The sequence below is a fragment of the Pseudopodoces humilis genome, chromosome 2 (genome assembly GCF_049639895.1).
Source record: "Pseudopodoces humilis isolate 2021_Gansu_Grassland_sample_001 chromosome 2, ASM4963989v1, whole genome shotgun sequence".
Taxonomy (NCBI): Eukaryota; Metazoa; Chordata; class Aves; order Passeriformes; family Paridae; genus Pseudopodoces; species Pseudopodoces humilis.
Genome location: NC_142201.1, coordinates 59948644 through 60020540, shown reverse-complemented (window position 1 = coordinate 60020540; position 71897 = coordinate 59948644). Strand labels below are relative to the sequence as shown.

Here is a 71897-nt window from a genome sequence, read left to right as displayed (position 1 = left end):
TCAAAAAGGAAAAAAAAATAGTACACTTGGTTTCCCTTTACATTTATCATCACCAGTGAATGTATCACTTGGAATGAGTTTCCGGCTTCTCAAAGAAGCTCTCAGTAGATAAGCTTATCTCTCATGAATCACATACACAGGCTGCCCCATAACCAACAAAATAAACACTGCCACAGCCGTCTCTAAGGAACAGCCTGATGACAGTTGTCTTGCCATTGCAATGCACAGCAATATTCAGGTAGCTGAGGTAGCCCCAGGAGCTTGGGGTTTTTCTAAAACTTTGTGTATTCCCCAATTTGACCTATTTACTCATATTTGTAAAAGTGTTAAGGAAATTCTTCTAGAAAAAATGGGACTCTGGTCTTGTTTAGATTAAACTCTATTTCTTATCTGTTAGATGGTCAGCAGGTGAGGGTGGTTCACAAGCAGCTAACACCTCCCTCCTGAGCTGAGCATGTTATATATAAATACCTCCACCCCATGCTGGGTCTTCTGCATCTCTCATGGTCAAGAAAAAGAGCCAGAAAATCCAGCATCTCTGTCTCTTACCTGCAAAACCCCAATGTGTCAAAAAGCAAATAGGACATCTACCTTTCCCTTCCTGTGGACTTTTCAGGGAATGTATGTGGTGATCTACAGCTCTTGATCACTTGGGAGAATTTCAGTATTCCAACTGTAGGAAGGTGAAGCATCCTCAATAAACTGGTTGGAGTAAACTGGCCTTTGTATATCTGGGACTCAGATCAACTTAGCAACATGTTGTGGACAGAAGGGACAGCCACAGCACTCATGTCCACACAGATCTGTGAAGGTGGACTATGAAGCAGCTACAATGGTTCAGACCATCAGCAGATGTGAAAGGGCTGCACAGCCAGTCTCTAACACTGCAGGAGATGCCCTGACCTGTGGCCTCAGGGCAAAGGAGGTGACACAGAGACAGTAGCAGGCATGTGGGTAATGTTGACAGGGATGAGTAATTACTGACTCACCACTTTTCATTGTTTTTCAGTTTGGTTTTGGCAGGGTGTTTGTCTGCCAGGTGGAGAGCATGGGAGATTCAAATCCCACTTTTCTGCATGGGGACTGGGAATGAAGGTGCTGGCATATTTAGTTTCACTCCTGAAGTCATCCCCCCAAACTGAAAGGGACCACCAAGAGAGAAACTCACAGTTGCCAAGGTGTCAAAGCTGACACTACTGCATTTTGCCCCATTTCTGATTCAAGGGGGGGATTCAATTTCAAAAAAACTTAGTTCTCAGGCACAAGAAAGTGACATTTGAAGCTTTCTAAAAATAAATATGCAGTTAAAATGAATCTGGTACAATTTGTCTCTTAGCTCTGGAGGGCATGTAGAAGAGGGGGACGAAAGGAAAGGACAATGAATTTATAATCTGGCTTGTAGCAAGGTGTAAATTTACCACCCAGACTGCCACCCATTACACCACAGACAGGAAACCAGCTGGTGGAGGGTGCAGTGAGTTTGTTGTTCCTACTCACACAATGACTATGTGTGTTATTGATTTCACAGGCCTAACCATGACTGGTATATTTTTTAGATCTTGCCTGTTGCCTTTTTATGTTTTCAGATCAGCTATGCATTTCATCAGCCTTCTGCCCACCAGCAATCATAAAATATGAGCCTTTGTGGGAAAGCAGAGATGTAGAAAGAGTTTCTTATGAAACGGTGGCTGGGATTGTTCCAGACACCTCCAGCCAGCTGCTCTCCAGGCAGCAGCTTTGTGATACAAGAGACAGTAAACATCAGCTTCAGAAAGTCAGACAGTTGGGCCCTTTGGCTGCAGGCCCACTGAGCAAGTTCTCCTGACTACTGAGGCATGGCTTGGAAAATAAAAGGGCTCTTTAGTGCTGATATCTTTGGACGCCACTGTGCAATATAGCTGGAACCAGTCCAGAGTATTCCTACTTGCTTTGCATCTTAGGCTATAAAACAAATCCAAACACATCAGTCCTTTCCTGGTGCTTGGTTTTCATTGAAGTATCTCCTGCTGTTAATCCTGCCCAGTGCAACCTTGGGCAATGCAATGTCACTGGGCTGCTGCATGGCCAGTGGAAACTAGAAATAGATTATATAACTGGTGGAGTGGCATTATCTCTTTTCCAGTGCACAATGCAGAAACTGTACTCCTTTGCATAAATTCTGCAGCTTGTGCTCTCCTCCTGACTGTCTGTAATGTCAGCTGTGTCAGATGAAGGCAGCACTGAAAGGCACTTTTTACAGACGAGGCAGGATTCTCTCATGTTCTTGAGGGTCTTACAGTCGAACTGTAGAAAGGGCATAGATGAAAACCAAAGGTTGATCAGCTCCTGCATATGGGAAAAGTAAATAGGCTGGGACTCTCCAGCAGGGAAAAGAAAATTACATGGAATGTAAAATCCTGCAGCTTTCCAGATAGGTCAGAAAGTGTGTAATTGCTCACTGCAGGGGAGGAGCTGGGGACACTGAATTAAATGATCAGGCAGAACACTTCAAAGAAACTAAAAGGAACACTCTTTCACACAAAACATAATTCAGGAAGGCGAGTCACTGCCATAAATTTTTCACTGCCATAAATTCACCACCATAAACTTTTGGAATATAAAAGTACAAGCAGGTCAATAAAAGAGATTGTGAGCATCCGGCCTTAAAAGGTAAGGTGGAGAATAGCTCCAGAAGTCCCTAATGCATGGATTTTATTAGAGGTGAGGTAGGTCCCCTTTCCCTGACCTCTTTCTTTTATTCTTTTTCAGTAGCTGCTACCAATAACTGTTAAAGACATGATAGTGTCTTGATGGGCTTTTGATTTGACTCAGTGCAGACACTCTTAGGAGGTTTAATGGACCAGCTCCTCTTTGGAACAATTCCAAAGTCTTCAATGAATATGAAGCAGAAATGATTTCCTACATGTCTGACAATTCCTGCTTTGTTTCCATTTCAGCATTTCCTAAGGCTTAAAAGCAGCTCTTAGAATCTGAACTTTTCCTTTGAGTTCATGTCTTGGTTCTCTCAGTTATGCTCAGCATTACATTAAGACAAGCATAAAAAAAGAAAAAAATACAGTACTGTTTTATTAAATTGTCACAACAAATAGTGCCAAATGAGGGGCTGAACTCACATAGGTCCTGGTGATTGGATAAGATGTACTACATTAGTGCCACTCTGGACCTGAGCATTTTGAAGTACTCGTCAAGAGGGTGCAGGTAAGCGGTAAAGGGCAGATCCCTGATGCAGATATGGGAAACCCCTTGAAGCACTGGTACAAGGTCTGGGTATGGCTGAGTGACCACAGCCAGCTGGGTGAGGTCCCAGCCCCCTCAGGCAGCTCCCTCAGCCCCTGGCTGTTTCTGTAGAAGAGGGAAGATCAGGTGTGTACGTGTGTGGGGTGTGTGTGTACTTACATACACAATCTCCTAATTAATATCATGATTCTTTTTTGGTACATCACAGAACACAGGCAATGTTTCAAACCTTAAAAAGTTGCAGACAAATGGTATGGCTTGTTGTGGAACTAATTGATTCTAACAGTTTTGGTGTAGCCATAGGATGGCTCCATTTTAAGACAGCACTAAAAGAAATTAAAGATTTATACTATTTTTTTTGCTTTTTAATTTTATTTCTTTGCTCTTCTTTTAATTTCAGGGCTTCAGAATATATTCACCACCTCCTGGGACCCTTTTGTGGGTTGTCAGTTCTGCAATTTGTCTAGGTTACAAATCAGTTTGCTTTGCAGGTTTGTAGCTTGAACCAGAACTGCCAGTGGGAAACGCAAATTAATGAAATGAAAGAGACCCTCCAGGCACCACATGAATTTATAGCACAGATTGCCAGTGCCACCTAGAAAACAGAATGAGATCAAACACTAATTCATCTATGTCTGCAGGATGCTCTAGAATCCAGCATGGCCAAAAATGGACACATCAGCCTTTTTTTAAATATGAGTTACAGTTCTCATAAATCAGCAGAACAGAAGGATACAGACTGGCCCTCTCAAGGCATTGTGAGACTCATATATATATGCTTGCATATATTTACTGCATATATGTTTCTGCAGGCAGGGTTTTTCCTTAATGCAAATTGCTTTAAAATGGTCTCAGCCTACATTTATCAACAGATATTCCTGTGCAATGCAATTTTGTGTGTAAGACCCATCGGTGACCTCCCCTTGCAAACCAAGATGCAATGAATGTGGTGAAAGCTGTACACTTTTCTATGATCCCAGTCAGTAGATTTATGATTTAAAAATCAGAAAAAAAATCAGTTAAAGAAAACCCTCCAGCAGCTCTGTCAACCTGCTAAGAGCACCTGATTGCTCCAGAGCTCAGTAAGAAGTCGCAGTTTAATAAACTCCACCTGGCGTTGCCTCACTGATGCTGCTTTGTACATCTCTATTGCCCAGGAAGTCTGAGGTTGGTTTTATTGTTCTGAGCCTTTTGATTATGCTCAAGCTATAATGAGGGATTGCACATTCCAATTTGTGGTGACCCTGTCTTGTGAAAGGGCCTTGCTATGAGTAAAAATAGAAATGTGGCTCGTGACCCTATGTTTTAAATCATTTATTGTCACTACAGCGTTTACTCTTGATTTTGCAAAGCTTCTCTACTTGCACACTTAAACCAATGAGACCATTTGTTTTATCCAAACAGAACCATGTATTTTAATCTATATCTATACATAGGAGCTTGGCTCAATGAAGCTGTAAAGCAAAATGCGATAACTGAGGTTTCACAGCAAGCCAGAATGAAGCTGTGACACAGTCCTAAACAATATGCAAATGGTGACATACATCACAGCTAATGTCATAGGAGGAAAGGAACATTTCTGGCACAGGGAAAAGATTGACACTGACAGCTAGTGTGGGGAAAATACAAAAATCATAAATCACACCAACAACACACACAAAAGTTGAAGCTGTCGCCATGCTAAGATCTCTGGAAAATAAAATACAAAACTCTCTGTCTGTCTAGCCAACATCTGAAAACGAAGCAAAAGCGTGAAACCAAAGAGGAGTATAAAGTCACTCCAATTGCTCCCAGATGCCCCAATCAGGGAAGGGGGAGAAATTAAATCAGCAATTAAATTAAATTAAAATTAAATTGAGAGGGAATCCAGTGCATCCAAAGCAGAGCAGGACATAAGCGAATTGAAGCCCACATTAGTGCTACTGAAAAATGGACAGTATTTTTCTAAGGAGAATATGATCTGAGTACAAGTAAAATGAGTTCTCTGTTAGATTTGATTTAAGAGAAAGAAAAAAGTTCATGGACAGACCACAGGAACAAAAATCCTGATTTAATTTTAACAAACTACAGTGAATGATGCAGAGAGAACAGAGAGAGGGAGAGCTAAGTGGATGAGAGGTTACTGTAGATTCCACAAAAAAAGAGCCTTTTCAATCATTTTATTACACCTAACAGCACCGGCCACTGGTTGAACTATTTGTTTTCTCCTCTTTGTGAGCTTCATATTTTTTCTTGGATGATATTAAGTTTTGTGTATACAGATGCTACAGGACTTGAAGAAAATTAGGAGAAATATGTCAGAAGTCATCATTTGGTTCTTCAGCCAAAAGTATCCAAGAAGTGCTGGATATCCTATTTCTTCAAATGTTTACTACCCCAGACACAGAACAGACAGCTGTGTATGAGCTTGTCCTGGCAAAGGAGTGGAGAGGGTGGCCTCATCTACCCTTTCAGTCTCTGAGCTTTGATGATTCATATTTTGCAAGAGCTGCTTTGCTTATAAATCAGAGCAGGTTTAGCAAGTGAAACCAGTTAGCCTTAAACAATTAATGCATGCTTCCTAAGAAAAGGCAGAGCTTGAACCAAAAGAGCAAACCCCTCTTGCTGTGGAATGCTTTCCAGAGTTTAATTTCACATGTAGAACCAGTAGCACTCACAGCAGGAAGGCAGAATTAGTCATGTGGGGGTATTGGGAACTGGGATGAGAAAGCATTGCAAAAGTACTCCTAACATAAATTGCTTATCACTCTGTACTGTTCCTCAAACAGAGATGATTTTGACACTGTATGCTGTTTCAAGGAAAGAGGAAAACCAGGAGGGTGCTAGACTGAAGGCTAATTCCACCAGCACTCTTGCCATCCTGAACGGCAGCACAATTGTTTCTCATGCAATGCCGTAAGAAAAGAAAAAATCAAGAAAATAACAGATTTAGAAAGTGGGACTGCTGATTTGTTGCCTTGTTACTGTATGGACTGATTTATTTCAGAAAGGATGAAAGAAAAAAAACATTGTTCTGGCTTGACAGAATCCCTGCCTGTTTTCAGAGTCCTTTATACTATTTTACATGATAAAGTACAAGGCAAAGGATGTTCAAATATCCTGGCAGTTACAGAAACTAAGGAAGCCTCCATCCAGTTTATCTCCAGCTTGGTACTCCCTTCTCCCTTATCATTTATATCACTGCCAGTTCAACTGAGATGAAGGGAGCCTCCTTCTGAGGAAGAAGGGATTTTGCCCATCTCAGGGCAAGAGTACACATCCTGAAATCAGCTTGCACTGGCTGCCATTTCACAGGGGCTTTTATTCCTGAGAACCACCTTCCCAAGTGACTCCAGTTCACCAACCTTGTAGGGAAAAAACCTTGATATTCTTCCCACCACATTTCTCTGTATTGGATGGTTGAAATGATGTCTTTGGGAAAAAGTAGAAGAGTTATGCTTAGGAAATAGGTACAAGGATCAATTCCAGCTGGGTTTTTTTTGTTTGTTTGTTTTTGTTTTTTTTTTTTTTGGTGCATGTTCCTACCAATGGATTTTGTCATATCCTTTTTTTTTCATTTTTTTTTTTTCTATTTGAGAGTGGATGGAAATGTAGACATCAGTATGCTTTCTAAAAAGTGCCTGTTTTAAACAAGGTTCTAGGTACCAAATGCTGATTCACCAATCAAAGTCCAACCTTCCTCTCCCGTGCTATCCTGATACACCATATACCATATAACGTATACAATAGTATCAGATTGGCTTCTTCAAGGAAAGAGAAAGTGATTTTCTTACTGTTGTGAATCAGTGAAATCAGGGCAATACAGTCTCTACCAGCAAAGCTTATCCTGCTCCTTCGATAAGGTGTTCTCCATGTCTGCATCCTGTGAAGCAATTACGCTTGGCCAAAATCTTCCCTGATTCAAAGTAAAAAGCATATTGCCAAACTCTGGGAAACATGGAGGTGTTTCATTAAGGTGGAGGTCAGCCATTTCACTTTGTATATATGAACATAGTCCACTGTTTTATTCCTCTGGCAGAGAGCACAGACAGCTGCAAGAGCATTGCAAAAGCTCAAGGGGCCTTTTCTTCTCCTCTTAACCCCTGTGGCAGTCATCCTCCCCGGGACAAAATGGGGTAAAGACATTCCCCCCACGATCCATGTGCTGGGATGGGTGGATTGCCTCCATGGGGACCTGAGAACTGAGGCCAATAGAAAACCCTTGGCAAATGTGTTCAAATAGACACTCTCCTGGCCCTGAGATATACAAACAACCAAGATTTCTATGACATTTGGCTTTTTAATTTAGTTTGAGTATTTCAAAATGGGTGCCATGAACCTGTTTGCCTTGATGCCCTTTCCACTGTGGCATGGGGGCAGTAGTCTAGTGGCATTTCCCTTTGCTTTTGCCTGTCCACAACAAGTTCCTGAGGAACTGAGCAAAACAAGAGTTTTGCCTGGCTGGCTTGGGGCTGTGCAAGTCACTTGCTTGGGGAATGTGACTGTCACATGTGGGGACTTTCTGCTTTCACAGATCACAGACAAGGAAGAAGAGCAGATCACTGGTACAGTGCTCCATGGCAGCCTTGGGAATCCAGAGATGGAGAAATAAAGGGATATGGTTCTCTAATTCAGAGCAAATTGAAAAAAACAATGCTGGAAAATAGGTGTGTATTTATAGACATACTACAGGACACAAAGATCACTTCATTCAGCAGCTGGAGACATAGGAACATCCATATCCTAGATTTAGGTTTGCTAATTGTGCTTTTAGTATGGGATTTAGCTTATTAACTTCTGGCATACATATGTGACCCAAAGAGATTCTGCTTACTAAATTATAGTCAATGGAAGGAAAGAGTCAGTTCCAAGCCATTGTTCACCCTATCTACTGTAAAAGGCTTCTGCAGTACAAATTGCACTTGTACTGTCTTTCACCTGCAGTAATTGTTCTCTCAAGGTTCTCTCAATCTTCACAAAGTAAAGCATATAACAGACCCATAGTGAACCTCCAATAAATGCAATCTGCCAGAAGTGTCTCAGTAAAGGTAATTTTTTACTTCATTAGACAGCTTCTTTCACTGAGCAAAACTTTCTATATTATCCCTTGAACATCACCTGTCCCGCACCACAAATTAGCACTAAAGGAGCCTGCTGCCAGGGTCATGTGTCTATAAATGAGGCATTTATATACGGTTACCCTGCCCCAACCCCCATCTGCATTGCTATCACTGTCCAGAAGCACTGCAGGGGCAGTCGACTCTGCCTACCAAAGTGTCTAAATGTGCTTGTCCATCAACCTGGTACCCTGACCCACTTCAAAGTCTGACTTGTTATATATCTTAATTTTAGAAAGCTGAGAAGGCATCACAGCCCATGTCTTCCTGATAGCACAAGATGATGAGGAGCTCCAAATGCTCCTGAGGATCACATGCACCCTAGGAGGGTTCCTTTGAGGAGGGAACAATGGGGACACTGCACAGTGCCTGCACAACCTGCCTTTCCTACTCCAGCTGCCAGCAGATCAGAAGATCCCGTGAGTAGCAATACCGACGTGGCACATCCTGGGGTGGCAGAGACAACACCACTCTGCATTGTAAATGCATTAAGCAAAGATGGATAGTGAGGGAGCCAGGTGGGACCTTCATGCTAAAACACACAGGACCTGGCAGGTCTGAGGACTGCAGCTGATGGTTTCAGGGAGGAGTTGTGTTTAACAGTTCTGAGCTGGAAGGACAGGTTAGTCATGCACATGGCCTAAAGCAAGGAAGGCAAAGAAATGAAAGCTGGGGAATCCCAAAGAGATGAGAGGTGCAGCTACACACACCCCAGTAAAGAAAACCCCAAACTTCATTTTGGGAAAGGCAGCTTGCTCTGGTGTAAGAAGAAGCACACAACCTTGAGTGCTTGTCCAAGCGAACATCTGCAGATGGCGTATTTACATTCTTCCCCATATTAACAGTGGACACGTTTTTTCTTCTGCTTAACCAGGTGAGCAGCTGCTTACATCTGATACAAACTGATGCAGGGGTGAGCTTTGCCATGGCAAACAGCCTTTGCTCTGTTATCCTCAATGCTCTTGTATTTGTGCATGTGTGTACAAGGCACATCCCACAGATTTTTGTCCTGAAAGGTTAGAGGTGATGGCTCACAAACTGAGCACATTGAAATAGTACCTATTATTAATTTTCTTATTGTATGGAAAGCTTGAATGTTACTGGCAATCTGCTGATCCAAACCTTTGGAAACCACTCCTCTAGGAGTCCTCTCTAGGCAATCAGGGGAGAAGTTATCATTTGTGCAAGAGAACAAGCAGGGCTATTATCACCCAAGTGATTTAAAATGAGGTGAGTTCAACTAAGTCAAAGCAGAGCTCTGTCTCTAACCCATGCCTAGTCATGTAAATTAATCTTAACTTCATTACATATGTACAAACGAGGGGGTGGCACTGTCACCCGTGGTACTCTTCTGGGTGCTTTGTCTTACTCATAACTGCACACAAGACTGTCTGAGAGCAAGAAATTGCTGATTGTGCCTTGGAGTAACCAAGGCACACCCTGAGACAAGGTAGTAAGTACTGGGCAGCTGAAACACAATAATATGTTGCTTAGAAAAAACTTACTTGTCAACCTACATCCCTACATTGTAGCAAAGTTTTGGGTTCTACATGCTAGGTAGACAAACAAGGAGATTGCAAGTTTGAGCTGGATCTGCAGTAAAGATCTGTCCTACTCATGCAAAAATGTTATCCAAATCACAGAGGACTAGGAAAACCAACTACAGGCTCCCCAAATTTCTGTATGAAGCAATCACAGTTGCACAACTCATAATTGAGTTTACTGCACTTAACTCTCTGTTCTTTATTACGGTGTTGACTAATGAAGTCTTACTTTAGAATAAAACCCTGCTTCTGGTAACATTGTGGTGCTAATATAATTATTCATTGTCTGTATGTTGTGTTTGTGCCAGTGCTGAAGAGCAGATGTTACGAGTGAAATCTGAAGAGTTTATTATAAGCAAAAATAATTAGCTTCCTGTTCTGTAGGAACAAGTCTGTTGTCCACCAGACTAATTAGAGCTTCAGTCAGTCTTGTGTCATGTTGCAACCAAATCTCTGAAATGTTATTTTTTAAGGTTCAGAGATTTGACAGTGAGGCAACTCATCTGGATATCATATGAAAAGGCTGACTATTTTAATTTATCTCTGTATCACCTTATTCACTGAAGTCATTATACAGCTAAGAGGCTTCTATAATTATTTTTGTCCTTATTTCTGTTATGTAACAAAATTTCTTTTTATTTCTGTAGGGTCTACAAGTTCCTGTGTGCATAGGCAGAAAAACAATTTTTTTAAAATCCAGGTAAACTTGAAGTCAAAAGCGACAAAAGCAGATAGAGTCCACTTAAGGAAAGATGTTAATCAATTCTAGAGTCATCAAGTAGACCAGTGAGAATGATCAAACATCTGTGAAGGGACAGGGTAACCTTTTCCAAGCACATGAAAGATTGTTCCAAACAAAGGAATTAATCTCCCCTCCAAGCATTTGTTTTAGGACAGGAATTAACCTGCAGCAATGCAGATTTCTCTGAAACATAAGGAAAAAGCTCTCTAATTGCAAGGACAGTGAAGCAGTGCAACAGACTTTCTAAAAAGACTGCAGATAAAATTTTCTTTAAGGAAGTTAGACATCTGCCATCACTATGCATGCTGCTGTGGGATAAGATTAGACGACCCTTGAAGATTCCTTCTGCTTTGTGACTGTATGGGATAGCTGAGCAGGCTGTCAAAGCAGGAAAGTAGACATACTCTGAGATGGGTGAGGCTCAGAACAACAGTAGAGTGTCTAGGGTCACTAGGACAGGCGCTGCCAGGAGGCTTAGTCATGACATGTGAGGAGAGGAGCTGCTTCAGGACCAGATTTGGGGCCTGTGGGGGTCTAAAATGCAGTTTTAAAGAATCTATGTTGTAAAACAATTTGAGTCCATATGCAGTGTTAGAAAAGCATGTCTTACTATGATGCCATGCAAACATAAAAAAGGAAGATAGTCACTGCCAGAGAAGGGTCCACATACAAACTTGTCAGAGCCAATTTGCTGAGAGCCAATCAGCCTCATGAAAAGCTTTATATGCAAAGCACAAAGGTTAGTGGATAATGGTGACTTATTTTTCTAAGCAAAAAATACCTGATCACCACAGTTCACAAGTAAAAACTCAGCCTAAAATCCTGAGGGTAGGATCTGTCACTGCAAGACATGCTCTGTGTTATGGAGGGGAGTGGGGCCAGGCACCCAGATATTCTGAGATGCAGTCCTCTCTCCAGAGAGCTGCCAGGTGCTAGACTGAGACATCACCAAATCTTTTACTATATCTGCTCAGAAAGGCAGGCCAAAAGTGCCAGGATCAGTTCATATGAATCTCTCCTCAGGTCTCTGTTGTGCAATGCTAGTTTCTGTTCCTCTTCTTGCAATAATAAAGCTGCAACTGCTGCTTCAGGGATTCTACAAAGGATGCAGCTTATGTAATATCCATTTAGAAATGACAAAGCTTTCTTTTTTGGGCCTTTCATGTAGTAGTCCACCCACATGCAGGCGGTGCACACAAATGACGTATCACCCGGAGGCTGAGACTTGCTGCAGAAATTGATAGTAAGCTGTTGTTATTCTAATTATGTGGCTGTCTTCCTTAATTAAAGCTATGCCACAGGTCATTTACCCTGGTGCAGAGTCCATGAACATTAATCCTGGCTGTGTTTTGGAATCAGAGAGTTCTCATTAGCATAGGATTGGCTGTGAGGGAAGTATAATCATCTGAAACCCTTTACAAAGGAATGTAAATTAGCATCCATGCCTCCCATGTACTATTGACATAGTGAATTATTTTACTGGCTAGAAATGAAAATGAGCATGGAGCAATGGCTCCCATAACTGCAGCTCAGCCTGTACTGTATTTGCAGTGGGGATTTGTGTGTGTGTGTGTCTCCCCACAGCCAGAAACTCCAATTATCATCTCTGATGGCTCACCAGCTCTTGAAGCTCATGCTCCTGCAATCTGTTTACACTGAAGTAATAACTAAGAATAAAAAATAGACTTTAGAATGCCTTATTAATCTTGGTGTTCTTCCCTCAGAAGCATGGAGTCCCATATTAGGAGTGGATTTAGGTTTGGAAATCTGAACCACACTGTAACAACAGGAATAATTCTTCAACTTGTCTAATCAAACAATGTTCAAACTTTTTTTTGGTCACAAATCATGCTTCAAGACAGATCTTTAGTTTTGCAAAGCTTGAAACAGGCCCCAGGTAGAGGGGAAAAAAAAAATAAAAGGCTGCTTTTTATCAAGCAATGATTCCACTAAACAGCAAGAGCCTCACCCATAGCTAATGAAAAAACTATCCCTCCAAGGAGGCAAGCAGTGATGGCTCGTGCTAGAGCTGAAGAGAGGGACACCACACCCAGGGAGAGAAGACAGATGTTCTGACTGCTGATCCATTTCTCCATCTATCCAAAACCATCCTTTTTGCATTCTGTGATTATAGCAGGGTAGAAATAATAGGTGCAGTTCTACAATAGGAATTGTTCTACAGAGTCAAGTTCTTCTTTACTTAGGATAATTGCTTCCCTGGCACACTTCCCATCCTGCTCAAAAGCCAAGCGATGACCATGGCTAATAGCCAATTATGGCCAAGTGTACTGTAGCTATAATTTTGGAAATTCATTTTCAAAACAAAGAATTATGCTCCTGATAGTAAAGTATAGCCAGAACATCAAGCTGTGATATAAAGGCATATAATATTTCACTGGCATGTGTTAAAATGCCATATTATTCTACATGGGTATAATTTCAGAGTAGTTCTTACAGTGAAAAAAAGTTAGGAAGTGGCAGGATAAGTCCTGTTTTCCTCAAAGTTAAAGAAACCAGTTCTAAGGTGTGACACTTCTGGTGATGTTTGCTGGAAGAAGAAAAGAAGACACCCTAAAAATAGCAAATAGTACATTAAAAGTGAGCAAGAACACCTACTGATCTTAACGGTTGCATTTAGACAGTGGTAAAGCAGTCTGGAGTAAATCAATTCAATTTCTATTTAACTTATGCTATGATATTGATAGGATCACCAGTAGCACAGTATCCAAGTAGTTCACAACACAGAGGTGCTATTACCAACATCATAATTTTACAGATGAAGAAATGAAAGTCCAAATTCTCAAAGCTATTAAAGTTTATAGATAAGATATCTTGAAAAAGTGATTTGCGCTATGGCTGGTCAGGAAATCAAGTTCAGGTTTCTTACTCCCTCAGCAGCACTCACATAACTGGCTCAAGGTTTGCTTTCCATGGGATGGCTTTGTTTTTCTTACAATATAAAATAATTTTAGCCAAGACCATATGGTGTTACTGAGTTCTATTATGTGAATTTAAGAATTGTTCAATCTTACCTGCACTCTGAAGAAAGTAACTTGTATTCTTCTGAGTGTTCAAAGTGATCTTGTGTGTGTGTGTTGTTTGTTAAAAACTCACAACTGGTTTATTTTCCCAGGCATATCTCTGCTTTTAGCAGCCATTTGCTCCTGGTCTCCAGTCATCATCACATGGTAATTCGAAACCAGCTTACTGTCATCAGAATTTATTCAATCTTCAGGCTGAGAGAACAATGAAGGTTGTGGGCACTTCTACAGAGTATCTGAATGTCACAACAGAAGGCGGGGAGCTGACGAAGAGGCTTCTTACTCAAACAGAGGTTCAGTGTTCTGAGGCATTTAATGTTTTTTCTGTGTTTTGCTAGGGGTAAAAAAAAAAAGTTGGAACATAAGTTAACAAAAATGAAGACAAGGCCATAGAGTAGTTTTGGGTAGGAAAAATTCAAACCATCTCAACTACTGTCTACAGTCAAACTTTTGTTCCTGATTAGATATCAAAAATGTCCGGGGTGGATAAGCAGTAGTTTCTGGTTTTGTTCTATGGCATTTACGAATGTGGCAAAGTTGGGGCAGCAGAGCCTTTGACAAAGGTGATCACCTAAATCAATCAGACATGCCTAAGTCCACAGGACAAGATGTGATTAATAATATGGGGCTCAGAGAGGTGGTGAATGTCACTGCAAGTGCAATCCCTGTCATCCTTGAGAGGCTGTGGTAATCGGTCAAGATTCCCATGACTGGAAAAAAGGCAAAAGTCTCAAATGTGTTATTGAAGAAAGCCAAGAAAGAAGACCCTTCTTGAGAAGGTGAGACTTTGTTGAGAGGTGAGACCTTCTGCCCTACAAGCCAATACTTCTCACCTTCTGGTCCCTGTAAAGGTCATAGAGAACACTTCCAGGCATGCAAAGGACAGTAGGGTGATTTGGATCAGCCAGCATGGATTTTCTGAGGACAGATCATGTCTCACTCACCTGGTTTTCCTCTATGATCAGATGACCAGCTCAGGGGACAATGGGAGAAGAGATGATGTTAATTTTGAAAGATCTTGGATGCAGTCTCCCAAAGTATCCTCCCAACTAAATTGTTCAGGCATTGACTGTCTAAGTGGACAGTAATTTGGACTAAAATTTGGCTGGACCTTTGGGTTCAAAGGCCTGTTATGAGCAGCATGAAATTCAGGTGGCATCCAGGTCATGGAACAAGGGTGCCTATCTGTTCAATGTCTTTATCCATGACCTAAATGATAGGACAGAACTCACTCTCAGCAAATTCATGGTATCAAATTAGAGAGAACAGTTGATAAACTGGAGAGTTGAGGTATTGTTTGGAAGGAAAACAGCAGGCTGGAGATATGAGCTGACAAGAACTTCAAAAAGTGCGAAGTGCTGCATCTGGGACACAGTCATTCCATGTCACAGTATGGGCTGGGTTGTGAGCTGGAGAGAAAACAACTTTGCAGGGAAGGATTGGAGTGATATTGTGGAGAGCAGGTTTAATATGAGCCAACAGCACGTATTTTGAGAAGATAGCAAGTCCTAACCCAAAAATTTAAGAAGACAGAAAAGCCATTTCTACTATTATAGCTGGGTTTCAGCCACAGTGATAGAAATGAGCTCTTCCTCCCCTCTCAAATTGCCTTCTGTTGTGATATCTGAAAGAAAAAATGACTGCACAGAAATCAGAAACAACCAAGTTTTACTTTATTTACATAACAACCCTGCCAGAAAGGCAGATGATCATTTCAGTGTGCTTTATTAGATATGCTGTCTAGGATCTCATCAATTTGGATCTCTTGTCATTATCTCCTGGGAGGGTCCTCAGGACACATCTAACCTTTTTATGAGGTGCTGGCATGGTCCCTAACACAGCCTCAAATGGGCCCTCCAGTGATCATAGAAAGACAAATGCAAAGATATCCTAAAACAACACAGTACACACAAAGGCCTTTTACTCTCCCAAGTAATTTTGGACAGACAGCTAGGTTATTCCCTCACCCTCTATTTTTATCTGGGAAGAAGCCCTTAAAATGCTGACTACAAAGGTAGAAGGGACAAACATAATTCCCAGAAAGCTGTTTGGCTGTGGGAGATGAGTCCTCAGTTTCCCTGCAGAGAGCTGGAACATGAGGAAGGCAGGGAGCCTTAGGGGGGAATATAGCTGGCTGTCCCTCCCCAACTTTGCACCAGGATCCAAGTATGTGAAACTTTTGCAGCCAGCTGCTGTTTTCATACCTGCACCACAGCATGCAACAATGTTGGTCCTTGTGTATATATGGCTCAGACCACACAGGGAAAAAGGCAGCTGTTGCCCTAAAAGAAGCATTGTGGGGCTGCATCTATGCTGCTCAGCAGATCTTTTTGAATTTTTGTTCCCTGCCTTCAGTCTCCACCCAGCAATTCACAGCAGATGAGTGTTGTTGGTAGGCACAGTGCTGTTTCAGAGACCGGGTGATGCGTCTGATGTCTCCACTAAGACGTCAAGCTCAAGGCTGATCAGAAGTTAGACAAGGCTGCACTGGGCTTTTCTGAGAGTGGACTGCAGCTGATGGGTCTGTTTCTGGCACAGAAAGGGGTGGTAGGGGATGGCTGCTCCTTCGTGCTCCATAGGGCATGAAGGGCTGTGGGAAGAGAGGCTGCCTCTTCTCTTCCAGGTGCAAGCACAGCCCTCCTTGCCTCAGCCTTGGCCTTGGCTGCCATGGGCCACCTGGCTCTGCAGCCAGGACAAAGTGGTGATGGGCCATTTTGCAGGTCTGCCAACCAACTTCCCTCAGCAGCTGCTCTGTTTACCTGTGCTTTGTTTACTGTGGAAGAAAATGCCTGGGACCAAGGCAAGCATCCAAACCCAAGCTGACACAGCTCATTTAGGCTTGGCAGGGAGTAGCCCTTCTGGATTCAAAGCCAGTGAAAGGATGGGACTGGCAGAAGGACACTTTGCTGCCTACAATTCTTTAGAAAAGCTTTGTTTGTTGTGCTACCACTCTTGGGAAAAGGGCCTATGAGAGAAGCACAGAACTACAAGAATTTGACTCTGATCTTAAAAGGAGAGGGAAAGCAGGCCATATTCTATTTGTGTGGGTTTGTTTGGGTTTTGTCTTAAAAAACAAAGGACAGAGAAAACAATGGACATTATTCTACAGCAGGGATGTGCAGACATGGATTCCCATACACGTCCATGGGGTGTCCTTTCAGCTCATTACTTTTGGGGCCAGCCTGGCCTGATCTACCTTGAACATGCTGAAACAGAGAGCAAAGACAACAAAAACATTGCAGTTGCACTTCATGCAAGGTCCACACAGATAACATAGGAATACTGACTTCCGTGGGATTTAGGGACCCTATATAACTTTGGGAAACTGGACTTGAGGGTCTCCCCAGGTGCTGAGTCCCTCCTCCAAGCATAGTGTCTGACTTTAGACTATTGATTACTGGCTCTGTGTGTGTGTGTGTGTGTGTGTGTGAGATATATTAAGTCATCTGACAAACAAAAACTAAACATTCCTCAGGCTGTCAACCACAGAAGCATCTTCTTTAAATGTATGTAAACGAAACCAATTTCATTACCAAAATGCTGGCAAACCTTCTGTCCTGCTTGAAGCTGTTAAAAGTCTTTGGTTTCCAAATGCACTAGTGGTGAGCAAAAGCATCAGGCTGCAGGAGGAAGCCTGCTCTCCAAAACGGCAGACAGTCATGTCCAAATGACTCCTCCAAAACACACAGAGAAATAACAACAGAAGTTTCAGTTTTGGGCTGGGAAAGATGAAGGAGGGAAGTGGCTCTGCCAGGCATAGCAGACAGACTGGCCACACAGAAATTGGTATGTGTGGAAGACTCCCAGTTCCTGAAGTAGGACTCACATCATGACCAGGGGGAGATGGTAGAGCACCCCCGAAGTCATTCTTGTCACCTCAGTCTCCTACAGAAAGGAGATGTGGCATCCTGCATGTGTCCCTAGTCTTCATGATGTGGAGGCTGGGACTCGTGGCAGATCTTCCTATGTAGCCCCAGGTAGCCCCACATTGGCCACAGCAGTGCTCAAATAAGGACTGGGAGAACTACTGGGATGATGTCTGGTCAAAAACTGAAGGAACTGAATTAATGGAAAATGCAGAAGATACTTCTGTTTGATAGGATTTGAGATGTTTCTTTTCCTGCCTGCTTGTTTTTATATCCTTCTTAAGAATTATTCAATTGGCTTAAAAACATAACAGCTAATCATTAAATATCCAGATTTCCAGGTTAAAAAAAAATCCATTATTTTCAGATAATGAAAATAGACATGATATAGATACAAACACAAACAAAAGAAAAACATTGTTTGGAATTTTTTAATATTGAATCATTTGAGCATCTGGAAGCACAAATGTAATCTCAAAACCAAAAGCAAGACAGGAGGGGAAAACCAAACCAAACAAACTCTTCCTACCAATCCAAATGCTGTAAATGATGAAAAACTCCTGTGTTTGGATGCAAACCTGGACGGTTTAGCAGCATTTTGAGTTACCAACTCACCCTTCACAGAAGCCCGTGACGCAGGCACTCGTGTTTGATGGACGTATGTGGGTAACCCCGAGGCCTGGGGGCTGACATTACTCGGAAACGCTCATTTTTGGTAGCGTACGTGCCCGGCCCGGCGGGAGGCGGACGGCCTGCCTGTCTCTGGGAGCAGCCCAGCGATTTCTGCGTTCGGAGGCGGTGCGGGTGCCGGCGCGGCCGCGGCTCGGGTGCCGAGCGGCGCTGGGTGCCGAGCCCGGGCGGGCCGCGTGTCCGGGCGGACGGCGCCGCTCGGCGGTGCCGCTCCGGCACTGCAGCCTCCCCGCACCCGCACAAAGGGAAGGGGAAAGGCTGCGGGGGGCAGCGACATCCCGGGGAGGGGGTTCCAGCAGGGCTGTTTCTGACCGCAGTCGCCCAAGATGCCAAGGGCTGGCCAGCCGGGAGTGGGCTTCTTTTCCTAAATCACGGGCTCAGCGTGATGGGGCTAAACTCCGCCTAAAAGGGTTCCTTGTGGGCAGCAATGAACCGACAAAAAAATACTCTCCTGAGCAGTGAGAATCCAGATAGGCTAAGAATCAAGTAAAATTAAGGGAAAATTCCTCCTTGGTTTTTTTTGGGTGTTTTTTTTTGTTGTTGTTGTTTTTTGTTGTTTTTTTTTTCCTTTAATCTGTCCAGATCATTCAAGGATTCAGGATGAGGATGTTTATAAAAAGCCTTGTTTTGTAAATCAGGGACTTGCAGACCCTTGTGTTGTGCTGCAGCTGCTATTTACAGTGGATACTTAAGGAGGTATTTCAGTAAAAGGCCAAGAGGAGCCAGAAAAAAGGAAAATGTAGTTCAAGGCCCTGTTCCCAGCCTGCTAAAGGGATTGGGGTAGACAGCCCCTCTCCAGCCCCTTGTGTCTCTTACCTGCCTCTCTTTTGCCCCTCTGCTGTTCCTGACACAGTGAAACAGTGCTTAGTACAGAGGGACACCCATCTAGGAGCTGCCATGATGCAGATGACATCAGGAATAACGCTAACAGATGGCAGGTCTGAAGAGGAGCCGCTGCCACCAATGCAGGCTGGCAGGCAAACATTCCTGCTCTGGCAGCTGGAACAACGGTAGTGCAAATGAAACATGAACAATTTCCTCCCTGCCAGCAAAGAAAATAGCTCCAGGGAAAAGCCAGGGAGAATAATTGTCAGCCTCCTCTAGGTATCATGGGAACACAGGCCATTCAGTAATCCCCTAGTAAGCAACTGCGTCTTATTTTTAATTCAGAATAAAACCCCAAGAATCTAAGAGCAGGTTCTGCACAATTGCTGAATTAGCTGCACCAGTGCCCCCCTCCTTCTGACCTTTCACTGAAAATCATTGAAGTGAGGCATGCAGGAGTTCTACTGTAAAAAAAATTGGTTCATAACTGAGGGTGAATCTCCTGTCACAGAACGATGCGGATAGGACAAATATTTAACATTCTTCTTGCTGCTGTCTTTGAAGAAGATGCTGATCATTAGACCAGTGAAATTCCTCCTTTCTCAACCAGGTCACTCTGTCTTCAGATGCCTCTTTTCTTTTTTTTTTTTACTTTTATTTTCCTTTAGTCATCGTTAAAATATGCTGCAGCCTTACAGCATGTACTGCAAGCTGGCTGGTGTGCCCCCAGAAACTTTCAGTAGCAGCAAGCACGGACAGGGTTGATGCTGGCATTCACAATGAACATGGCTTATCCTCACTGATATTTGAAGAGCTACAACAATGCAGAAATCCTGTAAGCCTCAATAAAGTCAAAATCCTGTAAATAGTTGTCAGTAATTCACAATAATATACTAATAACTGGTGCTATTGGGTTCAATGGGACTACCCCTCACAGCGGGAACTGTGTCAGACTACCAGAATATCTGCACTCGGGCATTCCAGCAGCAGCTAGTTATGGATACAAAGGGAATAATTAAAGAATAAGGTAGATATCCCTGATGTACTTTCCCAGTTTCCAGTAACTTCCTATGCTACTGGCACAGTACCTGATTTTTTGCCCCCTGTTATAGGGAATGTTCTTCTGTCTCTTGTGAAATTCAGCACACACATCTGTTGTCATCCCAGTAGGTACCAGGATTCCCTCCAAGCAGGGGTCTCAATTATGATCATTTTATGCCATGGGCTCCACTTCTATTTGCAGATTAGCCTGTTTAAGAGATTTCTCTGAAATAAAGGACTTGTGTAAGGATAATGCAGTATGTACATGACTACCAGCTTTTCCTATCTGCAGGAACCCACTGAGCAGCATACCTCTGGCTCTGGTATAAGAAAACTGATGAATACAAAACTGCCATGAACACACATTGTAATGAGCACAGCTGCTGTTTAAAAAAGTAAAACGGCAAGCTATTTCTAAATCCAGGGCTTGGAGAGCAATCACTCTTCATACCCTGCAGCCTGGAAAAGGCACAGACCAAGAAAAGATAACAAGAGGCCTGCTCAGTCCTTATCACAATTTTTCTTTTGCTTTTTTTTCCTTGGTCCTCACTCTCCCTTGCCTTCCTTCACTGGTAAAACCCTGCTCTCATTTCCTCAGACATGGATGCAGCAGAAATAACATGGGTAGGAAGCATGTTTTCCTCTGCTAGATTACTGGCACACAGGAGCCCCATTCCAAAATTAATTCTCCAGACGGTATCTCTCATCCAGCCTCAGGAGTGGAAAAAGCCACAGAGACAGACATGAATCACAGGTGATGCCTCTAAACCTCTTTTTATCCTCCCTTCAATCTGATTCAAGGGGGGAGCAAAAAACCCCAGCACATTCCCGTAGTGGCAAATAATAACTAGAAAGCCTCTGGCATTTCTCGGAGAAAGACCTGAATATATTTTGCCAGGACAGTTGGTTGAACACCGCTGCAGCTCTATAACCCTTCATTTCTGTACACAAAGCCTCGAAACCATTAAGGTCTTAGGAGAGACCAGAGAGGTAGGAAATGGGGGGGGGGGGGGGGGGGCGCCCTGGCTTATTACGTGGGCAGCAGCCAGGCTGGCCAGGACTTTGGCACAGCTCCTCCCTCTGATGGGGAGGATTTGGTTTCCATAGCAGCAGCAGCACGATTTCCCCCACTCTTCCTCTCCGGGACCTGTATTCCACAAATGCATGGGAGTTATATTTCCCCCCAAGGCTTTCATTTTCCTGCTGCACGGTTTTGCCGTGCTCCAGCAGGTCTGCCTTTTTCCGCCTTTTTCCATCTTTTTCTGACACTGGATTGAGGAGTGAGAGGGGGCCATGGGGATGCCGTGCAAGCATCACTCTCGCCTCCCTCTCCCTCTTAACACCGCTCCACAAAAGACGCAGTGTTCCCTGTCCCCAACTGACTCATCTTCTCTGAGGTCCCGCTTTTCCTTGCCTGTCTCCAGTGATCAGCTCACGCATGCCTGGCTTTCCATAACAGAGTAGGGCTGTGTGCAAGTGCCAGGCGCTCGCACAAAGCTGGAGCGCTGCCTGCAGAGGAAATGTCAATACAGGAACACCAGGCTATTTACAAAACCCCTCTTTATCCTGTGACAGAGATGCACATATCTGTAAAACAGTCATACCTGCATATACTCTCCTTTTGATTTTACCCACATGAAGCACATGAAGACTCTTGTTTCTCTTGATGAAGAGGACTTTTTCTTTTGTCAGTACAAAAGAGAGGAAGACATGCTCAGAAATAGGATGGCATAACTGCAAACCACACCAAGTATTCTGGGGACTCGTAGGAGGATCTGAAAAGCAAAGCCAATTCATTTTTTGCAGCTGATCTGCCTTCAAAACAAGTGCTCCTTTAGTTGTACACATTTGACATTTGTCTGCCTCAGGACCAAGGAACTGAGCTGTGTTCTTGTTAGTACCATAAAATATTTTCTTCTTCAGTGTGGAGTCAATACAGGGAAGAGGCCAAATTCTCCCCGATTTTAGCAGGCTTCCCAAGATATGGGTGCACAGTATGTTGTGCATGCATACCAGTGTTTTCTGTGCTCTGGAACATCCCAACCCACATATCCAGGGCAAATGCACACCAGGGAGCCCTACTGGCAGCTGGGATGGGGGAGCTGGGGCTCAGCACTGGGCAGAAGCAATCCTCAACTTTTAGGTCACAGCTGGCACTGGTCCTAGCAACACAGAGGCTGCCAGGCTGAGCCTGCTTTTGGTGCAGGCTCACCATATAGGGTGGAAAGGTTGCAGAGCGTGGCACAGCTTGGTGACTTGACGTCTCACGGAGCTCACAGCCCATCCACCAGTGGGAAGTGCACGGCTTGGCATCCACCCACACTCAAATACTACTCAAGACTATTCCCACTGCTCCTACCAGATTGTTCCCACACTTTGGGCAAGTCAGTATCTCTTCATCTAGGAGAAAGAGAGTTCACTTATTGGCATAAAGATACTTTTTCACTACCCAGTTGTTATTAATAGTCACTAATGTTTCTAAGCACCTTGAAAGAAGTGGTTCCGTCATTGCTTTATTGCTTTTAGTAATAACATTGGACTTACGGGATGAAAGAGCCTCAAAGACTGCACTCAGGATTCAAGACCTCCTCGTAGAAAGCGATGCTGAGATAAATTTGACCACAAAAATCTCATTAATTTCCATATGTCACTGAATTCTCCAGTCATCTTGGAAGAGCCTTTTGCTGGAGAGCAACATCTGTTCTGTCTCAGAAAGATGGTAGTAAACATCACATCTTAATTAAAACTCTGTGTACAGTTTTGGGAGACATACTGGTACCTCCTAGGAAAAAAAAGAATCTTAATGGCTTTGCTCCCATGTGCTGACAAAAAACGCCTGTTACTGTCCTTGTTTTGGCAAATGCCAAGTCCCCATTTGTCAGAGTCAGAACGGAGTTCGGAGGAAAGGCAGCAAAAGGACTCTGACTCCTCTTGGCAAAGTGTCCCTTGGCTGAGAAAATAGCTTTACTTTTCACAACCACATTGGTAAGAAAGCCCCTCCAGATGAGTTTCCAGAGCTCACAGATGTAGGTCACAGGTTTAGCATTGGATTTGTTAGGTACACTCTACCTTTTCTTCCACTGCACTTAAATACATTTCTAAATGTGTTTTCTTCAACCCGCACAATGCAGGGTGACCCTGATACACCAGCTGTTACTTTATCAGTCAGGTAAACAAATTGACTGCAATGCAAATATTTCTTATTCTTGGTTTCCCTTTCTTGCAGACCTGCAACAGGACTAGCATAGTTATAGTCTCATTCAACATGAATAGAAGAGCTTCAAAAATCTTTTTTCAGCATTCAACCCTTATTTGGGCCCTGCAAGTTTCCAAAAAAAGTAAAATTTCATGAGAATTCTGTTCTAAAACTTTTTTTGTTTGAATAAGCCTGGAATAAAACTGGAAATTCCCCAAAGGATGCACCAGTGCATACAAATGATTGAAACATTTATTTTAGTTGAATTCATTCAATAAAAGGACCATTGCAGAGCCCTTCAGGATCTATCATGATATAGAAATAAAAATATTTGGAATATATAAGTGAGAATATGGGTTTCACCAACCATCTGCTGAAGACTTTCGTGGCTCCCACTTCCCATCAAGTTCCTCTGAGGTCAAGCAGCCTGTGAGTTCTGGATCCCCATTGCCCAAACATCTCCACAGAAGGTAAAATGTGTTGGTCTTATCTAAATGCCATGGAGGTGCACAAACCCGAGCTACCTTCTGTAGTCAGCGTTGCAACCTATCAGACCTAGATAGGACAGTATGAAAATGAACCACACCCAGTTTTTCTCTCCTGGCTATAAAGGAGATCTTGATTGACTAAATCAAGTGTAAATATCAGTGTTTCATCTGTCTGAAGTAAAAGAGTCACAGAATGATTTAATGAAGTCTGGAGCTCCAAAGCCCTACTAAGAACAGGGCTAACTTCAAAGTTAGACATGAAAAGCTGAAGCCCTTGTCTAGCTGAGATTTTAAATTTCCATGGCTGCAGATATCATTGCCTTGCTGAGTAATGCCCTCACTGGGAAGGAAAAACCCCCAACTTCCATGCAATCAGAATTTCCCTTGACATAACTGCTAACTGCTCCTTTTTTCATCACTATGCAGCATGAGATCCTTTCACTCAGGATTAGTCTGACTCTGACTTTCTCTAAAATCCTCCATTAAAGAGGGTTGTAAAGGTGTGAGCAAATCCCATCCTTGGTTCCCCAGCCCTGGAGCAAAAGTCAGCTCTGTAGTCTTTCAAAATGCAGTAAGCCCCAAAATGTTTCAGATTAAGGAGTGCATGCTCAAATGCTGGGATGTCCCAGAAAAGCCTTTTTGTCCATCAGAATTTATATCCAGCACTAGTGCTGAAGTGGGAAGATTTATGCTAGGCTACTAATTTATTTTCTATTTTGGGTTCATCCTTCCTTTGATAGCTGAGCTGGATTTGCACCTCTTGGCATAATCTGATGTTGGTACAAACATGCATTTTGCCTTTGGAGGCATAGCACAAAGGCTGTTCCACAATCCAGGCTATAACTCTTTCCCTGGAGGTCTTTCAATCTATATAAAGCACAGTGTAGCTGAGTACAAAGCAGATAGAAAGAGCACATAGGTCACAACTGCATGACTGTGACTGCAATGAATCCTGTGACTGTACTTTAATTGTAACCTGCAGTCTGTTTTGATTAGTTACATTTCTCTTTTTATTTTCTTTTACCAGTGACCTGCTTGTTTTTTTAAAGAAAATTAATAAATAAATCAAACCAATCCAAAATCCATCTTAATCTATTTCTATTTCTGTTAAGTAATTTAGTATGATAGTACAGTAAGTCAGCTCTACAATTTAAATATAAAAAAGCTGGTATTCATCAATTTTTGTTTAGTTATGGATGGTGTTGACATAAATGCTGACCACAATTATGAGCTTATTCTGGAGCCATTCATTGAAAACGAATGATGGCATAGCCTCACTTTCAGGAATGCCTAGAACTGCAAAAATGAAGTGGATAGAATTAATAAAAAAAATCAGAAGCTTAGTGATTTGTGTCCTTGTGAAAGCCTAGGCAGATAACTTCATAGATTTTTATTTTAAAAAGAAAATAGGAGCTGCATAAACATGTAAATGAGCCATCCAAGAATGAGCAAGCAGGAGAAATATTATTGCTATTTGGCTGGCTGGCATGATATATATATATATATATTAACAAAAACATGCTCAGAGTCATACATGGCTCTTGTGTGCATTTTTAAACACAGATGCATAGCTGAAATTGTGTGCCTATGCATGCAAATAAGTGATAAAAATATGGATGGAAGCATATGCATTCAAATGAGTTGGCACCTCTATTCAAATGGCAGAGAAATCTGTATGTGTCAGGATTTCCTCTAAATTCCAAGAATCTTTCTTCCTGGACTTGTCTGCATGTTCTCAAGCACACAACAATCTCTTCTGAGATACTGGAGACCTTCAAGTTCATTGCTACATTTCACATTTTCTGCCAATAACTCTGTGATCATGGTCAAAATATTTTCTATGTATGAATTTCATATATTGATCCTACCACCATATTCTTTCGCAAAAGTACTCATGCTTATTTTCATTCTGGAGTAATTTCTTAGTTAATCAGTATGGAGTAGAGTTTGGCCTCTTTAAGATGTCCCCCTACAGACTGATGAAAGCATATGTTTTCCAGGTCCAGCTCACAGAGAGTCCTTCAAAACCCAGGTCTAGTTCCCAGAGTGGTAGGCTTGAACAGCACTGTCATCATCACCACCAGAAAACAGTATCATCTCAGTTTATATCCAATATGATGAAAAAAAATTAGAAGTTAATACTAAGAAGATAATGGAGAAAGAAGACTACAGTGCACATCATTAAATGAATTAAATGAAACAAGAGAGAGGCCATGGCAGATTGGCTTTTGGCTAACAACACTCCATCCTCCTGTATTTTTTTGGAGATGTTGTGCTCCCTATAAACAAAGCAAATTTTCCGCTCCAAACTATCTGGGATTGTTCACTTCAATATTTAAACACACTCTCTTTGGTAGTGATTTTACAGTTCACATTCTTGTTTTCACAAGTTTTATTCATTTTTTGCTGGCGCTTGTGAAGCCTGTCATGAGGACTTTGAACTTGTGTCCATAAAACACACTTTCAGTTCCCAAGCAGCTATACCTGAGGGAAGGTGATTCACACTCCTCCAGTCAAAGGACTAATCAGGTTAATCACAGCTGATCAGTAATTAAAAACACAAACATAACATCCACAAAACATTTTCTCATGATCAGTCCTCAAAGCTGAAAATTTTAAATATCATCCAATTCAAAACACACCTATGAAATCTGCAATCTGCAAACAGAAGTAAAAATGCTACAGCAATTTCAAATGTTACCTCAGGTCACTACAAAATAAGCAAGAATTAAAACGTTGCCTCCCACAACCGTTCAGATTTTCCTGAGTTGGTCTGTAGAAACTGCATATTCAAAATTTGAGAATTCTGATATCCCTACCACTTAGAAAAGCATTCACTTTCACACAGTGGGCCTTCTAACAGCATCCATAGCCAGTCTAAAATTGTGGAAGAACTTTACAGCATCCAAAAGTAGACAGTTATGACTTTTGAGAGCATGAGGGCCACAAGCTATTACAGCACAGTGCCAAAACTAGCTCTATCTCCAAAAACTCATGAAAAGGCACTGGTTTTTCATTGTAGATGATGAGCATTTGGGGTGCTCCATGACAAATGCAAACCCTGCTGCAGATGCCCCCGAAACACATAGTAGGAAAAGCCATGGGATTTCCATTCTTTGAGCATCTCCTAGAAATCTCCCCTTCTCCTTCCTCAGATCTGAGAGCCTCTGGTATATGTCTCATGGCTCTGAAATTTTGGGATGGTGCTTTCAGGGCCTGGAAGTGTGGCACAATCCTACATGCCTCTTGGTCTGTAGATCTTAAATTTCTAGACCCTTGAGATCTCTGTGCACTGTCTATAGAGTTGCTCATCTCGTGAGCTGTGCTACTGGCATTGCTGTCTCTGGCAGTGGCATCACCCAGGAAGGAGAATAAAACCACCATAAATTCACAGATTACAAGTTTCTCCTTAAGGTTTTCTTATGAGAAGTGTGGAATACATATTAAACTGACCACTCAAAATCTTGAACCTACTACTACCAATATGGCTGAGCTAGGCAGGATCAAGAACAGACAAAAGACACAGAAATTTTTTTTTTGCTTATTTGTTTATTGCTTCAAAACCAGTAGTGCTCAAGATGGTACTTTGGTAACTTTGTACTGCACAAACTGAAGCAAAATATACAGTGGATAGGGTACAAAACATCTACCTTGCCAATTCCACATGTTTCTAGCACAACCCAAGATAAGTGGGTTATTTCTCTTCATGATCTACCTTTTCTCAGGCCTGAAGCCTTGCCCAGAGTCTTAAGTGGCTGCCATGCAAGTAAGGAGTAGTTTCACAGTATTTATCCCCCTTGTCCTCTCTGCCTTTCTAGGACCAATCAGGAGGTCGATCTGCCTTGTCCATTGTGAAATAACTTCTGCCACAGTAATTAATATAGCTGGGATTAGAAATGTTAGCAAGTATTCACACAAGAGAGTACTTGCCTCCTTTACTCAAGATGTTCAGATGGGGCCTCATAGCAGCAGGGTGCCTGGACTTCTAAGCAACAAGTTTGGGATTTGTTCCATAACAAACAAGAAAAGATTCTTCAAAATTTAGACTCTCATCTCTTGAGCCAAACATACATTATGCCATTTATTCTTACAGCTTACTTCAGAGAAACATTATGATAGAAAATCTTCCAAGTCTGCCAAATTGGGCTGTTAGCCAAGCTGACTGAAATATCAGAAAGCAGCTTCTCTTCCACATTTTCAGTTCAGAAATACAGCTGCAGTGGGCAAGGGCAGATCTGCCCTTCATTGCAATTATTCTGGCCCCAGCAAGGTCCCAGAGTCCTGCATGCAGATAATACAGACAGTTATCTTAATCTGCCTCCCACAATTAACTGTGGTCCTCTCCCTGCCTGCTTGGATTGGAAGCTTGTGAGTGAATGGTATGCCTGTAGCAGGGTTTGAATTAGGGATGAAGAAAGAGGAGAACTGAAATAAATCTATAAGAATTCAATACTCCAACCCTTCCAGGTTCTGGGGAAGAATTCTACCACACAAAGAAGCCTCAATAGCTTTAGCAACTGTGGTGAATAGCTACCCACAGGAAGATGCTTGGCAGAACCACTTTCTGCTCAGACAATAAGGTAGGGGCCATGTTTCCACATCGATAAATTCTTCTTGCACTAAATCTTTAATAGGCAGGTGTAGAAATGTCTTTATCATCATGATGCTGTCTTTTTTCTGCTTCTTGTATCCAAGAGTGTCTCACCATGGATATCTGTTTCAGGCTAGCTGCAACCCAAATGAGATTTTTGTTCCCTGCTTCTGTTTGTGTATAACTGAGGCTGCTGCAGAGCCAGGGAGTGACTGGCTGCTTTTTCAGTCTCAGATATTGGCTCCATAGAAAGTGGTTCATCATTAGCCGGTGCACTCTTTAACTCACTTGCTAAAAGGATTGCTGCTGTATACCTCTTTTCTCCTATAATTTATTAGAGTGGGAAAACAATATCATTCTTTCCTTCTAGCCTCTTCCCAGTTTGCTAGGGATAAATGAGTATGTATAAAGGCATCCAGTCCTGATGTGAATATAATTCAAGGAATGAATTTTCAGTGTCGCACGTATGGATATTTTTTCTCCCTGCAAAACTGTGAAGTTATTTCCATATTATTTTAGATTCCTAGTATCAGCTTTTCAACCTCAGATACTTAAAAAGTTTTTGCTTAAGTTATAAATGCTCTCCTACCATAAATTCCATGTCAGCCTCAAAAATAACAACTATTTTTCACTTTCTGGATTGAGCCTCCTTCATGAAGATTGTTTCTGGAACAATGTGATGAATTATGAGTTATAGCTGGGAAGCCTAAAATAAATCCAAATTGAAGTGCAATAGGTTATGACTCTTTTGGAAAACAGGGAAGAGAGGGAAACCAAGGTCATTCAATTAAGCTTTTTTTTTTTGTATCTAAAAGCACCACTTTGAAAGCCTATCAGAAAAAAAAAAACAACAAGTCTCTGTACAAAGTTCAAATGTCACTCTCCTTCTAAAAGTGCATGTAAGTGAAAACTGATGAACACCTAATTGACATCAATAAGGCAGAATCTGGAGAACTAAGAGCTGAAGGGTCATCTTAGGAAAGACTAATGGAGCTAAATATTGTATGTAAAACTTAGCTAAACATTTATTGAAGGGAATATAACAATCTACAATCTATGAAGGAAATATTTATTGAAGAAATAAGAGGACTGGTTCATGCAGATAAATATACATAAATAATAAGATGAGCTCTGTGGAAGATGGGCTCTTTTCAGCATAAATTGAGATTTTAATATTTGTTTTAACTTGCAATGGCACTTCTTCAATTTTTATTTCAGATTACTCCTAATATTCAAAGTAGAAAATAAGAGCTGCTTCAAAAGTTGTATTGAAATCTGTCATCCTGAAGATGTTGAAACTAGCTTTGTCTAAATCTTTTTCTCCTAAAAGAACATTTAGTTTGAGCAGTCCAACTTTCCCATTTTGTCACGCCTGTATTTTCTAACAGACTTTTATGTTAAATAGTAATATAAACTAATGAAGAGGAGTCAGCTGAAGTTTGCACTTCTTAACCAATATACACACAGTCAGTCCCTTCTCAAGAAGCCATTATTAAAGGAAATTAGAGAAATATAATTGTACATGGGACAAGACTCTAAAACCCAAACTATGTCACTCTGATGAACACATCTACTAGATAAGGAGAGTGCAGAATTATCTTGAACTTTCCCAGTCTCATTAAAAGCAAAAAATTGCTGCTAACCTAGCCCCTAAAACATTAAGTGAATGCAGGGTTGCTCAGGAGATTTTTCTCAAAATATCTCACCATCATCACACCATATTTTTGTTGCAATGTCATTTATGTCAGCAACATATATTTTGAACAAAAGCTACAACATAAACATCAGTATCGACTCTGAATCTCTGTTTCTGCCATGGCTAGCATGGAGTTACGTGAGCCAGAATGTGTCAGTGCTGAGGGAACCCATGGATCCAAGTTGCAGCATAACTGAAGGAACTGAGTAAGATCCAAGTATCAAATGCAGCAATAAACATCCACAAACCTAAAGGAGCCTCTCTAAGGAGTTTTTTGATTGACTCACCTTTTATGTCCTGCAGCTTTTTATGGGGATGATATAAAGAAGAAAGCACAGAGTCAAAATAAAATCATCTGCATGACCCAGTTTTCTTTAATGATAGTTTTATGAAGCACTTACTAAAAGCACATATTAAAACTGACTGAAAGTGTTTGAGTTACCTGTCACAATTTTGTTTTCACAGCTGAGTTTTTTTGTGATTCATTCTTGTGTAGGAAAATCATGTTCACCTATTTCTAAGAAAGATAACCAAAGCAGAACAGAAATGCTTTCCTTTAGCTGCAACATATGCTTCAATATTGCTTTAGGATAGAGCTCAGTGCCTCAAAGAGAAATGATAAGGTATTTATTTCAGACAGCTGTTGGAAAAATCACTTTCAATTGGCCAGAATTATGATTCACTGCTTAAAAATATTGCAAAAATTATACATTTTGAAATATGAACACTGTTTTCAGGCTCCCTTACAAAATGCATGCTCAGTTTTATGGTAGGCTCACTCCTCATTTTTATGTTGCAACCTATTTATTTCAGTTTGTTTGGGCCTTTGCTACATGTAGAAGGGGAAAGATCAACAAAACAAACACAGTATTTAGCAGTTCTGAATTACATTTGCACAAGAATAGAGAAAATGAACCTTTATATCAAATTAACTGTAAAAAGAACTCTCTTATTTTAGTGACATATTGATTTTTGTCTCAGATCTCTTTTCAGCTGCAGGAATCAAATAGAATATCCATGCCATGTCCTTGCTCCCATGACTGTCAGAATTCAGGTTGCCCTGGAGACATGATGCTGCATTCGTAAAAGGATAAGAGAGAGAACTCAGTCCTGCTGTCCTTTGGAGATCATGCCCCCAAAATTCTTCTGTGGATCTCCTCTCAGCCCTGAGAACTTGCAGACAAAGACAGACAGACAAGTATTTGTAATGCGAGATGCTACTGTAAATTAAACGCTTACTAATGAAAGATCAGAGGCATCACTTAAAAAAGCTAGCTTCCTATTTCTCTGCATGCCTTTGGGAAATACATAATCATGCTTTTTAGCAGCACAGCCACAGGCACTGTATATTTAAAGTAAGCACAACAGCAAAATCTCTGTATCTTATAAAAAGGCATTACACTGGGTAATGATTAATAGCACCATGGATATAAGAATATATTCAACCAGGACAGTTTTTAAATCCACATACATATCTATTCAAGTCATTCACCTTTAAGCACTGGATAGTACCTGCTGGAAATGGAAAGTGGAACAAGCCAGCCTCACAGGCAGAGCTTGCTGTCTTTGGAGGTATGTAAATCCCTCAGCAGGTCAATACATTATTTCCTCTGTCACATATAGGATTTACTACTCATGACACTGCACTGTCCTGTTAATATTGTTGCACAAGAGGCCTGAGTTCAGGAAGGACTTTGGTACTCGGAGAACAAAAGCTTCAAACAAATGACATCAAGGCAAGTGCACACGCGCAGCCCCTCTGGGCCTCGGGACAAATGAGCGCAGCTCATCTCCCTCTTTGCATCGCCCAGCAGCAAATTGAACATGGAGTGGAAATGAGGACAGCAGTGAGGGAATCTAGGAATATTGACTTATTTGCCATGTAAGCTGGAAAGTGGTAGCTCTTTTGGAAACCTATAAAATAGGAATGGTTTGGAGGATAGTGATAAAGACACTGTGCCAAGAACAAAGTCTCACGCTGCTGCTAAAAGAAAAAAAAGCACAAGTATACAAAAGAAAGCAGCACTGGTGCTGCTCTGAGCAGAATGGCACCTGTGTCTTCCAGCTGCTTGTGACCACATTCACACCTCACAGGGCAATTGTGAGTGGTGCTGGACAGAAATACAGTGATGCACAAGAGATAAGCATGAGGAAAACAACGTGTGCAAAGACGAGCACTTTGCAAATCCATGTTACTGCTGGGAAAGGAGATGCTTTCCTGTAACTGAATGCTTGTAATTTGGGAGGAATTACATACTTTCTGCGAGTCAAGATGTATCCAAATGCTCTGCTGAACATCCAGGCCCACGGCTTCTGAATTTGTAGCCAATCACAAAGGCAACTGTCAAATTCAAAACTGCCTTGCTCCCATCCTGTCTCCTCAGGTTGTCAGTAGACAGAGACCAGCAGTCACTGATGGAACTGACCTCTACAAATGCATTAAAAACATTTTTAATCTCATTTCTTTAATAGTTTTCCACTTTGCCATACCTGTAGCAATAATTGGCATGATTTGGATAAACATTTCACTAATTACCTCAGGCTTCGATCTGTGCCTCTGAAATTTCACACTGCTTCCCCAGGCAGAACAGCTTGCTAGAAATGCCCTCTTTTACTGGAATAGTGAATAAAGTCTTTCTCAGACATGTTTTAGTACACTTCATTCAACTATATAGTGTAAATAAAGAGGCCCATATTGAGAATCTACAATAGTAACAAATGTTAATTGCACAGTAACAACTAGCAAAACCAATATTCAATGTGATCATGTTGTGTGCTCTCCTCAGGGCACACCATTATCATAATTAATGTTATTTAATAATAAGAATAGGGAAAATGCAGCTTATAAATTCAATGGATATTAGGGTAATAAATGGGACCTGATAATTAGTTAGGTACACTTGAACAATCTATGAAGCATTTTGAGAGCTTCTCTAGAGGCCCTGAATCATGGGTGATGTGCTTGCCTCCTTCAGTGAGCAACAAGAATGAAAAGTAAATAAACAGATATGTGAAACAGCCTAGTCTCCTTCTTATCATACCCTTCCTCAAAACTTTTTTTTTGTTAATACCAGGATTACCATGCCTTTGTAGCAAGGACTTTTGAAAGAAGCTATGATTCTGGGCCTAGCCTGATTTGAGACTGAACTTTACAATATTTTCTTATTGGTTGTGGACTTTTCCACCTCAGTCATCCATGTGCAAAAGACTGTTTCCTGTCTCGAAAGGTTAGCAGTCTAGGTAATTAATGTAAAAGGAAAAAAAGAACAATTGTGGTAATGATTTGTCTTCCAAAAGGTGAAGCCTTTGGTGTTTCTGCTCATTCTGATGTTCTCTCCAGCTTGCATAGCCCTACCATGACCTGTAAATGGTATTTTTCTAAACATAAAATCTCTATTGTAATCCTTGAGCAGATCAGAACAAGACAGGGCTTAGTATCAGTAACAGTATATTACTGTGATAATAGCATATTAATGTGACCTAATATACTGTTGGCCATTTGAACTGTGGTAAGGAGCATGACTGCAAGATCTTTCTACTTACTGCAAAGATAAATGAATTAGTTTTAAACCATCTTTGAGGTGAAATGGGATAACAGCAGGCACATGGGCCCCTATGATACTTCAGCTGTCAAGCACCTTGCAGAACCAAGTAACTCAGCTGTTTTTGATGGCATACCCTTAATCCACAAGGGAAGAGGGTTAGGTGAAGGGCACCACTGACAGACACGCTTTGGCTGAGCTTCAGGTGCAGGGACTGGAAGCTGTGTAGTGCTACTGCCCCTATAGCTTCAAGAAGGGTACCTTACCTCACTGTTATGTCAGTTGGTTTCCATAAAGTGGTACAGAAATCAGAGCAAAGGGACAGAACTAAAAGGTGAAGGTAGGCTCTTGGGTTGTTTTTTTTAACTAGTGCAGCAAGATAAGGCTGTCAGTATCCATATAATTATCCTATCCTGTATTTAACTATCCTATATTTAGAACAAGTCAATAATACATGCAATACATACCATGCACACCTGGTGTGCAGCAATGTGCTTTGAAACTCTAAACAGAGTAGTGTGAGTGTTGCCCCTGTTGGATCCCGAGCCTCTGGTTTGAAGCCAGCTGAATGAATGGTAAAAGCAATGGAAGGGTTTTAAAAATGCAACTGAAAATTGTCAGTGACTGCAGGGCTACAGCAGCAGAAAACTATTATTTGTGAAGAAGTAAGATAGTTGGCAGAAGCATATTTTTTTCATAGATGGTTACAGTCAGAGAAAATACTCAGAGAAGTGTGTTTTCTGAAAGAAGTCAGAGAAGAGCCTTCTCAGAGACTTCTCTGAGAAATATCATTCACAGGTAAAAGGAAGTTTTTAAGAAAATGTCTGTTCTTCCAGAAAACAAGGAAAGATCTAATTCAGTCAGCTCCAAATCAAAGTGAAAACAGATTATTCCAGAAGCACACAGATATTAGAGTAACTTGGCAGATGATTATAGAAGCAAAAGTAACAGCATGTGCTGTGTGGTGCTTTGCAAACCACATGGTTTGGACGTCCGTCCATCCATCCATCCATCCATCCATCCATCCATCCATCCATCCATCCATCCATCCATCCATCCATCCATCCATCCATCCATCCATCCATCCATCCATCCATCCATCCCTGCAGGATGGAAAAGCAGCGCGAGCCAGCACTGACCTCTAGTGGGCAGAGCGGTCAGACCGGAGAAAGCCCACAGAATCCAAAATAGAAAGTACGTCATGCGAGCCGCTGGCCCAAGCCTTGTGCTTGGCAGCTCTTCAAGCCGCAATTAGCACAGCTTTACTGTTAGCAATCCTTCGCTGTCTGCGCGTCAGAAAACATCACGTCTATTGTAAAATCTAGAGGCATTTTTTTTTATGGTTAAAAGCAGACAGTGCACACAGTGCAAAGTAAGCACTTTGCTCAGTAAGACACATAAATCCAGCTATTGGTCAGTAAAATTAACTTGGGATAAATTAACGGAACTTTTTAGATATTTAGTGAGAAACTTGGCATTGTTGAGACTATCAATGACATTATCGAAGCACCACTGTTTAAAGAAAAAAAAATCCTAAGGAGACTTGGACATACACATCATAAATTAAGGGTTTTAGTCCTACTTTTCCTATAACCAAAAATTACAGAATGGTGAGAGTTCATATATTTTCAATGTCTGCCCCAAAGGAGCCTGCTTGCTTCTCACTTCCAAGTTATTTTCCATAGGACAAGTCCTTTAAATGTTTTGGAGTTCTTTAAACTAATCCAAAGAAGAAAATTAATCCCATGCACAAAATTTTGTAAGGCTTCAGCTGAAACTATCAAAGTTGGGTGTCTCAAACAGGTAACGTGCAATACTGGCTTCCCTTCCTGTATTAGCAATGTCATACAAAGTGACATTCAGTAGTCTCAACCAGAAACTAATGAAGACTGGCGTTTTTTGGGCTTCCACCACCTTAAGATGGTGAGGATTCTGGAAAATTTTTGGTCAAGGAGAATCCATAAACTTCGAGCTTGTATCTGGGTCTTATAGAAGGATTTTGCCACTAGTGTGGGTTGTCCTTGTTTCCTTTGCACCCTGCTTCACACAAGAATTGCTGTCCCCACACCACAGGTACTTATTCTTGTTTCAGAAGGTCAAGGAAAGAAATAAGCAGGAGAACCTCAAGACCCATGGATTCCCTACTGCAAATCCGTGAAAGGAGGAAAAACTTCTATGCGGAGAGCAGGATGCCAGACAATGCAGCAGACTTACTATCTAAATGCTGTTCTAGAGAAAGAGACACTTTCTCAGTCTTTGATTGATATGAAGCCAATCTGTGTCCCAAAGTTATTGCCATCACGAAAGTGAGAGTAAAATTTATCAGGGTGGCATGCAGTACAGAAAGTGATGTTTTGGTTCTGGTCTGTGATAGAGTCATCTTGGATGTTCTCAGGAAGAATCCCACCTCTCTCAAGAAGAATCCTGAAAAAAAAAAGAGAAACAGAAAATATTATTTTCTGTACATACATTCCATAAGGCACTATCGTTAAGGCAAAACCTCAAGTACCAACTGAACAAACCAAACTGTGCCAATATTGTGACTGGGGCTTTCATTTGCTTTTTTTGTTTCTTTCTTTCAGTATTAGACAAAAATAATTATTCTCCTGCAACCCGTAAAATCACATTAAATTTGAACTTTTGTCTGTAATTCATAAACTAACAATATATAACAGTATAACAATAAAATAATATCTGAAATCCAGCAAAAGTGAGCAAATACCATTCATTCAAAAGTATCCTTTCTTGATCTGCAAAGAACTAGAGAGTACTTTGTTGAGAATCCTCACCATATTAGGGCTGAATAATACAGTATCAAAATAATTATTGGTAATGAATGTGGAATTAGTCTTTTTCTCCCTCAGGAGGCCTACCTTGTTGCTCTTCTGATATCAATATAAGGACTTGCAGAGTCAAATAGTCTCACACACTTTGGATCAATTCTATGAAATTCTTTTGCTGATTCATGAGGAAGTTTATAGCAGCAAGGTCCCACAGATGGGCCCAGCACCACAAGGATATCTTTCACGTTACAGCCATATTCAGATACCATAGCATTCACTGTGGCCATAGACACTCCTAACAATGTGCCTTTCCATCCTGTGAGAAATGAGAGGTTGAAAAAAATTGATATACATTTTCTTTTTAATTTTCTAGCACCTAAAAATATATGCAATTATTAAAGGTATAAATTAGGAGATGCATTTACATCTAAAATTAAATAATTATATCTAATAATAAATTAGCTTAGAACCTGCCCTCTCCCCCCCACCCCCCCCCATCCCAAACATACAGATTAACAGCAATCAGTTTTCTAATATAATTTTGTGGAGATGAAAACTACAGAGAATTACAGAGTTCTTTTTCCCTAAGTGTCCTGGTTTGGGCAATTATAGCACAACTCACAGCTCCTCTGTGCTTGAAACATTTAAGTGGGAATACAATATAAATAAATCAGAAATATATTTTTATAATATGGTCCAAGTGTTTTAATGCTGTTTTTAGGGAAAAAAAAAAACCCAGGCTCAAGCTATAGATATTATCGTTGTTTGGAACAGATAGAAGAAAGCCCAGCTTTGGGTTCTCGTATCTCAGTTTGAGTCCCAGGAAACCTGTGCATTGCACAAGGGAGTGCAATTTGCAATTCCTACCAGAATGAGCAGCACCACAGGCTTTTCTGACAGGATCAGCAAACAGCACGGGTATGCAGTCAGCACCTGGAGCTGCCAGTGTGACACCCTTCTGATTCGTAACTATTCCATCATAGTTGTCAGGCTCTGTCTTTCCCATAATACACACAGCATTAGCGTGATCAACCTGTCAAAACAAAACCAGAATGTGGACAGTGACATGGCTGCAAAACAACTGAGCTCTGACTAGTACCAGGTTTTTCTTTGACATGAAATACTCTTCTGCACTGACTACGCATGGAAATCAGGTGCTCACTTGTTCAGATGCCATGCAGATGTATCAGTAGAAAGCCACTAAAGAAGCGATGGTGTATTTTTCCTTTAGTAGAAAATGCTCTGATCATTTATCTGATTATCCTACTTTGTGGTAAGTTAAATATTAGAACAGACTTGGAAGAATCAGTGCTGCTTCTCCATATTGTGCCAAATGGCTGATAGTTTGGATGGCTATTCTCCCAGATAAGATGCCAGCGTAAATGTTTTAATTGTCCTGCTTATCACAAGTTCTTGTTGACAAAGATAAGAAGAATGCCTACAATTTAGCCAGTGATACATGAAGGAATATCTGAGCCATTTACTTGAATCCATTGTTTTGTATGATACCTTGACTCTGTGAAAAGCCTCTGGGTTAAATCCAGCAACATTAGCTAGCCGGCGGAGATTTTCTTTAACAACAACTTGTGGATCCCTCCGCTTGGAGCTGCTGAAGAGATTGCAGGAGCTTAGAGTTGGTATATAGGAGATCCCTCCTGTCCTTGTGGTGAACCCATGTAAAAAAATATCATCTGGCAAGGCAAGAAGACACAACAAACAACTGCTTTCAAAACAAGATCAAACCAGCTGTTACATGGGTTTATACTGAAGAGGTATGGAATCAGCCAGTCAAGTAGAGAACTGCTTTACCTTGGATTTATCTGTGGCATTTAAATATAAGGATTCCTAATTTCCTCCTTGCTCATAATCATGCCACAGTAGGGACACTGAGACATCAGGCATGTCTGTGGCTGCAGACCAGCAGAAACTCTTATCCTGCCTTTCCAAATTATGATGGTAACTCTCGAAATGTGTAATTCCTACACAGACAGGAGAAGATTTTATGGTCTGCCCTCACTAAACCCAGGACTGTCTTTCCTCGGATCATGCTTAGGCCTGAAGAGTCTTGTCAGCCTTTTGCTGTATTTCTATTGACACTTTTTCCTCTTATACACATTATACACTATTACAACATCATATAGAGTTATTTGATCCCTGAAGGCATTTCCAAATCTTACCCATTTTGCAACTCCCTTGAAGAAGTATGCTTGGTAAGTCTGTTAAAAACTCTGTTAAGAACTATTACCTGGAACTCTCTTTACCTGGGATCAGGGAAGATCTGAGGATGGTGAGCTCCCCTTTCAGACTTGGCAGGCTTTCCAAGTACATCTGAATCTCACTGTGGATGAGTGCCACGTTCTGTGAAAGAAGTGTTTGCCCTTCATGCTGATGTTCAGATAGCTGCAGGTTTTCACAGTCAGATACCACCTCTAAATCCTCAAATTCAAACTGGTAGACTGCTGTAAAGAGATGGTCTATATATACTTTCATTAAGTCTTTTCTTAAGGTAGGGAGAATAACTTTAATGATGCTCAGGTCATTTTCATCCAGTCTCTGTTTGACGGTGTACAAAGCAGCAGCTGTAGTCTGAGCACATACCACCTCCAGTCTCCTCTTCAGACTCTGAAAACTTCTGAGAGCTGAAAGCAAGAACTCTTGCTCACCTTTCCTTTCACTCCCCTGCCTCTGGCAACACATGACATAAACACATGGGGCATGGATGGCAGAACATTTCTCAATAGCTTCCAGAGTGTTGTGTAGTAATCTTTGGATGTTGTTCTGCAAGTTGGCTGGGAGGCTGAACATATCTATCAGTACTGCTTCCACCATATTCCAGGATATTTAAAGGTTTCTTCAGCTGTCAAGTAGTAACAAAACATGAAAAACAAACAAAAATCAAGAACGGCAATGTTAGTCTGAACACAGAATCATGTTAAGGCATTTAATTCAGGGATACTGTATAGAGAAGGTACATAGCAGTTAATTACTGACTTAGGCTTTCCCAGCTGCATCAAAAGAAATTCCAACAAAAGAAAACCATCAGAAATGTATTTATTTAATTATAAATATAACAAATTATATTTGTTATAATTATTAATTAATTATTAATGATTGTTCATTTAAGTGTTTAGGTATTTCCCTACCACCCCACCTACCTCAGGTCTTTCCCAGGTCAGGGATGATGAAAGGTTGGTACATAAAATTAGATATATTGAATCAATTAACCCTCATTAGCTTAATGGATCTTCTTGACATGATTAAAGGGCTGTCCTCCAGCTTCCATGACGCAAACAAATACAGAGGTCCCTTAGCTTCCTGAGACTAGAGGAGTTTCTGTAACATTTTCTTTGGAGGTGTTTAACATACTTATGGCTGAGGTGGAGCTCACCTCTGCTACCCCTCCTGGTAGTAGGGTACTGAGCTGTGAGGGCAATAACATTTTTTCCCCCAGGCCTTCACAAGACCTTTTGTATTTCTCCCTTTTGCATTTCCAAAAGCATTGACTTGCTAATTTCTGACTTCTGTGTGAAGGGGCACATGACAATAGTTCTTCTTTTCAGCATGCACAAGAAATCAGTAGTGGTTACTGAAACTTTGCCTAGTAATGAAAGAAGTACTTGGAACTAAATTAAAGCAATAGAATACTGTGCACAACTTCCTGACTCAGCTTTTTCACTCTGCTAGCTGCACTCTGCTCTGAAATCAAGATGTCTTAAGCTTATGCAGTATCATCCTATCATTCACATTTTGTCTTGTGGCCCATGTTGTAATTCCAGTTTTGGTGGTTAGTTTTTTCACTTTTCTGAACTTTGTTGATCCAAGCCTGCCTAGGCCTACCTGTGGAAACTTGTCAATCCATCTTTTCCTCTCTCTGTTGCTATAAGGGCCTATTTTACATATCCCCTCAGAAGCGTCTCACTTTCTTTTCTCTCTCTCTCTCTGATAATCCTTCTGTTTCCAATGCAGGCATCCACAGGTCTGGAACAAAAGGCTAGATCCCTCTGCTTTGGGAACCTCAAAGACACCTACTTAGATTTCAACTGTGCTTGATCTAGGAGAAATATATGCACCTTTACCAACAGTTGTAAGATCCCATAATAATTCAGAGTATTCTTAAACACCACCTTTTTTTTTTTTTTTTTTTTTTAAGCAACAGATTGTGCATAAATATTAATTCACTTGTAGGAAAATTCATATCTTTGCAAGAACAGAGAACCTGAGAATCTTATAAGTCTTTGAAATCAATGCTCTGCTGCCAGAGCTAACCACACCAAATAACGTCTGGCACAATTTTCCTGCCCCCAGATCTCATTCTCCTGTAACCACATGAATGTTCTGGCTTTACATCACTTCATTATCCTGCAGAAATACTTCTTCTGTGTGTACTTGAGGCCTATCATTATGGTAGGTGTGATATACTCCTTGGCATTTTATGGCAGTCAGTGGATTTCCAGAGTTTCTCCACTGAAATGAGAGGTCAAAGACCTTTGTGGTTTTAAAGGACAGATTATTTAGAGAAGGTTTTACAGAAAACATTCTGTATTTTCTTCATTGTTCTTTCCCCCAGACTGGAAGAAAAATAATCCTGACTGAAAATGATGTTTTCCTTTCTGCGAATTGAACACTTACAAAGTTTAATTAGTGACTATCAAAACAGGTGAGCTGAAAATATCAAAATGTGATAGCAGATAAAAACAACTGCCAAGGAATTTATGACTTTTGATTTTGCTCAGAGTATTATTTACGCACAGCTGATAATGGATTTTAGAGGAAAGAGCTTGCTAAGAAAACAGTGCTGAAAAAGACTCATGCCAAAAACCACGACTTAGGAAATCGTAGTGTTTCCTTCCCTACCCTGACACTCTCTGTGGGAGGCCTGTCTGAGTGACACGATCCCAATTAAGATACAGCAAATAGTCCCAGGAAAGACAGTACAACAGAGGGGTGTAGTGCAAAAACAGATTATTGCTCCACTTCAGATATGTCAGTAGTGGAAGGTAAATAGAGTTCATTGCTATCATTGCACTCACCCAGAAAAATGCCACCAAGGGAAGGGTGGAAGGAAAGTGTTTGATGAGGGAGAGGTAATTGCCTACGTTGTTATAAAGTTGTGTATGCACTGCAAAAAATCCACAGGGGCAATTACTGGGATGTGCACGTACGAACAATGGGGCTGATTCACCCTCGTATCCTTCCAGCTTTGCATCACAGAGTCCTAGTGAGGACAGTGGTGTCAGAATAAGTTTGCTTACAACCATAGCAAAACTGATTCCTTTCTAAGCCACTCCAAAAAAAAACCCTTCTCAAAACACATGCTTGCCAAGCACAGCAACTTTTTAGTTTATGGGAGATGTATTCCTACTTATTTGGGTTTCAATTAACATGCTCTACAGTCCCAGTGTCCCAATGAAGCCACATCCAAAGAAGTAAGTACATTTATTAAGGAGTTGATCATTTTGGTACACAGTTCAAGACAAATACTTGCACAAACTTGAAGCCAAGGCCACCAAGTTAGCTATTTTCTCACTCCCTGAAACTGACAGTACAAACATTTGGAGGGTAAGAGACTTTTTTGCACAGATATCAAGAAAAGTAGATCAAAGAAAACGATCAATAACGATATAAGAAGTGAGGAAGGTAACAAGAGCAAAAAGTAGAAAAGCACAGTGAACACAGAAAAAGAACAAGGAAGGAAATAAAACCAGGCTGCAGAGAAGAGACAGCCCAGGGTAGAAAAGAGATGCAAAAAAGCAATTTTCAAGAACCCCAGAGATCTAATTCTAAAAGTTCACTGTTGGCCAAGACAAGATTGCTGACAATTTCCTGCATCTTTGAATCCTGCTGGTCATCTTATTTTAGTAGAGAAACTGAGAGAACAGACATAATTTTTTTAAAATTAAAATGGCAGGAGATATTTAACATCTGCCAGAGAGAGATGCCCTGCGAAAGAAAACAGGTCATTGAAGCAGCCCAAATGAACAGAGATAACAGCACATGTGTAATATTTCAAAAGAGCAAACAAAAAAAAAGAAAATACAAAAACCAGGAGGAAAAAGTAATACATTTAAGCCTCCTAAACTGGATTAAAATAAAACATTCTTCCTCTTTTTAGGCAAGGTTGAAGAAACAGAAATCATCCCATACAATGAAAATACTGAAGCGCACACAGTTTTCATAAACACAGGAGTTTACTTACACAGGTGGACAATCCTATTAAATTCTGAAAGGTACCATCTGAGATAAAATACGCAGACATTTCCAGCTTTATATATCTCACTTCTTTCAATCTGGGAGCTGATTTGTACAAGCTGGAAATTCCTACGCTGTGTAAGGCTGCAGTAGGAACCTGTATTTCTTCTTTTTTGACGGGACCCTGCTTTGCTGCTGGTTACACCGGAAAGAACAAACTGTACCGCAAGGCACCAACATGATTAATAAGTGCCTGGGGAGGGCTGGACGCGGAAGCTGCGTTAACCCTGCTGTGATCACACCTTCCGCTGCACCAGCTTTGCACAACCGCAAACCAACTCCCAGACGCACGGCACAGCCAAGCAGGACAACCCCACAAAGAAGTTAAAGGAAAACTTGTGCAGAGTGAAGGAGTTTCCTTTTTCTGAGCTGTAGCTGCATGTTCCACTGAAGAATTTGGCAGCCAGTCATAAAAAAATATATTCTGGACCTAGACAGAGAGGTTGCACAATGTCAGCTTTTGGGGCCACAGGTCTCAAATGAGGATGGCAATTTCTCCTTGCAGCAGTCGGGAATTTCACACAGCTTAGTGGAAAGGTTGTAATCGTTGACAGGATGACACAAAGGTTAAAAGGTAAGCAAGGAAATGAGGGATTTATATCAGGCTTTGTGCAAGAACCAAATGATAATTAATACGTTTCCTCAGCTGTGTTAAAATCATAGTCATGACTGTTAAGTATATGACAATAGAAGAAAGGGGTAAGAAAAAAAGGACAGTAATTTTTAATGGACAGAGGAATTAATAAAGTCTGATTTCCCATAAATTGCTGTCTCCTGTTCCTCCTTTCCCCGCAACCACAGTAAACCTACATTTCTGCCAGGTCCAAAACACACACGGTGAGTACTCTGCCATTTCTCCTCCTGCCATTCCCATCAGCATGTGCTGGACAGGGGGATGAGAGCTGAATCCTGGTTCTCCCTCCAGAAGGGAATTGATGAGGTGACCTTGCCCTTCCTTACCCAGACATCTCTTTTCCAGAAGCTTGCAGAAATCGGTCATCTCTGAGGCTTTCCACCCCACTGCCAAATGTAACCGAGTTAGGTCATTAAAAATTAACAGGAGAAAAACCAATGCAATCATTTTCTTTCCTTCAGCCAGACTAAGGAAGTAGAACTAATTACTGGTGTTATTTTTGGTGCAGAATGCTGAGAAAGAAAAGGTCAGAAAATATTCAGGGTGCAAAACAATATTGAAAAATGACAAACTGACATCTCCGGAATGAAATATTATATTCAGCTTATGCCACTTCAGAAAAGGGATGAAATAAATAGGTCATATGCAGAGATGAGCAATTAGTTTATAAAATAGTTGTTACAAAGTTATATATATATTTTATATTTATTTATGTAAGTTTCTTATTGTTATATATAATATATATAATATGTATTATATATTATATGCTATATATTATATATACATTATATATAATAATTATATAATATATATAAAATTAAGTTGCTTAACATAACATATAATATTTATATTTTTAAGTTAAATATGTTATAAAAATATGAAAAATACGAAAAATAACATAATAGGTAAATTTAAAAACTGAATTATGAAAATACTGCGAGTTAGGGTTCAAATTCCCAAGAATTCCGTGGAGGGGTAAAAGCTGGCCAGAGGCAAGTCCATGGCTACAGAGCAGGGCACGGCATAGGCCAAAAGAAACTGGGCCACGTCTCTTCTCCTTTGTAACGCAGTGGTGCTCGGGAAAACTTGATGTTCTGTGCACAGCAGATGATGGCAGCAAGTGCAGTCCAATACACTGAATGGGATAACTCGAGGAACCTGGGAGCACAGGGCGCGGAGCAGGCTGGCCTCAAGCACGGGCGAGCCAGGAGGCACCACCGCCACGGGTGGTGAAACAGCCACACGTTTCCTAAGGGATCCCGCCCGCCGCCTTCCCTCCGCCTCCCGGCGGGATCGGCCCTTCTCCCGGCGGGATCGGCCCTTCTCCCGGCGGGATCGGGCCCTCTCCCGGCGGGATCGGGCCCTCTCCCGGTGGGATCGGGCCCTCTCCCGGCTCCCCGTGGCCCTGGGCTGCCGCAGGCCCCGGGCCGGCGCGGCCCTGAGGGCGCTGCAGGGCCGTGTGGCAGCCGCGGCAAGGCGAGCATTCGGGTGAAGGCGAGAGCACGGCCTCTGGCATTTCAGACACTCTAAGGGTACTTCTAAAAGTTACGGCTGTGCTCGCAAACTGAGGATCTGTTCTGCAGGGAAGCCGGGAGAACAGCCGCAGTAGTTAATGAGATTCTGCAAGAAAGTGTTCTAATTCTCAGTGATTAGCTTTGAGTAACCTGTTCTTGCTAATTAAATATGAACCAGATGAAATTAATATATCCGTCTGCAATCTCATGGGGCAGCCCTCAATATTGTTTTGTCTACAAGAACTAAATGGAACGGAGATAAAACAATCTCTTTTTTTATCCCGCCAGTTCTTCGCTTTCTGCCTGAAATGGCCAAACAAAATTCCCCGTCACTAGCTGAGGTTGTGAAACGAGTTGCAAAGCAGCAGCAGTCACAGGTGTCAGATATAGAAAAAAGCAAAACAGTGCTTTTCCAGTTGCAGGTAATGAACCTTGTTTAGAGTAGTTTAATAAATTATTTTTCATTAGATGAAGTATTTCCTTGAACAAGAGAAGCTGATGGTACTTATAGGGCGAGTGCATTTAAGCGTAAGGCAGCTATTCTGTTCATGTGTGTGGCATTTAGGCTCAGACAAAACTCTGGATGTGTATTGTTGTTTGTAAGGCCACAACACAGCTAAGTCTTCATTACAGCAGGTGAAATGTTGGTTTGTTACTTGGAAAAAATACCTAAAAATACAGAGCTGAGCCCACAAAGCAAATCCACAGCAACTAAATGCAAAGTTAGAACCTTTTGAATTTCTTTTTAATCATAATTTCCTAAGAAAATAGGGGGGGAAGTGGGGTAAGTATGTTAAAACTTTTTTTTCTTTTAGATTTTCACCACAGTATATATATCTTTTTCCCCAGGTTTTTTTTTTTTACTAAATGTTTTTTCCCCCCTTGTGTTTGAAGTGGGTATCCTAAATAGTCATTAAATACTGGTATTATTTAGTACTATATTGTAGAACACTGGATATGCGTAGTTTTTGTGAAGACCCTGTGATAATTTCTTTTCTGTTTTATTAAGCTTTCAATTATTATTTAACCTTCAAGATCAAATTTCTATTGAGAAATTTACTTTTAAGTCTGAGAAAAGATTATTCCAGATGACATTTTTGAGCATGGAAGAATGCAAATGGAAATAGTAGAGTTCCAATTATAACATCTGTGCATAGCTCTACAACTGAAATAATTGATATTTGAAATTTTGCACAAAGATAATATTTCTGAAGTAGCAGTGATATTTTGTGGTTTTTAGGAATATCACTGGACTGGCCACAGTCTACAAAGACTCTTTTTACAAAAGATTCTTTTGTCCTGTACCCCATAATGCTGATAATGCTGCAACAATAATTTGCGATCAAACAATTTAAAAATGTATCAGTTTTAAAAAAGACCTACAGAACTTTAAAGCCCTAGGTAATTACAAGTCTTTTCCAACCTTGATGATTCTGTGGTTTCTTATGATAGTTTGAAGTTGAAACTTCTTCCTGGTTTTGTTCGCTTCTCGTCAGTGAGATAATGTAGAGGCCTTTTTAGAGCTAGATACATATTTCTTACAGGGTTGAAAGTAGCTGTGATTAATTCAACTCTCAGCTACTAGTGTGATGAAGTCAGGATTAGAAACTTCAGTTGAACAGTCTAGTTAAGCTCCATCACCTGACAACACCTCTCTGTGTGTTTGTGTGGGTTTGCAAGGGATTTTTGGCATCCTTAGTTATTTTTAGTCTGATTAGGACTTAACCAGCTCTAAGCAAACATTAGAATTAGGTTTGATCTTCCATGTCCTGTATATCTTGCAACTGTGAGGAACTTAAAAGTGAGTTCAAAGGTATCTTATTTAATATTTTAGACTCAATCTAAGGGGAGAAGACTAAGATGGTATTCTTACATTGTGCCTCTAAGATGATGATATTAAGAAATGTACGTCTAATTATCTTCCATTCAAACCACATTAGACAAGTGAAATAAAAGACTGTTGAATAAATATAAATTTCAACGTTTAACTAGACATTTCGTATCTTCTTCCAAAAAACAAACCTCTTAAATGAACACTGAAATATTTTACAGGCAAAGTATCAGGAACTAGAAAAAGAAATTAATTCTATTCTGTTGGAAACAAAGACAACAGAAAGGGAAATACATCTGCAAAATGATGCCATAGAAGTGACAAAATATCAGTGTGAAAATCTGGAGGCCCAAGTCAGAGCCCTGTATTCTGAAAATTTAAAATTGAGGTGTGATGCAGAAACAGTACAAGAGGAGTTTGAGATGATACTTGCAAGAAATAATGAATATCGGGAAAAAATAAAGGATCATAAACATCTGTTTTGGGAGATGGAAAGTAAATTGCCAGTTATGATTGAACTTGCTAAAAAGAAAGCAGTTGTGGAAGAATTAAAGGCAAAAAAAGAGGAGTTAATATGTGATCTCCAGAGTCCAGAAGGATCTGTTATGAAACAAGTGCAGGTACTATATTTCCTTTTTGATTCTTTCCTTTTATGTGAAATAATTTTGACATAGTTCATATAATATGATTGTTTTGTCTAATAAGTTTATGGTTCATGAATGATTGACTGCAAGAGAATATAGGTAATTCAAAATGCTGCATTAATTGGAGAAATTTTTACTTCAGTATGCAGTGAAAATTATCAGTATTGTTATCTGTGTAATATTGTAAAAAAAAAGGTTTGTACTGTGTGATTGAATGAACTCAAATATGAAAATATTACAGAGCTGTAAATTAAGCTTTATCTTTGGATAAACTTATATGGACGCTTTTCAGAATTCTGTGGAAGACTGTCATATTGTTACATTTTTCAGGTGAGAACACAATATTCTTTAAACTGCTGTCAACAAAATAAATTTTGGCTGTTTGCCAACAGGAGGTAGATTTGATGAGATGGTGATAGAAATAAGAAGAGAGGAAAAATATGTTTGGATCTAACATAACAATCCAACACTGTTGGATTTACTTGACCCTATTGCAATTTTTATTAGTAACAACTACACAGAAATTTTTCACCATGTAATTTTGCCAATATATGGACAAATACAAGTATGAAGTTGAAATGGGATCACAGATTTCAACTTTGATGTAACTTGCATTATTGAAAATTTGATGGTACTCTATTAATGTAAATTGATGAAAATTTGTTTGTACAACAGATCTTTCAATACTGAAGGATTAATTAACATTGTATTTTCCTTTGAGAAAGAAAAATATATCTCAAATATTATGTAAAATATTTTTCCATTTTGCAGTTAATTACATTTTAAATAAAGACTACCAAAATGAGTTCAAAGTCCTGTGTTGTAGTATTCATATTTCAGATCAAGAGTATATATTCTTACATGTGTAAAACAATGTGATAAAATATTTAATAGTTATTTTTTAATTACCCATCCTAAATTATCATCTTAATTAGTGTTAATAGGTTTATTGTGAAGCTGTTTATTATAGACCTTTATCTCATCTCTATTAACTGAGACTGTTAAAATGAGACCATTTTAATAAGTGTATTGGATGAACTGTACAATCTTTCAAGGAGTGGATTTCTGTATCTTGACTTACATCTGCAGGAAGAAATCACACTGTTAAAAAGCGAAATCACAACATTGAAAGATTTCATCAACAAAAAAAGAGATCTGCTGGAAGAAGAGAATAAAAAGCATGCTAAGCTTAGAAAAGAAATTGAGGTGAGTCATTGGAATAAAATTTAATTGCAGTTCTCCTGACAGAATGTAGATAATGCAAATGAAGTTTGAAGTACCTTATACACCCTTGCTGGCTATACATTATTCAAGTATATGCAGTAATGATGCCGTTGTAAATTCTGGGTACTGATAGTCTTTCTAAAATTCAGAGCTTAATTGTGAAGAACATTTCTTTTCTGAAGTCTTTTGAGAAGGAGTTCATCTGTGAACTTCTGGACTGATTCCTGGAAAAAGAAGAGGTCACTGAATGGTGTAAAGCAAATGCACATTTTAAAATTTCTGTAATACTTCTGAAATACTTTACATTTCACTGCTGACTTGATTATTCATGACTTGATAACTCATCAATGGAAGAATCAAATGCACCAGGAAAATGGACTTCCCATGTGTCTCCCTAATTTGAATTGACATTAAATTAGGAATAACACAGCAGCTCCTAATTAGCTGACAAGATAAAATTCTGATCAATAGTTAAAACCTTCTCTTTTAAATAATTTAACTATATTTTTTGTTTTGTTCCTTACTAAAATACCAATACTGTATGATTAGATAATTTTTAATTTGGAAGTTTCATACCATTTATCTTGTCAGTTCAAATAAATACCACAAAATTTAATGAGCAAAGCTTAATAATATAAAGATTAACTGATCTAAGGTTAGGTCTATTGCCAATTGTAAAATGTAGGAGGAAGAAAGAATAATTTTTTTCATGTGACAGAGAATAGAGAGAATTTTTAACCTGAAATGTAAAATACAGCTGCTTTAGAATAGGTCTGCTTATCAGCATTGGAGAAAATATTTTATTACCAAGGCAACATCCTCCTAAGAAAATTCTCTAAACCAAAAGCTAAATCAGGTAGCCTAAAAATAATGTTCTGTTCTGCTATTGAAATCAATTTAATTAAATAGTTAACCTTCACTTTTGTTCTTCAGTTTTTTGGGTTATATGTTCATTTTGTCTCAGAAGGTAGCAGGTTCAAACCCAAAGCCTTTCAAGATATTATTTTCTATTAAGAACTCTCCTGAAAACAGTCCAGTTTTTAATATAAGAACTGACAGTGGATAGACAGAAATATTTATACCCAGTAGTCCTCAGCACAATTTGGGGAAGAATACTCAAGCACAGGAATAAAATGAGATACTAGGCACATGGCTGAGGTTTTACTGAGCTGCAGCTAGGGACTGCTGGCACCTGATGTAATTGTTTGGAGCATCCAAAGGAGGGCAGCTAAGATGGGCCTCGTGGGGGAAAGCTGTATGAGAAGCATCTGAGGTCACTTGGTCTGTTCAGCCTGGAGGAGAATGAGTAACGACCTCATTGCAGTTTCAAATTCCTTATGAGGGGAAGAGAAGGGGCAGGCACTGACGAGTGACAGGACCGAGGGAATGGCCTGAAGTTGTGTCAGGTGGGGTTTAGGTTGGACATTAGGAAACAGTTCTCCATCCAGACGGTGCTTGGGCACTGGAACAGGCTCCTCACGGAAGTGGTCACAGCACCAAGCCTGACAGAGTGCAGGGAGCATTTGGACAATGCTCTCAGAGACATGGTGTGACACTTGGGGATGTCCTGTCCAGGGCTGGGAGTTGAACTTGATGGTCCTGATAGGTCCCTTCCAGCTCAGCATATTCTGAAATTCTGTGACTCTTAAAGCAGCCTCATTACTTACTGTCTTACTCTCTTTCCTGAGCACCAGCTCCATCACCCATTTCTTGAAAAGCAGATCCTGTTCCCAGCCTTGGACAGGGTTGTCAGCAAAAAATCAGGGTGGTTATCTGTGTAGGGTCAAGGCTTCAGTTATAAGGATAATTTAAGATATCCACAAATAATAGAAAATTTGTAATGTAAAAGCAATTATAAAAACCCAACCCAAAAGACTGTCTGTTCCCCTCCTGCTCTCTTTCCCCAGTGTCAGTGTGTGACTGTATTACTCTTGGCAGATGCTTGCTTATCTTGTCCTTAAATGACCCTGGTGGTGGAGATACCCTGAGTGCCCTGACAATTTTTTTCTAGTGTTTGACTTTCATGTACCCAAGATCCAATAAAAAACACAATGTTGTCCCTTCCCTGTCTTCAGTAAGCATATTAGTGCTCCCTCCCTCAGCAGATGGGACAGACTGTTCCCAATAATGATGCTAGAGACGCATTTCTAAAAAAATCAGATAATATTGATCATAGATGTTTCAGTGTCATACAATGTAGTCCTAGTGATGCAGATGCCCCAAGCACTCATTCAGATGAGTGAATCTGACAGCATCTCTCAAAAAGTTGCAATTACAGTGGAGAGTGGGGTAACATGAAGGAAGACAAGCCATCGCAAATAAAAGAAGGCAGTTAATTTATAGAGCACCAGTGAGGCAGTTTCCTAGTTATTTGTGAAATTTAGGCAGCGAGATTTGCAGGAATCACTGACAGTGCTGTGATTCTGATGCAGCTGTACATCATCATGTGCATGTGAAATACAGTGTAATAATGCTTCAATAAGCAGACACAAGAGTAATTATACACTACCACTCATATGCCATTTAAACTAGGGTAAGTAAGCCCAAATTTCATTAAGGGAATGCCCATTATTTCCATTTTTATTGTAGTAAGTGTTTCATTCTTTTAACACTTCAGAATGCAAATTTTCAGAGGATTATCTGCAGCAGCCATTCTTCTCCACATATGGCAGCAATAAGGGCAGAATTGACAGTCCTGCATTACCACAGTATTGCCTGTCTAAGAAGAATGTGCCATTTTAAGTGCAGTGCAGCTATAAAGGTGCTACTATAGCCATGAAGGTTACCTCATTTGTATTCCCATTGGTACCCAAACATGCTTGTCAAGGAATGAAAATTTCTTTCTCCCCTCTCATTCTAGAGCCTCAAATCTTCCACGTGCAAAGCCGTGCCAGAGCTGTGACATGCTGAGTCCTTGGGTGGTATTTACTTTGTTAAATTTTAGACATAACAGAGCAGATATCCACACAAAATTCCACACTTAAGGTCTTAGTAGGACATACCTTGTCTTTCCTTATTGGGAAAGTGAGGCATGATTCATGTCCTAAACCAGAACATCTGAAATAAGTCAGATGAATGGCTTCCTAGGTGCTTCTGTCTCCTTGGTAGCTAAAAATAAACATGGAATGACTTGGTCAAGTGTCAGAATACATACTTGGACAGAATTAGGTGAGCTGAAATCACCTCTGTAAATAGTTTTACTTGAATGAAATTTTGAAGTGATTTTTTTATTTATTTTTTTTTTAGGTACAGAATAAAAGATATGATGCTATTTTAAAACGTTTGCATTGCCAACTGAACAAAGTCCATTCAAATAAAAGACAATGGCACTGGAACATTCAGCAGTTGGAGAGGAAGGCCGCAGAACTAAGAAAGTGTCTTGGAGTAGCAGAGTTACAAAACATGTAACAAACTTAACAAAGCTAGAATGCACATAATCTTTTACAGGCAGGGGAGTTTTTTCTGGAAATGCTACAAATCTTTAATAGCCTGATAACTGAGTCAAGCCTTAGTGATTTCCTTCTTTTTAAAGTTTTTCTCTCTTTCATTTCGTGGCCTAAACTAATAACCACAATAATAATTGAGCTGTTCAGGAAGAACATTGCTATTCAGAAATAGCAATATTTCTATATAGCAATATTTCTAATAGAAATATTTCCTATCCAGAAATAAGAAGAAAGTTACTGACACTTCCAGGTGTTTTCAAAATATGTGTCAGTTTTATCTATAAAGTTATTTGAAAGTCAACCAAACAAGATTTTGGGAGTTCCTGTGTATTTCATTTGGTCTCTGAAGGCTGGGATATATGCTGCTTTTCCTGCAGAAAAACTAATATTGGTATATATTTGCGCTCTTGAGAGACCAAAGTTTTTTTCTCTTTTATCCACATCCCTTTTTATTGCAATTTTCTAAGGAACTCTGAAAGCTTTGATGGCCTGGATTTTGCTCTGTGGGAAACTCATCTAGAAAATGTTACAGTCTGCCAGGATGTTCTGGCATGGGGGACAAAGGGGCCAAAGGCTGTCCAGCTGTAAAAGACTTTGAAACAAGTACATTCAGAACTGGACTTCAAATAGTCTGACTTCAACTGGTCTAATAGATGTTAGCAAAGAGGAGTGAGTAGGTACCATCTCTGGACAGCTTTTAAAATGGAATAACTCACCCTCAAGAAACAGGAATGTGTTACAGATGATTGATGATAGAGGAATTTATTGTCTAGAGGGTTTTAACTAGTATCAGCCATCTACCATCTAAGTGATTTATCATCTAAGATGACTCAATGTAAATGACAACATATTAAAAATTCTTGTTAAAATAGTAGTGAACAGCAGCTATTTTCCTTTATTTTTTTATTGCTTGGCACTTGAAGAATTTACAGTACTTTCCCTACTCTTACACTTAAGGCAGTAGTTCTGCTTGGATGTAACTTGTCCAAGTTTATCTGTTCTATGGAAGTAGCTTTTTATTTAAGGTCTTGTTTTAAATTATTTAGCTTTACCTTTACTCATTAATATAAAATGAAGACTTGACTATTTACTGTGAAAAATGTTAAACTGCTTATATATTGTTATTTTACAAAAGCAAAGGTTAAAGTGTAGTACTATTATTACCTTCATATATTCATGTATATTTACATTTCTCTTAATACGTTATTTCACTTAATATAAAGTTATTTTAAGCAATATCTTGATTCATTAGGGCTCTTTCTCAACATTGTTCATCTCTTAAGGCTTTTTTGTTCAGTCTTTTTCCTTTGCAATAATATGAACCAGGCTGCTTTTATTAAAGCAATAAAGTAGTACTAGAAACCTCCATATCCTATGCTAGAGTAATATTATGTCCTGAATATTGAGTCTTATTGAGTATATAGCACAAAACTGTGACATTACAATTGTTTATCCATACACAGAGCAAAATAGCATCCATTTTATGCATGTGTCTTCTAGAAAGGGTCCTGATCTGAAAAGCTGGAGAATTTACTGTGTTATTATTAGTTTCAGCAATTAACTCTTACTTTATTTTGCATGGTTACTAGTTTCAGTTTATTCATCCATCAAGTGAAAGGAGTATGTCAAGTACAATGATATAAGTAAAAATACTGATGTGCTGTTTTCTTGATGAGTTCAATAGTTCAAGCCTCCGAAAGCTATTGATTGTCAGATCTCACCAACAGCTTTAGCTAATGTATCCCCCAGAGTGGTACAACATCCAACATTTTCAGGGTTTTAAAATGATGTACCCTTAAGTATGCCTTTTACCACTGATATTATCTTGTTTTTATTTTTAGTTTATCATTATTTCTGCTACAGAACAATTAATGCATCAAAATATGTTTTTTTGTCTTATTTCAGCTAAGTTCACTTTGACAGCTCTTACCATGGTCTAGTATCACAGTTTAGCCTTGCATTTATTACCTGCTAAAAACAACTATAGCAAACAATCCAAACCTTCTAATGTAACAACAATATCACACCTTTGTTTTTCTTTCTGACCAATGAAGATGTTCATTATTACTTCCCTGGGAATTAGGGCGGTTTCTGTGTATCAACACATGTACAGAATGACTCACTCATCTCAAATACCTTGGACTTACATCTTCCTTGTTCCTTTTCATAAATCTCAGTGATTTCCAATATCTCAAATGGCTTCTATGATTCTTCGTACATTCTTTGAAATAGTTTAATTTAATTTAACAGAGGTGCATACAAGGGCTGTATATAGTATTCCCTTTACTGCTACTCGTGGAAGAAATGTTCCTTTCTATACAAAAACTTTCCTATCATCCAAGATCTAAGTTGTCTTATACTCCTGGCTCTGTGCAAGAGAGACAATATTTTTGCCTACTGGGGAACTTTACCTCATCATGGGATCTCAGCTACCAAAGGCATTTTCCTGCTTTTTCTTCAGTGTAAAACCTTATTTTTCAATATGCATACTTGAACTGTAGCTACATTTTGTGGTTAGAAAGCTGGAAGCTGAGATGTACTTTAATTTCCAAAGCTCCCTCCATTCATATGGGAACACAGCTAAACCATACAACAGCTCCTCTCTGGCCTGCACAGATGAGTTTCTTGGTAAAACCAGGATGTGAATTGGAAGGAATCACAAATGGCCAAGGCTCTTTTTCATAGAGACTTCAGCTATTACCAGGGAATCCCCAGTAGCTACCAGAGTATTTGAGACACAACTTAGTTCATTTAAATATGTATATTGAAAAAACAAATTTTATTACTTGCAAACACTGATTGTTGTTGTCATCTCACATCACTATCCTAGTTAAATGCCACAATTATAATCTTTCCTTCCCCATAAACACATTGTTTGTGTGTTTAACTCAACTGCCTTAAACTGTGAATTGATTAATTTTTAATCTTGGAAACTTTGCCCTCAGTTTCCACCAGACTTCTGCTTTAGCCATGACTACACCCAAAATCTGTATTCAGTGCTAAAGACCACATTTTAGAGGATCAAAAACATTTTGCACACTTGCATTAAACAGAACTTTATTTAGCAAAGTACTTACATATTTTCCCTGGTGCAGCATCTCAAATTTATCATTCAGTGTTGAACAGAAAATAAATATAAGGAAGGTATAAACATTTTACTCGGGAATTACAGTTAATTAGGAGAAAACCTCATCTGGAGAGAAAAAGTCAGCTGAAACAAGGAAATATAAATTACTGCCTTCCCTAAATATCAACATTCTGTACAACAAACAAACAAAAAAAAAAAAAAGAAAAATTATGTAGCCTTTTATAACAATGTCTAGTTTCAACAAATCCTGGCAACCTGCTGAGGCATATTTTTCTTGGTACAACATTGAACAGTAGCAGTTTGATTTCAGGGCATTTTTCCTCCCTTAGCAAGCAAGCATGGTCAATAGGAGAATGGTTTATTATTTTTGGGAAATAACTTAGTGAATGAGCTTTGTATTCCTATTGCATGAAGCTCTCCCAGCTCCTGTTGGAGAACTGTGCTGCTGAACCCATATCAGTCATTTCTGAGGATGGGTGTGGGACTAAGGGAAGAATTTCTGGCTTCAGTGCTCTGCAGAGAATGACAAGAAGAGTGACTGCCCACTCTGAACAGGAAAACAGCAATGAGCAGTGGGCATGTAAATAACTAAGTGTGGGAAAACTTGCCACCCATGAATCCTACCCACCACCTAGGAAAACTTTAAAGCACAGGAAACTGGATTTATTCCAACAATACAATGTCAATGAGTTGGAGAATACTGGGGGAACTCCACACTTGACAGGGAAAATACACAGGTGTTGAATCACACATGGCATGCAGCAAACGTACTGCTGTGTGATAAGAGAGCTATTTCCCCATGCTGTAGGCCAGTGTTCCACAGGAAACCCTTACATGTGACTCAACAACCTCAGGTGCTGGAAGCAGAGGAAATGTGTCAGATAATGCAGACATACCTGCTAAAGTCACTGCTCTTATCAAGGCTGCATCAGATAAACAATAGAGCAACAGAACAACAGAGAAGGGAAACAGGGTTGGGGATAGACACCAGTGCTGTGCTGCTTTGCCTCTCTAACAGTTTGCTTTGTCCCTCAGGAAAGTCACTTGCAGAACTGTGTGCATAAATGTAACAGTAAATGCACGATATTCTACTATAGTTTTTACATGATGCTTCAGAGAAAAGGGTGCTTCAGAGAAGAGGAATCATGACCACATCGTGCACTCATGGTACATAATGCTGCTGAGGGTGGGGAAAAAAAAATAATTTCAGAACTCTTAGCTGATTTTCTGAAATGCATTAATATATCATTACCAAAGTAATTGTTAGATCCTTTGTTAAAATGCAGCTGTAGCATGTAACTCTGAGTCATGTGGAAGCAGTGACTTTTTGAGGAACAGTCTTAAAAGTGTGGTGAGGCACTTGCACAGGTTGCCCATAGAGGTGGTGGGTGCCCCATACCTGAAATCTTTCAAGGTCAGGTTGGACTGGGCTTAGAGAAACCTGATCTAGTTGAAGATGTCCCAGCTCATTCCAGTGGGTGTTGGACTAGATGGCCTTTAAATATCCCTTCTATGTCAAACCATTCTATGATTCTATGAAAGCAAACAGAAGAGACAGTTTTACTGTGTCACAAAATAATTCTTGTTGAAAATGGTTGCTACAATACCAAGCAAAGGACAATGTGTTGAACAGAGATTTCTCCTGTTAGGAAACCACATGAATTCCTTCTACCTTTTTCAGTAGCTTTTTAATTTAAAATAGTTCAATATTTGTACAGAATTTAGTAAAATTCTCTCTAAATCTTTCCAAGAGCAGCAAGCTTCTTAATCTCTCGTTTTATTATAAATGTCATGTACCATTTATTCAATACTTATTGACTGAAACATAAAAGCTTTGATGTTTTTCTGTCATCTGCACGTTGTATTAGTTAGTGCAATCTATCACTTTCCGTGATTTCAGCAAGACTTTGGGGTGGAACGAGCGTCGGCTTTGGAAACGCAGCTGCTGCTTCCCCGCACTGGCACTGAAGTCCAATGCTTCCCTCCAGTGGTGAAACTTCTTCTTACATGGTAAAAGCGCCTTTCATCCTCCACGTTTGAAGGTCAATCCTTATGGTGAGAAGCGTTAACATTTCTACAGAACATGATATATAATCCTAAATGCTATTTTTTTCCTAAAAGTGCGGGATAAAATGGAGATGCTGCACATTCCAACTTTTACAATAACTGGAGGATTCAATGTATTCATTCTTAATTTTTGATCTGCTTTTTAAAGAGGATTAATTTGGCAAATTTTCTCAGACCTTCTGTTTTAATATCAATTATAATGCAAAGTCCACTACAAACAGAAGGCATGTAATTATTTTCTTAAAAATAATTAAAAATACTTGGTTTTGTCTGCTACAATTTTTTGCTTAGGTCACTATCTCCTTAGTAAAAATTATTCTGTTTAAAATCCTTGTCTTCCCACTCTTTGATAAAGAATATATTTCAGAATTATCAGATCAGGCTCACAGCTGACTAAAACTGATGACAGTTGATAGTTACAGATTTACAAAATATTATGTAAGCCTGTGTTTTCAGACTTCTTAAATAACTCTGCCTGGACTGAATCTTTTGGCCTGAAACTGCAGTTCTGTCTCAAGGTCAGTGTTCTGGAAAGCTGAAACATAAGGTATGAATGTCAGTGCTTGAGGCTCCCAATATACTTGACAAGAGAAAGGCATCCTGCAGCTGATTCAGCTCTTGCATGCCTTATGGCAGAGCCTGGCTCTTCCCAGACACTTCAAAGGAATCCTAGTGCAACTACTCTTAAATTAAAAGACTCAATTAAATACCTATTTCATGTGATATAAACCCAGAAAAAAACACAGACAGTCTTTTGTTTACACATATTTAAATGTTTGTTTTATGGCTGCTTGCTGTGGAGAAAATGACAGCTTTGGCAGGGGATTTTAAGGGGAGAAGGAGGACAGTTTCAGGATAACAATCATATAATGACTGACTTTTAGAATTTTTCTCTTTTTGAGTATTGGCACAGAATTCTAATCTATTGAATCCTGACTTGATAATATTCCTATAAAATTCACACTAATAGACCAGTGGCCTTCTCAATCCCCTTGGATAAAAGCTATCTGAGGCTCGTGATTAAAATTTTATCCTCAGGCTTTGTAATTTCTGTCATATTTACTAAAGGATTGGAATGCCCTGCCTCAGGTGCAGTACTAATACATTTATCTACCTTTTGTGCATCTCTATTAAAATTATTAACATCTCTCAAATTATGAGTTCATATTGTTGCTAAGAATTCTTTAATTGCTAGTGCATTTATTTTGGGTTAACTGGGGCAGTTGGGAAAGTGAAGAAGGATTTTTGCAGATGAGAGTTTGGGTATCTCAGGTTTTTCCCCAGTTATATCTGATGGTTCTTCCTTTTTAGTCATGGAAGGAAGGAAACACTTGTAGGGATGCTTCATCTGAAATGCTTTACATAGTTGCTTTAGGATGACAGGAATTGTACCCTAAAATGTCCCATTTCTCTCAGTTAACTGTAAAGGAAGTGTCACTAGCTCAGATGGAAATAACTATTATTCCGATGTCTAAAGTATGGAAAGATGCATCCAAGCCTTAAATTCTTAAGCCATCACAGCCATAAAGATCACTATTAGTAAAGATTTTTTATTGTCTTATTGCTGGCCACATATTTTCCTTTGCATTTCTAACTTTCCCTATTGATTTCCTGGGCTGCAAACTTCTCATTTATATATTATGTTCAGTAATGTAACAATTCAATGTTGTCATGTTTTCCTGAATGTTACACTGGGGAGCAGTGGGAGGCTGCCTTGAACAGCCATTTCCATTTGCAGTGAACCAGAGTAAGCTTTTGGCTAAAGGTTTTTGCTTTCATGATGGAGTACTCTCCTTTTTAGTGTCTATTCAGTTTCTTTCATAGAACTCCCATTTTTCTTTTGGTTATTTTCTATCTGCTTTTTTCCAGACTCACAATTTTCATCAACTATGGAAAAATAGCCATTTTGCAGCATCTGCTAATGTTCAGGGGAATCACCTTGCCTGTCTATTTAGAAGCTCACATTGTGGTGGTGCCTTGCTCTTTGCACTGACTGTAGAGGAGATCTGGATGGGAAGAAATCTACCTCTTGGATAGCTAACATGAGGTAAGATGAGACTTCCTAGGGCTCTAAGATGGGTGGCATGCTGCCTTCTAGCATGTTGCCTCTGTTGCCTGAAGAAAGAGTCCAGGGCAAATAGTTCTAAACTCATGTTAGATGATTAAAATTACATGACATAAATCCCAGCTATTATCTCCAGTTATGCCTGACTGACTCCAGGACAGGAATTAGTGTAGCTCTATCCATCGTAGTGAGACCATAATTGAGTTACTCTGCACTGAGAGCAGTAATACTTTCTGTGTTAAAGGATAGCAAGGAATAATTTTAGAAACTCTAATAAGTTGTGTGACCTCCATGCTACATTTCTGAAATTGAATTCTCCCATGGCAAGACAATTGCTCCCCCACAGTCTGCCTCTCACTGCAGACAAGTCATAAGAAATAATTCAGCTACGGTTTCATGCTCTATAAAGAATTTCCCTCCTTCCCACCCTGCTTTATTCTCTTCTCATCTTCTATGTTTTAGCACATTCACAATTAGCCTCTGAATTATCAGGATATACAGACAGGCTAGCAGTGTCTTTGTAGTACTGCCACTGCATCATTCACTACTTCACCTCTTGCCCTAAACAAATTTTAGCTAAAGGTCTTTAGCATTCCAGAATTTCAACTCACCAGCTGTTAATAGTACTTTTATCAGTGAAAATTTCCAGAGTCTTCTTTGCCACCTGGACTTTTAAAATTAGTACTAATGACCAGAAAAACTTTGAGCAGTGGTAGGAAACAAAGTAATAAACTTTGACAAGTATAGCAGAGGAATGTGACTGGCAGATTGACACAGGCTGCAATGAGTAGAAGTGATAGAAATTGGGGAGGGGAAAACAGTAGTACATAGGCCTGTGTCCATTTTGTACGACAGAACCTGTAGTGGAACATGAGGTTCCTAAATCTGAAAAATCCTCAATGGTCAGCAGATAAACTTGTCTTGCTCCAGCTGCTGGAGAATAGTAACAGTCCATGTTACTGCCAGGGTCTGTTAACTCATGTGACAGGGACCTGTCCAAAAGATCTGAAGGATTGATCCTGTTGTTAACTCCTCAAGTGTCAGAAGAATCTCATAAGGTTACTCTTTCTTTTAACTGGCTCTTTGAACTAATCTATATATTTGATACTCAGTTTTCCGTGGAACTTCTTTCTCTTCTTCATGGTGACTCCAGTGCTTCCTCACAGGATGCAGTAGCTGCTTAAATTCTTTAAGGCAGTAAGTGTAGCAGCTGGAGAGGTAGCACCTAGGTGCCATTGAAGCTCAACACTGCAGCTTCTCCTTCACTCTGTGATCTAATGGCTTAAGTGTATTCAACATCATGGGACCCACGTTTTGCTGTCTTCTGCACTAGAAAGGAGTGTCTTGAAATTCCCAAGTGAAAGAGAGTTTTTTTATTAATGTTCCACATTATGCTGCAGGCTCTGTAAGGTATTCTGTTATTCTTCAGTGGTGTATAGCAGTTCTTAAACCTCCAGTACCCTCAAGATCTGGTTTTACATTCATTTGAGAATCTGAGTTTTGGTGAGCTACCCATAATAACAGCAGAGTCCTATGATTGAACTTGGAATCCTACCCAGAGTAAGGCCTCTCACAGAAGCATGTGGAGAGGAAAGTCATCCCAATGCAGTTGATATAATTCCCTGGTCTGCTTCTCAGGGAAGCTGAGTGTAGAAAAGATTTTATTTTCTAGATAGGAAAAAAACCATTTTTCAACAGGTTGTTTGCATTACTGTACACAACACCTACCTGAATTGGTGGAATATGTTGTTTCTATAGCCATACCCATTTGAATGAACTTTTCCTGTATAATTATTCAATTATTCATTCTTCCACTCAAGAAAACCGGCATAACAATGATTTAACGCAGCACTGAAGCAATTAACACTCACTAAACAACAAAGAAACACCTCACTACTCAAAAGGGGATCAAAGTGTGAAATCACAAATAACTCATTACAAAAGTAAATCATTACAATAACACCACTTCAGTTCTTAATAGCAATCACAGTCTTTTGGTGGATTTGACTCTTTTCCTTCAGTACCTAAAAAGAAGCTACAGAGAATGCTTATTCCATTTTAAGAAATGTATTAATTAAGAATTTCAAAGCTTTTCTGTTTTTCTGTTGAAGATTAGGATGTAATAGATCAGTTGCTGAATCACTACAGCTTTTGTGTCCTCTAAGCCCTCTCACTTCAGTAAATTGGAGTCTGGAGTGGAAAAAGGAACCATATGTTGGCAGTTACACCTGTAGGGTGTTTATCTGTCACTTTGAAAACTTAATCTAACTCACTTTGCCTTCATATTGCCCAAGCAGCTGCAGATGGCTTCCTTTCCATTTGAATGACTTTGAGTTCTCTGCTTCTCTAGTAAGTACTTGCTTGCTTACTTTATTTTGGTTTTGTCTTAGCGTTACATTTTATTACTAGATGATGGTAGAAGGGATTTTGACTACTTTTTATGTTATTGGCACCAGAGACTAACTATGCTTACTTAGACCTTTGAGAGTGCTAATTTTCTCATACAAAGGGAGTCTTAAACTTTTTTTAGTGTCCTCCCCAAATACTTTAATTTTCTGATACCATTTAGTAGAATTTTATTTGTTTTTAATACTTGCATGTGGAAAATAAAGTACATTGGGAAACAAACAACACAAAAGCTGTCATAAAAGCACAAAAGAGCCACTGATCGGAGAAACAGCAATGCAACATTGTTTTTAGAAGCAGTGGAACACAAGAAGAGCTGACATATTGTTATGTTAGCATTTTTAATTAATGATGTATAGAAGGTCAAGTATAAATGAGAAAGAGAAGATCTGCTAATAGAAAACATCTGCTAGTATACTAAAAATAAGTTTAAATATGTGCAATAGAATAGCCGAGAATTCTGAAATTCTAAATAAATGTTTGATTGGAAATACATTGGTTGAGTTTCTTTTCTCTCCTGAATGGAAAACGAGGCATACTTCTGAGTGATAACAAAAGGGAAACTTTGGCTATTGAGACCAAATTACCAGTGTGAAATACGTGCCCGCTTTATTTCTTCCTCATTCATTTACGGCAATGGTCTTTGGGGCGTAGCTGGGTACAAGTTTGTTTAACCTGACAGTTACTTTGAATTGATAGGCAAGTGGGAGTACTCCTTCAGTGGGGATTTAGCAGTCGTGAAAGCGAATGGTCTGTTTCACAGCCGTTAAACCTCTTACTTCTGCAGGTGTGCCTAGTAAACTCCAGCTGGGAACTACGCTCCTTAGCAGATACACCAGTTCTTTAGTGCTGGGATTCCAAGTAATTCCTCCACAGCCTGCGATTGGTGTTGCGTCAGCTGATCAGATCCCTCACCCACACGGCAAACAGACTTTCTTTAGGGGAATGGGTAGCAAGGCAGATCACCTGCAGTGAAGGATCCACCCTCTCCTCAAGTAAGTGTCTTGGTGAAATTAATTGCTCTAAGAAAGCAGAATTGCCCTGCAGTGGTGCCCAGAGGTTTTTTTTTGCTAGCGTTGGAGATGCCACAGCAAATCCTTTCTTCCTGTGTTTGAGACAGAGGTGGTGACATTCAGAAAAGTCAAGGCAAACAGTTGCTTTTGAATTTCAAATTACCTTTTTTGTTGAGGTACTCCACAGATGGTTCTGCTGGCATTTCGCATGACAGTCTCCTATATTTAGAAATATACAGCTCCACCAAAAATGAAAGAATAGAACTTGGCCCTCTAGAGGGTGATGTTTTCCGTGTGAGATAATTAAGAAGATCCACGTGGACAGTAAAATTCCTTTTTAGGCACCTGTGGCAGTATACTCCTTCCACTCAATAAACATTTTGCTTGTTTTACTGCATGTTAAATGGTTGATGTATAATGAGTAATTTTCTTTCATTTTAATGAAAAACAAAAAAATTCTTAAGAAACACAGAGAACTTAGCAACTTTGCTCAAAAGTGAAATGCAGACAGGCTCTTTGATATTGTATTCCCCTAAAGCAGTATAATCATGGTCATTTACTGTCCTAGAGCCTGCAAAATATGGCAGAGACGTTACAGAAGACAAAGCCACAACTGTTACTGCAAAATTACTAAGATTTGTAGTCAGTAATCTCAGGAGAGGAAGAAAATGTGAAAGTTGAAGTCTTACATAGTATAAAGACTGTAATCTGGTGCTATTTTTTAAACTGGAACAGTTTGATATAACAGCTCTCAAACTTTTCCACTGTTTCCAACATGCTCCTGAATTCTCTTCCAGTTTCAGCTGCAGTCTTTTATTCCTGCTCCTGGCTGTGAATCCTGCTTTTGCAATGAAACTTCTGTTGCACTCACAGCCTTCACTGAGCTCTAATCCCGTGTTTATGAGCCACTGTAATTTTCACCCAACATATTATTTTGCACCTTCTACTTTCCTTCATTTGTAGCTTTCACCAGGATTTTTAAGTAAAAAAATATTTTTTGAGGTAAAAATATTGTAAAATCATTGTCCCTTGACACTTCAAGAAATAAAAATCACGTTTTGTGGTCTGCAAGGTGTCTGCCAAGTCCAACCTGCCTCACAGCATTCTGCTGTAAATTTGGTCAGCGCAGTAGAGGAAAAGGGATTGCCTGCACAGAAGCGATTGCTGTTTCCACTTCCTTTGTTATCGTTCCCATATCTGTAGCTCTTTGACATGGCAAGTCGCTGCTGAGAGAAGTGCGAAGTGACTGTCAGCTGATGGCCCAGAATCAAAACAGACCAATTAGCAATGTCCCCATCTGCTGCCTAGGCTCATGCTTGTTCCCAGCCTGTTCTGGGAGCCAGGAATTGAGCTGGAAGCTGTGGCCTTTATGCACAGCAGCAAGGGGCCAATTTCTTCAGTGCTACATGTTGTCCAAATAAATTCTTACAGGAGCTGGAGGATGGGAATATTTTACCAGCACCTTTCTTACAGGAACTAGGTATTTCCTCTTAAGAGGTCACCACAGACTAGTTGGGGGCCATTTATGACAGCGGGTTGGAGTTGGTGGCAAAAAGAGAGCTTCTACCCTTGCACATCCATACTGGGACAGAAACTGTCCTGCGTGGTGGAAGGAATCAATGTGCTGAATGTCCTCTTCAGTAGGTTAAAATCTTACAGTAACCTGATACTGCCAAAAAATGGAAAAGGAGATTAATTAAGGAGATTAATTAAGGAGATTAAAGGAGAAAGCCTTAACCTGTATCTAGAAGGGTACCAAATCTTTAGGACTTTGATATGATATGGGGCCATCAACTACTGGATAAACTAAACTGAGAAAATACTCACACACATTGACATGAAAACAGACTCTGCTAGAGCAGATTTGCTTGCTAATCACAAAATGTATACTACTTATATAGTTATAATCTTCTTTGTGGTCCCCTGTTACCCCCTTTTATAAGTCATGATTACAAATGTGGCAACAGGGTTCTTAACCTGTGTTTTGTGATTTTACATTTCAGAAGCCTCTCATCTTAAGGGCTGTCTGAAGAGCTTGCACAGCAACTCCAGTATTCCCAGTCCTTTCAGCACAACTCCAAAATGGAGTTGCATTGCCTGAAATTTCTGTATGTGCCTGTTGTCAAAACTCCTACTATGCAGGCTGTATCAAAATCCTATCTTGGGGTCCAGGAGTGGAGATGGGACTCTGCTGTGAGAGTTGTCTGCATATCTTTGCCCTTCTGATTCTCAGCTGTTAAGAATATGCTAAAGTGGTGCTGAAGTGTAAAGGTTGTGGCTTTGATCCCCATATGGGCCATTCATTTAGGCGTTGGACTTGAGCTGGTCCATGTGGGTCCCTTCCAACTCAGAATACACTATGACATCTACATCTGTGTCAAGAGATGTTTTCCAACATCTTATATTTTTATAATCTAAAATCACTCCATGAGGCACAGATAAACATGATCTTCATTGGCAGGAGATAAAGCTGAAGCCCAAGAAGATGTACCTTGCTCTGATGTGGGTTCCATTTGTAGCAATAAAAGCTCCAATAACCTGCATTCCTATCCTTTCCTGCTTATCTGTTTTCTACTGAGTGAAGACTGTCATGACAAACATATTTTATGACAATTCAAATTGAGGGAGAGCACTTTCATGTGGATTTGTATCTGTTGGGGTTGTGTTATATCTAAGAACTTTTGTTTGTGCTTTTTCCTCCAAAGGGGCACTAACAGCCACTGCTTTTTTGTGAAGCGCTTGACATAATTGTATATTTTTGCAACTGTATCCCCTTTGCCAGATACTGTGATTGCACTAGTCTCTTTTTCTTAGGAAATGAAACTAAAATAGCTCTACAGCCAATTTTGGTTTTTCAAGCAAATTATCCAGATATATTAAAAGCAACAATAAAAATAATATCTCTGGCAGTTCCTTGATACAGTGAGTCCAGTTTGACCCAACATGAGATGCCAAGACTGCTTAGTGTACCTAATAGTAGAACATGCCACAGTTCATGTGGTTTTCTGAGGCATAAGCCAAAGAGTCAAATCTTGCTCCTGGTGTCAATCAGGAAAAATATTGAACTGTAAGAAAGAAATTGACCCATTACATCTTTGTCTGTCTGTATACTTCTTCTGTCAGGGCTGTTTACATTTTCTACTTTGTTTAATAGTAGAAACCGGAGTGGGCGGAAAGGAAAAAACCCATCATGATTGGCTGTTCTTTTTCTATCAGAAAATTAATTGGGAGGGATTGGAGAAGCTCTCTTCTTCTCTCTGAGGAGTCTCATCGTTGATTTGTCCTCTGGGATGGCTGCATCTGGTTCAGCTTAGCTATATCCGTCTTCAGTATCAACCCTTAATCCAGTTTCACATGTCTGCTGGAATCCTGCCTTTTCTCCTTTGCTTGCATCTTGCAATTTTTTCTTTCTCCTGCTACTTTTATTTCATTTTAGGCTGTTTGCTTTATGGAAACTCCTGGAAATCATTCCAAGATCCAAGAAGTATGCTAGCTACAGTCATGTTGGCTTGATTTCTTTGGTGTTTTAATGCTACTTGCAGTAGCTATACTGCACAGAGACACTGTTCAAAAGCAAAGGAGAGCCAGTAGATGGCACTATTTATTATATTATAGAAGATTCACAAGCAACGCTTGGAGGATTTTTCCCCCCTTAAACCTGGCTGTCAGTAAAACATAAATCAACCCTCCATTTTCAGAGATGTTACTTACAAGCTTAGTAGAGACCTCACTTTATATCCTTTCCCAGAGCTTCCTGGGAAGGACTCGGTGGCAATACCTTAAATGGAAAAACATTTTAGAAACAATAATGGAACTAGAGGTCAATAGGATACAGCCCAGGGGAGCTGTCTTCTGTTTTGCTCTTAAAACACACCCGTTGCTGCTTTATTTTCTCCATTCTGTTAAATAACAGATTTACTTTGAGACGTATCTCCAAACCCAATAACTTCAGAAAAGAATCAAGCAATGGTCAATTACAAACATGGTTTAGTTCTTCTGTAATAATGAATAGTTGTATTTTATTACAACATATAGCAGCTGTTATCTAGGGCTCTCAGAGTGCTTCAGAACACTAATGAAGTGTGCCTTGCAACACCTCTGCCAAATAGGGAATTGTAATTCCCCAGGAGTCCCACTGACCTCGGTGGCTGCTTGCATGGTCCTATGTGTCTGAGAAAGATGTACTCATGTGAGTAAATAATGCAGAACCAGGAGTAAACAGTGCAATATATTTTATGCCATTTCAAGTATTTATTTTTCCCGAAAGAAAAAAAAAAAAAGAAAGAGAAAAGGAAGTAGTTTCGCCTTTCAGGAATTAGCCTCTGCAGCATTTTTGGTGGGGGATCAGACTGCTTGCTTGAAGGTTAGCTCCAAGTTTTCAATTGATAGTGCATGCACTTTGTGTGCTTCAAAGACAGATTTAGTGACTTCAGCATCATTTACTATTAAAGGTTAAAAGCTGTTGCTCTTTCTAATCTCCTGCTGCACAGCCAATGTAATTTTAATACTGTGTGCTGTAGAAAAGGAAAGAAATGCAATGCTGAATTATATTTTTCCATCTTTATTTTAAGTTACGAAAACTGGCTGCAAAAAGCTAGTAAGTGTTTCCAGTCAATGATAGTTTCCTGGCATCAAAAGATTCTGAAAATGAAATGAAATATCCAGCAGGAAAAAAAACCCCTACACACCAAGAGGAGAAGACAAAGGAAAAGAGAACAACTTGGATTTTCTATATTTATCTCTGTGATATGTGTATCTGCTTCATTGGGTTGTCAATTTTAATTGGACTGCAACCTACAGTAGTTGGGTTCACACTGGCTCAATTAAAAAATCCTGTTGCTACTTTTTTTCCATATTACCCATAAATAGGAGTATTGTAGGAGTAATAATGTTAACCCCAGTGTCCTGGCAGAATGCCAGCTTAGGTAATTATATTCTGCCTATGGAAATTTCAGTTGCCGATTCAGCTGAATATTTTAGTCTTTATTTTCCATTCCCGATCATCACATTACATAGCACTGCTGTGTATTGCACCCTACCTGTGGCTGAATCACAGTGATGGCTGAACTAAGGAAAAAAAAATCAGAATATCTCCTCCTAGTAAAAATCTAGACTATTTACAGCATCAAAGTGCAATGTTGGGGTGAGAGTTGCTTGAATTAAGCATTATTTGATGGAAGTATGCATGTACGCATCCATGTGGATGGACTGTACAGATAGTTAATAGCTTGTAGAAACTTTGAATAGTGATGTAGTTATGACAAAGAACAGTGAAAGGATTTTTATAGTCTCACTTAGGGAGATCTTTGCAGGCAAGGTAGGTCAGGGTGAGTCTTTGACTTGAAGAATGGTCCAGTTTGGGAAAAATAATCCTTTAACAGCCTATCTGATAGGATTGCACAAGGACTACTTATCACCTAAGGAAAAAGAAGAGGGACAGTTGAGGAAAAAATGGTGATAGTGCCCTCAAACAAGAGTGTCTGGACATTGTAACTTTATACATAATTTTCTGGAAAGATGTCACTATGAACAATTTAAGAAAAAATGAAACAAAAACCTTCCTCCCCCATGCCCCAAGAACAAAAATCAGGGCTAGCCTACTGAAATTGAATCTTGCAGAATGCAGAATCTTGCAGACTTTTATCTGTTTTGAAAATTGCCTATGATGTTGTTGAAAAAAAAAGATATTTGTCCATAAAATAATCAGTACCTACTTAACTCAGTATTTATTGACATTAATATGAGAAAATTGAACAAGTTTGTGCTTTGAGTACACCCCCTTCCCCCTGATGGGGCAATAATATCTGGATAAGAATTAAGAACAAGGATTATGCCTGCTTGGAGTGATTTATAAATAAAAAGTACAAAATAAGTAGAACAGTGATAAAGTATAACAGGCATTCATGAGATCAGCAGCAAAGAGACAGAATAAAGGTCAAAACACCAATCTTCTCTTTTGAAAAATCTCTGAAGCCAGGGAGTGTGTTCTGACTCAAAAGGCAGAGATGTATGTTAATTCTCACAGACTTGATGATGATTTGGCACCTACCTGTGACTTATGCCTTGGGGACATCTACAGCTTACAAATATTCTTGGGTTTTGCTTCATTAGCAAGGAAAATGAAACTGCATTTTTGAATTTGTCAGTCTGCTATTTAGCTTGTATTATCCACACTGTCTCTCTACCTGAGTTTACTGAGCTTATGTAGTGTTGCCTTGTGAACCATCTTCAAATTTTCTCCTGTGGGATTATAAAAATCTCATTCAGCAGACTTTTTCCTTATCTAAGTCAGAGTGATTATTCTGAGAAGCCTCTTTGAGTTAACTGGAGTTTCAGTGGAACTGGCCACAGGGTGGACAATCATCTACGTGACCAATGATGTGAGCTTTGGCCCAAATATCCTGCTTCCCGTATGTGGTGGTTTTGAATTCTCCTAGATTTAATTTTTCACACTTAGGAGAGGAACACAGTTGTTTTCATTTTCTGATAGTGATTGGAAGATGAAAACAAGCTTCAGGGCCAGTGGCAGTTCCCAGGACTGGCAGCATTAGCTCACGTATCCGATCATACGGCAGCGATGCAATCCGTTAGCATACGGTACACGGGGAGCTGTCAGGTCTGTAGCAATCCAATTAAGTTACATGGTTTCTAAAGCTAGATGATTTGAGGAGGCTTAAAACAGAGTTAACACTGTGCTGGCTCAACGGCTGTGTCAATTATCTGGTTGGACGTGCTTGTAGTTCTGCCTGCTGAAGCATGTAGAGTTTTCTTTCTCCCCTTCTTCCCTTAAGCAAGACCAGGGAGACCACATTTAAGAGTTAATTATTTCCCACCTTTATTATTATTTATTGAATGAGAATCCTTATATATATTTTAAAGAGGTAGTCATATCACATAGGAAAAATCCCCAACAGAATAAAGGGATTGCATAATGCATTTTTCAGCCTTCTTCTGAAACTGAAGTTTTTTTATAATAGCTGAAGTGGCATTAATTTGCATGGAGGTCAGTATTTGACCTTTGCTGTGGGAAGCCTATGTGTTTCTTGTCAAAATCTTCCTTCTAACCTTTAGTTTCAGATATCTGCCTCCATTTCTCTGTGCTGTTCCCATTATCTTTGTATCTGAAATGCGTGAGACAGAAAAGGAAAGTGGCTTTGAGGCATAGCTCTCTATTTTTTAAAGCATCTCTCTTTGTGGCAAGTTAATCAAAAGCCCTGTGTGAAGCCCTCTCTGAGCTCAGCCCTCCATCCTTCCCAGGTATTCAAGGACTTGCAGTCAGGTAACCCTGTCACACTCTCACTGCAGGTTCCCCACAGGTGCATGTGCTTCACTTTTTGTCTAGTAATTTGTACAAGGAGCTGCCTTACCTGCTTTTACCTGTGGGAAACAGGCAAGATGACCATACTGCACAGAAGTCTGCTTCTTTTTAGTCAGAGGGATTGTCCACCCACAGAAAAATTGCCTAGCTCCCCCTTGGTGAAAAGCCTGAGGAAAGAAAAGAGTCACTCACTGAACACTAACAGCACCTGGCCTTCTTCATCTTATTGGGAAAATAAAATCTATTTTAAACAAAAACACTCTGCTGCCAGGCCTGAGAAGCAAAATCACAGTTGTGACAAAATAGATGATAAAATTAATACTGCCTTTACTGGGAACACAATTTCAGCCCAGACACATTGATCTAAGAAATTACCAACTTGATCTCATCTCCAACCTCAGAGCAGTATGCAGAAGAGCTGGCTGCATCTGTACAGGAGTAAATACAATGCACCGTGTTATGTCTCAGGAAGGGTGAATTACACGAATAAAGGAAAATTCACAAAACAAAGCCAAAGATGGAGGAGCAGAGTGGCTGCACACCTGCTTTGGAGACTCCTAAGCCAAACCCGGCTCTGCAAAGGTTCCTCAGAATTTAACACTACCAGAATTCTTTAATTTTTATACCATATAATGGAGAACACATCTTCTTCTTGTATGCTGTATTGGACACTGATGGAAAATAAGCTGTTTGTCTCAACAGCTTAGTTGGCATGAGCATTCCAATCAGCTCGTGTTTTACACAAAACATTCTGCTAAATTCAGAGGTTAGCTAAGTCTGGCTTTCTGTGAAGAATAAAGCAATATTGGTGCAGATATTGGTGGCTGGTTTTTGCAATGGCTTTTGGAGTGTTGAACCTTGGCCTGCTTGTTGCTCAATTGCTCCATTCTATTTTTGGTATCAAGGTATTTATCAATACATGTTGATACATTGCCTCCTAGTATTCTGTTTGCCAGCCAACAAAGCTGACTCAGGAAGACAGACACATGCATGCCTTCCAGTACAGAAATTATCTTCTCAGAACAAATTCAAGTCTTCTGCTGTGAACTTGAGTACAACATCATATGTAAAAAGCAAGAGTTGAAAAAAAAATTAACAAAAATGGCCCATCTGCAGTCACTGGCAAAACTCCCGAGGGAAAACTAGGAAGAAGAAAAAGAATGAGGAAAATTTTTAAATGCAGTTTTCTCTTTTACTGTGTTTCTAATCTCATTTTCTTGGCTTGTCTTTGTCTTGCTTTGTTATTTGTTGCTAGCCTGCATGTTTTTGAGGCTTTATAATGCTTCATCTTAAGGGGAAACCTGGAGAGCATATTTTCCCTGCTAACAAATAACCTGGATCTTTTTCATCACTGAAGCCAATCAGAGGCGGGAGATTACAGTTGGCGGAGGGCTGAGATTTGCATATTAACAGCGCGGTTATTGAAGAATAGCTGTCTTGCAGTTAGACCAAAATGTGCCCTCTGATTTACCAGCACCAGCTGCCAGCCAATGCAGATGAGGGATTCAGAGGTCAGATGGGTTTTTCTTGTTTGTTTGTTTGTTTTTAATTTTTAAAGGGAGAAGTGTGCAGTATTAATGATATTAAGTCAGATAGTGAATCCTGCATGCAGGAAGCGAAGAAAGTGTAGTGAACCTGCTTGGCTGTGGCTCCGTTGCGGCACGGCCGCTGTGCCTTCTTGTTTGCTCCGACGAGTCTCCCTGCCTAATGTATCATATTGTGTATATTAATGTTTCAGCTTTACAATTCTATTTCCATTAGGGGAAGATTGCCCGTGAGCCTCTTAGTGGATAAATAGGAATTTACAGCTTTCAAAAATTCTCTTAAAGCTTGCAGGATCCACAGAAGAAGGAATTACACATGACTATTTTTGAAGCTTTAAAAGGTCCAGAGGGCCTAATTGTGCTCTCAGATATGTCTGTGCAGCTCCGATTGAAGTCTTGGGATATAATGCATGCTTATGCGACAGCTAAAATGGGTCCTTTGTTAAATTAAAAAAAAATAATCCTTCAGTTATTAA

General features: G+C 39.9%; 2 protein-coding genes and 1 long non-coding RNA gene across 10 annotated transcripts; 2 read left to right on the top strand and 1 right to left on the bottom strand.

Moving 5' to 3' along the window:
- Positions 1-30660: 30660 nt before the first annotated feature.
- On the bottom strand, positions 30661-42780 carry LACC1 (laccase domain multifunctional purine nucleosidase 1). Of its 8 annotated transcripts, XR_015771876.1 has the most exons (8): positions 42575-42780; positions 38640-39235; positions 37888-38069; positions 37246-37411; positions 36469-36694; positions 34735-36019; positions 34063-34159; positions 30661-32667 (listed from the first exon to the last, which is right to left on the bottom strand). XR_015771876.1 is itself a non-coding variant. In XM_005516388.3 (7 exons), the coding sequence occupies exons 2-6, from the start codon at positions 39205-39207 to the stop codon at positions 35845-35847; spliced, it is 1317 nt and encodes a 438-aa protein (XP_005516445.1). In that variant the 5' UTR covers positions 39208-39235; positions 42575-42780; the 3' UTR covers positions 30661-34159; positions 35810-35844. The 8 variants fall into 8 exon arrangements, 3 of the variants coding, with proteins under 3 accessions (XP_005516445.1, XP_087907629.1, XP_087907628.1); XR_015771872.1 differs by having other exon boundaries at positions 30661-31226; positions 32311-36019; XR_015771873.1 differs by having other exon boundaries at positions 34063-36019.
- Positions 42781-45083: 2303 nt separating this feature from the next.
- Positions 45084-51882, top strand: CCDC122 (coiled-coil domain containing 122). The gene is made up of 4 exons (XM_005516389.2): positions 45084-45197; positions 46828-47226; positions 48340-48456; positions 51721-51882. Exons 1-4 carry the CDS (start codon positions 45084-45086, stop codon positions 51880-51882), a joined length of 792 nt encoding a protein of 263 aa, XP_005516446.2.
- A 9486-nt stretch (positions 51883-61368) lies between these two features.
- On the top strand, positions 61369-65049 carry LOC148184853 (uncharacterized). Its single transcript, XR_015772051.1, has 3 exons — positions 61369-61489; positions 62334-62541; positions 64563-65049. It is a non-coding gene; the product is annotated as an uncharacterized LOC148184853 (long non-coding RNA).
- The last annotated feature ends 6848 nt before the right edge of the window (positions 65050-71897 follow it).

What these genes read in the sequence shown, in the direction of transcription:
- LACC1 (XM_088051502.1), bottom strand. Translation starts at nt 39,207, where the DNA reads ATGGTGGAAGCAGTACTGATAGATATGTTCAGCCTCCCAGCCAACTTG. An exon ending in AGGCTTTTCACAGAGTCAAG is followed by an intron (nt 37,412 to 37,887) that starts GTATCATACAAA and finishes TTGTTTTGACAG; the next exon opens with GTTGATCACGCTAATGCTGT. An exon ending in CTGTGGTGCTGCTCATTCTG is followed by an intron (nt 36,695 to 37,245) that starts GTAGGAATTGCA and finishes CATTTCTCACAG; the next exon opens with GATGGAAAGGCACATTGTTA.
- CCDC122 (XM_005516389.2), top strand. Translation starts at nt 45,084, where the DNA reads ATGGCCAAACAAAATTCCCCGTCACTAGCTGAGGTTGTGAAACGAGTT. An exon ending in CTGTTATGAAACAAGTGCAG is followed by an intron (nt 47,227 to 48,339) that starts GTACTATATTTC and finishes TTACATCTGCAG; the next exon opens with GAAGAAATCACACTGTTAAA. An exon ending in AGCTTAGAAAAGAAATTGAG is followed by an intron (nt 48,457 to 51,720) that starts GTGAGTCATTGG and finishes TTTTTTTTTTAG; the next exon opens with GTACAGAATAAAAGATATGA.